The sequence below is a fragment of the Phoenix dactylifera genome, chromosome 2 (assembly GCF_051530095.1).
Source record: "Phoenix dactylifera cultivar Ajwa chromosome 2, Ajwa_hap1_PhDact_Kaust_v1.1, whole genome shotgun sequence".
In the NCBI taxonomy this organism is placed as follows: Eukaryota; Viridiplantae; Streptophyta; class Magnoliopsida; order Arecales; family Arecaceae; genus Phoenix; species Phoenix dactylifera.
In genome coordinates, this window is record NC_143191.1 from 27904376 (window position 1) to 27971588 (window position 67213).

The 67213-nt window shown below is 38.0% G+C and overlaps 2 protein-coding genes, 1 long non-coding RNA gene and 1 pseudogene across 8 annotated transcripts; 2 read left to right on the forward strand and 2 right to left on the reverse strand.

Annotated features, from left to right (window-relative positions):
- Positions 1–15530: 15530 nt before the first annotated feature.
- Positions 15531–33955, forward strand: LOC103714948 (uncharacterized). 5 transcript variants are annotated; one of them, XR_015975236.1, is made up of 10 exons: positions 15625–16231; positions 17205–17345; positions 19976–20392; positions 24408–24512; positions 30324–30464; positions 31409–31612; positions 31776–31813; positions 31927–32019; positions 32252–32363; positions 33167–33955. XR_015975236.1 is itself a non-coding variant. In XM_088715771.1 (9 exons), the coding sequence occupies exons 1-9, from the start codon at positions 15755–15757 to the stop codon at positions 33208–33210; spliced, it is 1734 nt and encodes a 577-aa protein (XP_088571897.1). In that variant the 5' UTR covers positions 15531–15754; the 3' UTR covers positions 33211–33955. The 5 variants fall into 5 exon arrangements, 3 of the variants coding, with proteins under 3 accessions (XP_088571897.1, XP_089784971.1, XP_088571898.1); XR_016399204.1 differs by having other exon boundaries at positions 32775–33550; XM_088715771.1 differs by lacking the exon at positions 31776–31813 and having other exon boundaries at positions 15531–16231.
- Positions 33956–41697: 7742 nt separating this feature from the next.
- OEP16-3 (Mitochondrial import inner membrane translocase subunit Tim17/Tim22/Tim23 family protein) lies at positions 41698–51408 on the reverse strand. 2 transcript variants are annotated; one of them, XM_008802428.5, is made up of 3 exons: positions 51274–51408; positions 50520–50857; positions 41698–42042 (listed from the first exon to the last, which is right to left on the reverse strand). In XM_008802428.5, exons 2-3 carry the CDS (start codon positions 50845–50847, stop codon positions 41894–41896), a joined length of 477 nt encoding a protein of 158 aa, XP_008800650.1. In that variant the 5' UTR covers positions 50848–50857; positions 51274–51408; the 3' UTR covers positions 41698–41893. The 2 variants fall into 2 exon arrangements, with proteins under 2 accessions (XP_008800650.1, XP_008800651.1); XM_008802429.5 differs by having other exon boundaries at positions 50520–50854; positions 51274–51390.
- On the reverse strand, positions 43858–50421 carry LOC148714646 (uncharacterized). Its single transcript, XR_015975237.2, has 2 exons — positions 50376–50421; positions 43858–44123 (listed from the first exon to the last, which is right to left on the reverse strand). It is a non-coding gene; the product is annotated as an uncharacterized LOC148714646 (long non-coding RNA).
- A 4175-nt stretch (positions 51409–55583) lies between the features above and the next one.
- On the forward strand, positions 55584–57232 carry LOC149768266 (uncharacterized; annotated as a pseudogene).
- Positions 57233–67213: the final 9981 nt, after the last annotated feature.

A 67213-nucleotide genomic window follows, 5' to 3' on the forward strand; every position in this document is an offset into this window, starting at 1 on the left:
CTCGCCAACCGTCGGAGTCGACTCGAGTTCTTTTGGAGTCGAATCGGCTCTCAGAGTCCAAAACACCTTCTCTGTCTTTCTGTCTGTTACTCCATGGAGTCGACTCGCACTTTGCTGGAGTCGACTCGGCAAGCATCGGAGTCGACTCTAATTCTTCAGGAGTCGACTCGGTGACAGGGTCTGAGATTCATCTTTCTGTCCTGCTGTCTGTTCTCAGTCAGAGTCGACTCGTAATGTGCCGGAGTCGACTCGAGTCTGTGCCAGAACGTCTGAAACACTTGGAGTCGACTCGAACTCTTCCGGAGTCGACTCGCGTTCCAGACTTTGGTTCAAACTGAGTTCCATACTTAGCCAAAATGTATTGAACCAAGGCTAGAGACAATTAAACATAAATTTACAAATATTTGGCTGAAACACTAGATTGAATTCATTAGTATAACATAAGATATACTCAAATGCTTTGAGCTCATCAAAATCAAATAGGGTTATAATCAATCACTCCACAATCTCCCCCTTTTTGATGATGACAAAACATTGAGTATTTGTAAAGTGAATTGCTCAACCAAAAAGGAGATTTATAATAAAGTTTTGAAATGAATTCATGTGTCTAGTTATTTAATTTATCCAAAATTGAAAGGTGTGAAACAGTAAATCCTGAAGTTAAAGCTCCCCCTTTCATTTGGAATTATATAAGCTTTTAAGTTATGCAATCAATTGTTTGGCTTATATGTGTTTAATGAATTTGCTTTCTTAAAATTTCAGATTCTCCCCCTCAACATATGCAATCAATTTTGTTTAGATTTTTCTTTTAATGTCTTGAAGCTTTTGAGCTTGACTTTTTGTTTTAGAGGAAAAATCTGACAATTTGTTCTTGAGTATGATTCAACTAATCTCCGAATATCCCTTGAATAGATTCTGGAGATTACTCGTTTAGGAGCCCCAATCAGAGAGATAATGAGCCTCGAGGTATCGAATCCACTTAGAATAAATTAATTTTTGCTTTAAGAATTTTCGTTTTAGTGATTTTCTTTACATTTCAATTCAATATATTTTCTCCCCTTTTTTGTCATCATAGCAAAAAGAAGTGCAGAACATAGAAAAGAATTGCACACTTTGTAAAAAAAATGTCTATTCATTGTATTTATGCTGAATTGAGTACAATTGTAAAAAAAATACAAGTATAGAAAACAAATACATCAAGAGATTGATAACTAAGCTACACTAGGGTTTCTTTGCAGTGGAGGATGAAGCTTCTCCTCTAAGCCTAGTCACTTGCAAGACTAAGCTTATCCCCTCCGAAATGTTTCCTAGTTGCTTGATGATCTCCGAGGTGGCCCTAGACTGTGTCGTGGTAAGCTCAGTCACGCTCGCTTGAAGGGTGTCCAACCTGGAGAGCAGTGCATGGGCTAGTCTCTCGGCACCCTGGCTCTGGCTCCCTAGCTCATGTCTGATGCCGTCTCACATCTTCTTCGTGTCGTCCTTGACGTCACTCATGTTCCAGTATTGAGCTTGGACCAGGCTGCGCACATTTGATATCTCCTCCCTCAAGTGCACAGTCATCTCGGCTACTGCTGCCAGGGTGGGAACAATCTCGGTGGAGGGAGCACTCGAAGGACCTCGGAGCTCCCTCAGCAAGTCATCTCTCAGATCCCTCACTATCTCCTGCCGCAACTCTCGGAGCTGCTCAGAAGATATCCGGACCTCCAGAGGCTGCTGCTGAGAAGGTGGGACAGTGGAGGTGGAAGGCTCAGTATAGGTATGGGCAGAGGTGGAAGGATAGGTGGAAGGATCTGTATAGTGGTCCTGGTTATGATCAGGACTGGGTGAGTGATGAGTGGTCGGGTCAAAAGATGTGGATGATTTTCTAACCCAGACTCCCCCTAACTTGTGGAATCCCATCCTATGAAAGGTTCCCTCACCCATGCGATCTGTAAACCACAGTGAGCGAGAGGGTTCCCCCTCAGGAATGGGGACCTCTAACTCCCTGAATATAAGGGTGAATAACATGCCATAAGGGAGGCTGAGCCTAAGTTTATCTAGGGGTTCACAAAGGTACTTGTAGATAAGTTTTGGAAAGTTGATGGGAGTGTCTTGGAGGAGGTAGAATATCAAGGCCAAGTCTCTCTCTGAAATGAAGTCAAACCTACCAGTTTTTGGGAAGAGAGTCCTAGAGATGATACTAAGGAGAAGTCGCATTTCAGTCGAAAGCTGATTTGCGAACACCTTCTCTATGGGGGACAAGGGTGGACTCCCTAGGATGGCCGTAAGGGCCTCTGTCCTATCAGAGGGGTGTGTAGGAACAATCCCCTCACTCGAGAGATGGAGGACTCGTGCAATGAAGTCCTCCGAGATGAAGACAGGGACACCCATAACAGTTCCCTGGATACCCCCGCTAACCCGTGCAACTGTACCATAAAACTCCCTAACAAGCCCTGAATAGGTAGGGAGGTCAAGAGTGCAGAAAAACTCTAAACCTTGGGCTCTAAGGTGATGCCCTAGGTTGAACCCTTCCCGGGAGAGGAAGTCAAAGTTGACTTGCCTCCTGGTAGAGACAACCTTCCCGGCGCATGAGCGCGAGGGAACCGGCCTAGGCAGGGAAGGAACCGGAGGTGGTGGCCTCGCCGGTTCGTTCCGAGCCTTGGACCATCGCTCGGCCCCGCTCGCGGAGATGGGTCTCTTTCGGCTCGGTACAACGACCTTCCTAGGCATTTTGACCTAAGGACGGGGAAGGACACGGAAACTAGGAGGAAAACTCGATGGAGAAGACCTAGACTGGGTCGGAGACGAGTTCGGAGACGGCTCTAGGGTTTTGGAACAGTGTCGGCTGTGAATAGAAGTGAGGAATAAACGTTTCGATTAGGGTTAAAAGTCGGATTCCCGACCTCGAGTCGACTCCGGTAGGTCGCAAGTCGACTCGACCTCGAGTCGACTCCTAGATATGCGCGAGTCGACTCCCCCATGAGCCGACTCCAAAATGCATCCGAGTCGACTCGGCCTCTAGCACACAACTAAAAATCTTGTTATTTTCGTGCCAAGAGAGAGAGTTATGAGCTTATCCCGAATTTAAGAACTGATTTGATGATCATAGATAAGAAATCCTATGTCCAACAGAGACTTATCCTCAAAATCTATGAACTAGAGGAGAGTATCACTAGAATGGATCAATCACTCCTAACCCTCTTCTAAGTATGCAAAATCGATCTTCACTCAAAGGTTTTGTGAAGATATCAGCAAGCTGATCATCAGTACAAACAAATTGAAGCGTCACATCACCATTCAGTACATGATCTCTTATGAAGTGATGTCTTATTTCAATGTGTTTAGTTCTTGAATGCTGAATTGGATTTTTAGTTAGATTAATGGCACTTGTATTATCACAGTTAATGAAAATTTTATCTTGTTTAATGCCATAATCTTCAAGTTGTTGTTTAATTCACAAGATTTGAGCACAACAACTTCCGGCAGCAACATATTCGGCTTCAGCCGTAGATAATGCAACCGAGTTTTGTTTCTTGCTAAACCAAGAAATTAAGTTTTCTCCTAAGAATTGACATGACCCGCTGGTGCTTTTTCTATCAAGTTTGCAACCAGCGAAGTCTGAATCAGTGTACCCTATTAAGTTTATGCTCGAATCTTTAGAGTACCATAACCTTATGGTTTTTGTTCCTATTAGGTATTTAAAGATTCTCTTAACAGCAATTAAGTGTGATTCCTTATGATTAGATTGATATCTAGCACACATGCATACACTAAATATGATATCAGGTCTACTTGCAGTGAGATATAATAAAGATCCTATCATACCTCTATACATCTTTTGATCTACTGATTTACCTGATTCATCTTGATCTAGTTTGCATGATGAACTCATGGGTGTGCTGATTGACTTGTTTCCTTCCATATCAAACTTCTTAAGCATCTCCTTGATGTATTTAGCTTGATTGATGAAGATCCCTTCTTTAGATTATTTGATTTGGAGCCCGAGAAAATAGTTCAGCTCTCCCATCATGCTCATTTCAAATTCACTCTGCATTAGGTCAGCAAATTCTTCGCAGAGGTGATTGTTAGTAGCACCGAAAATAATATCATCTACATAAATCTGAACTACTAACATATCTTTATTTTTTCTTTTTAAAAACAATGTTGTATCAACGTTCCCTCTAGTGAATTCATGGTCTAACAGAAATTTGCTAAGTCTTTCATACCATGCTCTAGGAGCTTGTTTCAAACCATAAAGTGCTTTGTTTAATTTATACACATGATTGGGGTATTGATGATTTTCAAAACTAGAAGGTTGTTCTACATACACCTCCTCATTAATATACCCATTCAAAAAGGCACTTTTTACATCCATTTGAAATAATTTGAAATCTTTAGAGCATGCAAATGCTAGTAACAATCTAATTGCCTCAAGTCTAGCAACAGGAGCAAAAGTTTCATCAAAGTCTATACCTTCTTCTTGATTATAGCCCTTTGCTACTAGTCTAGCCTTGTTCCTAATCACGATTCCATTTTCATCAAGTTTATTTTTATATATCCATTTAGTTCCTATTATTGAGTATTCAGTGGGTCGTTCAACTAGGTTCCATACTTTATTTCTAGTGAATTGGTTTAGCTCTTCTTGCATTGCATTTATCCAATTTACATCATTTTCAACTTCTTCTATGTTTTTAGGTTCAAAGTGTGAGACAAATGCTAGATGATTATTTAAGTTCCTAAGAGATGCTCTAGTCCTAACAAGTTGTGATGGATCATCTAAAATTAATTCCTTAGGATGCCCATGAGCATACCTCCAAGCCTTAGTCAGCCCATGATCCACAATTGCCTCTTGGCTTGTTGATGCATCTCCAATTAGCTTTGGTTCATCTTCTTGTAAAGTCATCTCATAAGTCTTTTCTTCAAGAATTTCTGCATCATCATCAAGAGCTACTTTCTTGCTAGAAGAAATATCATTAGTATCATCAAAAACATCATGTATAGACTCTTCAATAACAAGGTTTCTTTTGTTAAATACTCTATAAGCTTTACTTGATGTAGAATATCCCAAAAAGATACCTTCATCAGATTTAGAATCAAATTTATCTAAGTTATCCTTGCCATTATTATGAATGAAACACCTACATCCAAAAACATGAAAATAGTTTACTTTGGGCTTTCTGTTTCTCCAAAGTTCCTAAGGTATTTTCTTTATAATGGGTCTCAATAAAATTCTATTTAGTATATGACATGATGTATTAATGGCTTCTCCCCAAAAGTACTTAGGGAGGTTACTTTCACACAACATGGTTCTAGCCATTTCCTCTAGGATTCTATTCTTTCTTTCAACAACTCCATTTTGTTGTGGTGTCCTAGGTGCAGAGAAATTATGAGTTATCCCCTTTTTACTACAAAATTCATCAAATAGATGATTTTCAAATTCCGTTCTATGATCACTTCTAATAGTTATGACTGAAGCATTTCTTGCATTAGTTACTTCCTTATGAAATTTCTTAAATACAGAAAATGTTTGATCTTTATGAGCTAAGAACATGACACAAGTATATCTAGAAAAATCATCTACAATAACAAGACCATATTTGTTTCCACCAAGACTTGTGGTTCTAGTTGGTCCAAATAGATCCATGTGTAGTAGTTCAAGAGGTCTAGAGGTAGAGACACAATTTATGGATTTAAAAGAGCTGCTCGATTGTTTGCCATATTGACATGCTTCATAAATTTTATTTTTCTCAAATTTTAGTTTTGGCAAACCTATTACAGAGTCTCTTTTAACTAACTTAGATATTGTATCCATACTTGCATGTCCTAATTTACGGTGCCATAACCAACTTGCATCATCAACCTTAGTATCACTAGCTACTAAGCAGGGACTGTTTTTAGCAAGATCTTCTAGATCTACTACATAGACATTTCCACGTCTTATTCCTTTGAATACTAAGCTATTGTCAATTGAGTTGGTTATGATGCATAAGGATGATTTAAACAGAACATCAAAACCCTTATCACATAATTGACTTATGCTAAGTAAGTTATGTTTAAGACCATCTACCAATCGTACATTATCAACAAAGGTTGAGGAGGTGATTTGTATTTTACCTATACCAATGATGAGGGGTGAAGAATTGCTCCTTGTCACCCGTCATGTGTCTTGAGCAGCCACTATCCAAGTACCAATAGTTTTTGTCGACTTTGGCTGCAAGACACTCCTACAAAAGGAAATCATATAATTTTAGGTACCCAAGTTTTCTTGGGTCCTTTAAGATTAGTAAAGTTGGTTTCTTTTGGAACCCAAACCTTTTTATTTTTTCTTTTAGCTCCTACCTTCCTATGGTCACAAACATTAGCTTTATGTCCTACCTTTCCACAGCAAAAACAGGTTATATTCTTAACTTTACTTTCCCCTGCTTTCACAAAAAAGTTACTAAGGAGCTTTTGCTTATTTTTAGGTTTGTATCCTAAACCAGCTCTATTAAACACAGCTCGTTGATTGTTAAGTATCATTTCCAATTTTTCAGAACTATATGTAAACTTTTCAACAATGGGTTTGTATTTTTCAAGCTCTTGTGTAAGCTTTTGTTTTTCAGTTTTTAGTATGTTTAAGTCTTTTGTGAGATTATCTTTTAAAGTTTGTTTACTGTTTTTAAGTTCTAAAATTTCCTTGGTTAGTTTTTCGTTATCTTTAATTAAGGTATTAGTATTTTGAATTAATTTTTGGTTGTTTGTTTTAAGTTCTAAATTTTCTTTAATGATAGAATCCTTGTCCTTCATTAATTTATCATACTTATGAAAGTGAGATTGATTAGTTAGTTTTAGTTCTTTATTCTTAAGATTTATTGTCTTATATTCATCCATTAGTTCATTAAACGCATCATACAATTCATCAAAGGTAAAATTTAAATGCGTTTCAGATGTTACCTCATTTTCATTCGCCATGAAGTAGGCGTTCGCCTTTTTCTCTTATTCCTCGTCCGATGATGATGATGATGAATCGGAGTCTGATAGAGTGGAGACAAGGACTTTCTTTTTCTTATATTTGCTGCCCTTCTTCAGCAAGGGACAGTCAACTCTGAAATGTCCCGTCTTCTTGCATTCATAGCATCCGATTCCTTCATTTTTTCGTTCCTTACCTTTATCCTTGTTGTAGGAACTTGAGGGACCTCTCCTTTGATGAAGGGACTTCTTCCGGTTGATGAACTTTCTGAACTTTTGCACGAGAAGAGCCTCATCATCATCTCCCTCATTATCTTCTTCTTCGCTGCAGCTACTGCAAGATAAATCCTTGTTAGAAGAAGTAGATTTGAGGGCTATTACCTTTTTCTTATGAGAGGATTCTTCTTCGCTGTGTTGTTTAATTGTGAGCTCGTGCGTCATTAGGAATCCAAGAAGCTCCTCAAGTGGAAGCTTGTTCAAGTCCTTGGCTTCTTGGATTGCCGTTACCTTGGCCTCCCATGACCTTGGCAAACATCGAAGAATTTTCCTGACAAGGTCACTGTTAGTATAATTTTTGCCAAGGCTTTTTAGGCCATTGACAATATCAGTAAATCTAGTAAATATGCAAGTGATAGTTTCATTGGATTCCATTTTAAATAATTCATACTTATGAACTAGTATATTTATTTTAGATTCTTTTACTTGATTCGTGCCCTCGTGGGTCACTTCAAGTCTATCACATATCTCTTTTGCAGAATTGCAAGTAGAGACTCTATTGAATTCATTTCGGTCTAAAGCACAATAAAGCACATTCATTGCTTTGGCATTTAGTTGTGCCTTCCTAATATCATTGTCATCCCAATCTTTTTCAAGTTTGGGTATAGTAACACCCTCTACAAAAATTGATGGGATGTATGGTCCATTAAGTATGGTGGTCCACATCTCATAGTCTTGTGCTTGGATAAATATCCCCATCCTAGCCTTCCAATATGAGTAGTCGGTTCCATTGAAGAATGGAGGTCTATGGGTGGACTGCCCCTCAATATGAGAAGATCCAAATGGGGTTGTCATTTTGATCTTTTACTCTTTTGGTAGAAGAGTTCCTGCTCTGATACCACTTGTTGCCCAAGAAGACAACCCAAGAGGGGGGGGGTGAATTGGGTTTTAAATAATAATTGCAATTTAAAAACTTAATGAGTAACTAATTAAACTTAGTTGCAGGTGGATTAATTAGTATACTATATGCAGTGGATGAGGGGAATGGAAGAGACAATTAAACAATCACAAACACAAGAGATTTTATAGTGGTTCAGAGCTAACCCTTGCTCCTACGTCCACTCCCCAAGCTTCACTTGGGAGTTCACTATAATCCCTCGGATTACAGCCGGTTGTTTTACAAGCTCACAACCCAACTTGTTGTTTTACGAGATCACAACGAACTCGATCGGTTTTCACAGGCTCACCGACTAGAACCATCCGATTGTTTTTTCGGGATCACAATCAAACCCTTACACCATTGGTTTTAACCTCGGCTCATCAACAAACCTCTACAACCTTGATTCAATCCCCTGATTGAATCAACTAACAAGAAAACAGTTTGTAAAGAATACAGGAAAAGCTTCTTAACAAGCAAATATGAGCAATATAAAAAAGATGAAGAGTTAGAAGCCCTCAAACAGATTTTGGAAGAGGAAGAAGGGGCTTCTCGAACTCTGAGTCTCCTCGTTGAATGTACTGATGATCTGATGTCAGAGGAGAGCCTTGAATGCGAGGAAGACGTTTGGAGAGTAGACTTTAATGCACTTCTTCCTTCTTTCTCTTGTATTAACTCTTGAAAGGCTTTGGTAGGTGGAAATCCCTTTTGCTTTGAATGGAGTCTTTCTTTCTTACTCTATTACTGTTCACTCTGGCTATTTAAGCTTCCCCATCGAAAACTAGCCGTTAGACACACTTTTGGAGCCGTTCTGCACAATCTGCAACTTCTGACAAAGTGTCCGTTGGGATCGGAGTCGACTCGCTCGATCTGGAGTCGACTCGGCTGTTGCTGGAGTCGACTCATGCTTTACTGGAGACGACTCGCCCACTGTTCAAAATTTGAAATAAAGTGCCGTCCCGTTCTGGAGTCGACTCGGCTAAACCTGGAGTCGACTCGCCAATGTCCGGAGATGACTCTCCCTTCTGGAGACGACTCGTTCTTCAGGATTCCAACAATCTTTGTTTCAGTTTTACTTCCTCGAGTCGACTCGGATTCTCTTGGAGTCGACTCGGCTCTCAGAGCCGGAAAAACAGGTCTTCTGTCTTTGGAATTGAACTGTCTCGGAGTCGACTCGGCTCTCAGACATCGAAGTTAGCTCTCTGACTTTTTGTCTTGCATTCCTCTGAGAGTTGACTCTAGCTTCTATTAGGAGTCAACTCGCCAACCGTCGGAGTCGACTCGAGTTCTTCTGGAGTCGACTCGGCTCTCAGAGTCCAAAACACCTTCTCTGTCTTTCTGTCTGTTACTCCATGGAGTCGACTCGCACTTTGTTGGAGTCGACTCGGCAAGCATCGGAGTCGACTCTAATTCTTCAGGAGTCGACTCGGTGACAGGGTCTAAGATTCATCTTTCTGTCCTGCTGTCTGTTCTCAGTCGGAGTCGACTCGTAATGTGCCGGAGTCGACTCGAGTCTGTGCCAGAACGTCTGAAACACTTGGAGTCGACTCGAACTCTTCCAGAGTCGACTCGCGTTCCAGACTTTGGTTCAAACTGAGTTCCATACTTAGCCAAAATGTATTGAACCAAGGCTAGAGACAATTAAACATAAATTTACAAATATTTGGCTGAAACACTAGATTGAATTCATTAGTATAACATAAGATATACTCAAATGCTTTGAGCTCATCAAAATCAAATAGGGTTATAATCAATCACTCTACAACATTATTGCATATATAAGACTTCCAACTGCATTGGAACAGGGTATTCTTTTCATTTGCTCTTCTTCTTGTGGAGTCTTCGGACACATTCTTTGGCTTAACGCTTCACTTTTTGCAATGGGAGTATCCATGGGTTTATAATTTTGCATATGAAATTGTTTAAGGATTTTTTTTATATAAGGCTCTTGTGAAAGAGATAATAACCTTTTTGAACGATCTCTTTCAATTTTAACCCCAAGAATATAGTTAGCTTCTCCCATGTCTTTTATGTCAAAATTCGAGAACAACCAATTTTTAACCGATGCTAAGAATTCTTTATCATTAGCTGCCATTAGTATATCATCCACATAAAGTGATAAATCATAAATTTATCTTTGGATCTTTTAATATAGACACAGTGGTCTTCATCAATCATGGCAAAATCATATGATATGACAGCCTGATGAAATTTTATATTCCACTATCTAGAAAATTGTTTAAGGCCATAAATTGACATCAAAAGTCTACACACTTTGTGCTCTTGGCCTTCTTTAATGAAATCGATGGATTGTTCCATATAAATTTCTTCTTCCAATTCTTCATTGAGAAAAGCTGTTTTTATATCAATTTGATCTAATTCAAGATCCAAACTAGTTACTATGGATAAATTGATGCGAATTGAGGTCAATCTCACAATAGGAGAAAATGTCTCTTCATAGTCAATCCCCTCTTGTTGCGTATAGCCTTTTGCTACAAAGCTTGCCTTATATCTTTCTATTGTGCTATCCGCCTTGCGCATTAGTTTGAGAACCTATTTATTTCTAATTACTTTCCGACCTTTCGGAAGATCAACCAATTTCCAAACTTGGTTTGATCTCATTGACTCCATTTATTCTTCCATTGCTTTCATCCATTGCTTTTTTATAGGACATTTAAGAGCTTCATCAATATTTCTCAGTTCACCTTCTTCTTGAGGTATAACAAGAAATGCTTCTCTTTCAATCTCAAATCATTGATGGAGAACTAATCCATGGTTACTTCTCCGTAATTGAGATTGTTATGAAACAAATTCATCATTTCTTGAATCTCTCCCACTTGAACTAGATATTGTTGATGGATTTTCAAGATTTTCCACCAATTGAGTTTGATTAAACAAATTATCATGGTGCACTACCTCAAATAAAGATAATCTTTCTTTATTTCATCCTGATTTGGAAAATTATTTTTCAAAAATATGGCATCACGAGAGTCAAACTCAGTAATACTTTCATTATTAGTGTCACCAACGAACACATATTCTTTAGAGGTTTTAGAGTATCGAATAAAAATACTCTTTTTACCCCTTGGACCCAATTTCCCATGTTTATGAGAAGAATCATGAACATATGCAGCACATCCCCAAGGTCTCAAATTATTTAGGTCAGGTTTGCGACTGGTCCATAATTCATAAGGGGTGAAAGTTATTGATTTTGAGGGTACTCGGTTAAGTACATATGCAGCTGTTTATAATGCATTACCCCAATAGGTGCTCGGCAAATTAGCTTGTGCCATCATGGACCTAACCATTTTCAACAAGATTCTATTTCTTCTTTCTGCAACATCATTTTGTTGTAGAATACTAGGAATAGTTAACTGTCTACCTATTTTCTTTTTATTACAAATTTGTTTGAACTGATCAGACAAATACTCACGTCGACGGTCAGTTCTTAACACTTTGATTTTTTAGTCTAATTGATTCTCAACAAAGTTTAAATATTTCATGAAGCAATCTAATGCATCAGATTTGTGAGATATCAAATAGACAAAACTGAAACGTGTATAATCGTCAAAAAATATGATGAAATAAGAAGCCCCATGCCTTCTATTTCTTCTTTCTGCAACATCATTTTGTTGTAGAATACTAGGAATAGTTAACTGTCTACCTATTTTCTTTTTATCACAAATTTGTTTGAACTGCTCAGACAAATACTCATGTCCACGGTCAGTTCTTAACACTTTGATTTTTCAGTCTAATTGATTCTCAACAAAGTTTAAATATCTCATGAAGCAATCTAATGCATCAGATTTGTGAGATATCAAATAGACAAAACTGAAACGTGTATAATCATCAAAAAATGTGATGAAATAAGAAGCCCCATGTCTTGCCCTCACATTCATCGGCCCACAAATGTCAGAATGAATTAATTACAATGGAAAATCAGCTCTAGTTCCTTTACCAAATGGTTTTCTCACTGTTTTTCTTGCTAAACAATATTCACATATGGCTAGATTAACCTTTGCAACAGGGCCTAATAATCCCTCTTTGGCTAATCTATTCATTCATTGTTGCCCAATGTGACCTAGCCTAGCATGCCAAATATTTTCATCCATATTTGGATTACTAGTAGATGTGACAAAGGAAAAAACAATACTTATTACATTACACATAATATAATCAGTATCAAGTACAATAAAACCATTTAGTACATAACCAGATCTATAATAAGTTGTCCCTAGTAATATGTCCACACCATTACCATAAAAATTTAAGATATAGCCAAACTTAAGTAACATAATAACAAAAATTAAGTTTCGCCGATATGTGGGGCATATAATACATCATGTAGGATTTAGGGTTGACCACCTTGCATATTCAATTTGCAGGTGCCAATACCCTTTACTTCAACTTTTGAACTCCTTGTGAAATTCGACGATATTCCATGAAAGCGTCTCGATCTCTTGCTATGTGGTCTGTGGTCCCTGAGTCTATAGTCCACAAAAGATGAGGTTCACCTAAGAACACAGAATTTGAAATATAAGACATACTTATATTTGTGCTAAGGGTTTTTACCTTTTTTGCCTTGGAACATTTACGAGCAAAGTGACCCTTCTTGCCACAGTTGTAGCATCTAAATTTTACTTTGTTCCTCTTAAAAGGGTGCTTTTCTTTACCCGACTGGCTATGCTTGAGCTTCTTAGAGGTCTTGCTATTACCATTGCCTTTCTTAAAATGACCACTAAAATGCTTTCGCTTAAAGCCCGAAGCTTCTTGCGAACTAGTGTTAGCCATATACACTTCATTAGTGGTTTTATTTGCCTCAAGACGATCTTTCTCCAATTTCAGATGACGACCAGCATCAGCGAAAGTTCTAATGCTTTCATTATGGGTTAAGTGAACTTTCATGTGCTCCCAACTGTGAGGCAAAGATCGAATTCCAGCTTGAACTTGTTGTTCATCAGTTAGCACATGTCCAGCATCTCGCAGCTTACTTATCATGTTCGACATTTTTCTTAAATGCTGCTTCATATTATTATTAGGGCATTTCTTATATGTGTCAAACTTGATGGTCAGCTGCCTAAGTTTGGTGACAGAAGTTCCACCAAACTTTTCTTTTAATGCTTTCCATATTTTCTTTGTTGTCTCAAAAGGCCTAAACCACGCATGATATCATTTTTCATGCTACTCAGCAATGTAATCCAAGCAATTGAGTTCTTCCTTTTTTAAGGCAATGTAAGCCTCCTTATCCTTTATGTGTTGAACCATTATTCCATCCTCAGGCTCATTCATCGTATGGTTTAGGACTTCTAGTGCCTCTTGTTCCTTCAACATATATTGGATTTTCATTTGCCATATTTCATAATTTTTACCATTCAATTTCTCACCCTTATTAAGTTTATCTACTATATTCTTAGATGTTGAAGCCATTGCAGAAAACTAAATTTTTACATAAAGACAAACATGCACACAATTAATGCCAAGCACAATAACACATATTTTTCTTTGCCACTAAACACAAATAAAATTAATGTTACTTCACATAATGGTATGGAATTAAAAGTTCACCAAGTTTCCAATTGTTGCCCAGTAGACAACCCAAGGGGGGGGGGGGGGGGGTGAATTGGGTACTAAATAAAACTTAGATTCTTTTAGATAATCTAATGTAGATTATGCAAGCTTTCTTGATTTTAATCTAAAGAAATTAATCAAACTATAAAGAAAGCAATAAAGAAGAGATGCTCAAAGAACCACAACACAAGCACACGGAATTTTATAGTGGTTCGGAGCCAACCCTGCTCCTACGTTCACTCTCCAAGCCTCACTTGAGAGTTCACTATAATCCCTCGAATTACATCTGGTTATTTTACAAACTCACAACCAAACTTGTTGTTTTCACGAGATCACAACAAACTTGTTCGATTTTCACAGGCTTACTGACTAGAACCAATCCGATTGTTTTCACGGGCTTATAATCAAACCGTACCGTCAGAAGCTTGGCGGGTAAAATTGGCAGACGCGGTCTTGCTCCAAACCCCAGCAGCTCCTACTCCTACTCTTGATCTAGTATGTCAATTTTTCGATACATTTGTAATCTAGTTTCCATGGCTGATTAGCTTGCGGACGTCTTCACCAAAGCTCATCCTCCTGGCATCTTTTGATCTCTTGTTTCCAAACTCAAGTTGGTGTCTACTTTACCACCTTGAGTTTGAGGAGAAATGTTAGAATCCATTGATTGATTGATTATGTCAATCTTAGTCGGCCTTACTAAACTTCACCTTGATTGATTTGTGATTGATTGTGCCAAACTTAGTCAGTCTTACTAAATTTCACCTTGATTGATTTATAATTGGTTGTGCCAAACTTAGTCAGCCTTACCAAACTTCGTAGCCTCCTAGTCTATATAATAGCTACTCCTGTACATTGTAACAGAGAGACAGAAATACAATTCTCTTCTCTAATTCTTCTGATTCTTTTTTTTTTCAATGCCATAAAAGACCAATTTTCTTCTTGATGTAGATGACTGACGGATCGACTGTTTGTTTTTAAGCATGCTCAACTTATATCCAGAAGAATCATGATAAGCGGTGGTTATTGTTGGAGAAGCTTTGCTCATGAAAAAGCAGGAATCGAACACTATCATAAATTTTACACCCCTTGTGACATGCATCAAACCCACCAACAACTATCAAAAGTGGTTTAAAAAAAGGGGTAAACATATGAGTTAGGAGAAATTGAAGCCCTTAATATGCTTGCATGAAAACATATATTGGCTTAATCTATATGATACTCTATCTCTCCACAAAGAAGGACGCTTTGTGAAACATCAAGTTATCTCTCTCCCCTCCCATCCCATCCAAGTATTCTAGTTTTTGCATGAATAATTATGTCAAATAATATTGTTTTTCACAATAACCATAATATAGCAAGATAAGCTGTAAGAGTAAATAATGTAAGCAACTACCATCACTTAAGTAATATATATAAATACACACACATACACACATGCACAATCGAGATAACTTACAACAATATAATTACAATTACAATAAAATAAAATTATATATTTACTTCCCTAGAAATGAGAACAGCAACTATATTTTGTTGTACTATTAAAACAATATTAATCATGTCTAGATCAATTGCTATCTTTTGTTAAGTCTTACATCCACCATAGAGATGTCTTTAAAGTTATTTCCAATTAAAGTAGTTTGTCTCGAGGTAGGTTTGATCGAAGGATAAAATACTGCAAAAGGATTTCCAAATATAGTTTTACTTGTAAAATGTTCTGCAACTCACAATAATCTACACATTGGTAAATGACATCTACGACTGGGTTCACTTATCCAGTTACAGAAGCTGTTAACCAAGACAAAAAGCATTTTTTATCAGACGCATTTTGGCAAGAACAATCCAAGGGCATTATTAAATGACTTCCTCTCCTGAAGGGGATATGTGAAATATAACGGGTATGTTATTGCAAAGTACAGATCTCGCTTCCGGACAACGGCAATATAGGCCGCCGATAAGGTGTTATTTGCAAACAGCTCCAATAAAAAAAGGAAATATATTCTGCGATCCCGTTTCGCTTACCTCCGATCTCATTCGCTCCGAGATCTGAGCGCCCGCGTACTTTCCTCCCGGGCCGCCGGCCACGAGAAAGAAGGCGAAGCGGAGATGAGCGACGAGAGACCCGACCCCTCGAGCCCCTCCACACCTCCTCCGCCCTCCGCCGCCGGCGCCGGAGCCCCTTTCCTCCTCCGCCCCCGCCGTGAGCCCTTCGAGCACGGTCTCCTCCCCATCCCCAAGCTCATCTTCTCCGACGGAACCCTAACCCTAGGCCCCCTCCGGGACAAGCTCCTCGGGCTGTCCTCTCCCTGCCCTGGCCGAGTCGATGCCCCGGCCCTCGCCGAAGCCCTCCAGATCTCTCCCGATCGCGCCCGCCTCGTCCTCGACACCCTCGCATCCGTCCTCCCTTCCGATCCACCCGACCCCGCTGGGACGGCGGACGTGTATGACCTCGTTCTTTTCCTCTACATCCAGACCTACAAGCGCCTCCTCCCCAAGGCGCACAAGGATTCCGCCAACGTCGCCGACGTGTGGCCCTCAACCTCCGCCTTCGATGGGTTCTTCTCTGCTCTCTCGCCGATCCAGGTAGGGCCTTTTCTTTCGATTGCGCTTCTTTCTTTCAGAATTTTAATGCCTGATCCGAAATCGATCCGTATTTTTCTGAAATTAGTCTAGTACGACATCAAATAGACTTGCTTGCGGCAAAATTCGGTGCATGAAAAAGGAAAGAAAAAGGAAATTTAGCCGGAATGTTTTTCATTTGATGTCCAAGCTTGTGATGAAGGTGCCTTTGATTTGTGATGAAATTGTTGACCGTGGGATTGCGAAGGTTGTACTGGATACTTGATGCTGTGACTGATGGATACCATCCCGAAGCTTGTTGCTACTTAGTAGAGTTGCTAGTACGGAAAATGTTGGAAAATAGAAGTTGAAGTTTTAAATGGAAAAGGATATTGTAATACACGGAATTTATTGTGAAATTTTCCCATTGGTGTTGCTACCATCAAAAAACTATACTATATTGGTGAACAATGTTTCTGATGATATTTGAAACCTGGTGGACGGTGTTGATGTGCATATCAAATAGCTTTGTTATAGACCGAAGCATGGGCAATCTGCGAGCATGCACTGAGATAGTGGATGTTTGAAATTGCTGTTCATTTAGGTGTCCAATGTTGATGCACTAATTGAGTTTGAAAATGAATAAGAAGAGTGGTGGTGTTTCTCGGATGAGGTTGACTAGTTCTAGCAAATTATATCTTGAATTGAGGTTGAGAAAGTGGTTTTTTTATTTTTTGAGTTCAACATAAATGTTGAGATGCTTTCAGTGCGTATATTAGTCTTTCTTCTTTTGTTTTGACAAGATTCAAATATAAGAAAAAATTGAAAATGTGAAGATCATAAATGGAAGCTGCACTTATGATTTTGAAATTAGTCATAATGTTGATTACCTGTGCTTCAGTTTTTGACAGTTAAATAATGCTAATTTTACATGTATTTACCACATATTCATCCTTTAGAGGTTTTAGTGATAAAAAATTCTGGTTTGCAACTGCAGCTTGTACGCAGTAATAGTAGGCGTTCTATGCCTTCACAAGCTGATGAAGAGGCACATCAGTTGTCTTATCTGCAGAAGCATATGGCTAACATGCTTGATCTTTTGGCAGAGTCAGTTGAAGGCGAGGGTGATGAGTGTCTGGTGGGTTCATTCAGATACAACTTTAATCCTCCATCATGTTTACATAATGTTTGTTGGTGTTATTCAAAACCTTTGTCTGCATCATTTTGTTTGATTGTTTCTTTTCTTGTCTTAGAAATGTGCAAAATACCCATTTTTAATTATTAGGTTCTTATATTATAGTAATATAAATGAAAGTATATCTGCTATTATATTATAGTAAAAAAATTCTATGCTAATAATATAAGAAGCAAGGAATGTATATCTGCTTATACTGGCTAGAAAAACTCTTTAATAGCATAGAATTTTTTTGAATCTTGTGATGGAAAAACTGTCTGATTAATAGCTGCAGTTAATGCTTGACATAGGTCATATGTCATGTTTCATCTAGAATGTTAAGATTTTAGGCAAATGGATATAACTAGGGTTGACAAATGAGCATGCTGTTCGCGAACTAGCTCGAGTTTGGCTTGCTTAGTTAAGAAGCAAGTTAAGCTAGAGCTAGGCTTTGCTTGCTCGAGTTCAACTTGCATTAGCTCGAAATATACTAATAATTAAATATTTTTTATATAATATAACTATTTTAATTATTATTATAACATAAATTATAGTAATATAATTATTTATTATAAATTAGTATAGATTATGTAGAATATAATGTATTATAACTATAAGATTAAAATTTAATCAAGATTATTACTTCAAATTATATAAATGAAAGTACTTAATGATTTCAAATTTTCACTAGATCTTAGACAAGCTATTGGGATTAGCTCAAGCTTGACTTGAAACTAAAAGAGCTAGCTCAGGCTTGGCTCGAATATAAATAAGCCAAGCTAGAGCTAGGCCTGGCTAGACTTGTATCTGGCTTGTTTACACCCCTAGATATAACGAGCTCTTCACACTTGACAGCTCTAGTGATAAAAAATATTTGGTGAAGAGGAATCGGTAAAGTGGAAATTGAGTAATTTGGGTATTTCTTCTGTTCAGGGTTACAATTATTATTATTTGGATCGTTTATGTATATGTAGATGTATGACTCATATCATTAATTAAAATTTCCATACGATCATTGCACTAAATGACATGCAATTAAGTTATCCTTTTATTTGGCAATTTCCATTTCCCTTGCTTATGTCTTCTCACCTCCTCGTTGAACTTGAGCTTCTTTCTCCAACTTAGGTTTTACCTACTTCACTGGGATGTTAGGTTCTTATATGTCCTTTGGGCCCCACGGTTTTCTTCCTCTTTCCTCATCTCCTTAACCCTCTCCATGTTGCAACATCAATTTTGCTACACTACTTGTATGTGGCTATCACAGATAGTAGAGGGCACCTGCCACTTATTTGCTGCCTCATATCCTGCTGAGGTGAATAATATTTTTTTCTCAACCACTATAGATTCTGATGCCGGACAGCAGGGGAAAAGAGGGAGACAAAGAGAAGGAGCGAAGAGGAAGAAGGGAGGGAGAGGACTAGGCTTTGCACCTAGCCTAAGCTCAATGCTTCACAATATTTTATAGTAAATTTTGTCTGGCAATTTTGTTTCTGTTTAATTTTATCTAACTAGGACAAGGTAAAATAATAAAATAACTTCATAGGTTTGAACTTTAACTAGTTGTCATGGTTTGAATCTAATAAAATATACAATGAAAGAAGATTTAGAAGGATTGTATGCGAGTACTGAGATGTACTCTTTTTTGTCATATCTTCTGTATATGTTCTATGTATTCTTGTACTTTGGATGATGTACTTATCCTGATTGCTAGATATACACATATAAATGGATTCCATCATCAATTAAGCGGATTAGCTAGAAAAAATTTAGAATTGGTGTAAAGCTTATATTCTGTTAGAAAAATTAAATTTATTTGATTGCATCTCTTAATTTTATCATCATAAATATTATTTGCAGTTCAATTTTTAGCATTTGATCTGATATATTCCTCAAAAGCTTTAGGATGTAAAGCAAATTTATCAAGAATATATCTTGTAGTACATGTTATATAAGTTCTCACATCTGAGATCAGTTTGTATATGTTTGGGATTTCTAGTTACTCACCATTACTTGTGAACTTGAAGATTCAATATATAGTTATGGTTGACTGACATTATGGCATCTTACTGAAGTTACTTAATACAAAAGAAAATGAGTGGTGCATTTTGGAGAATTTAGCCTGGGTAGCTGATGGTTATGAAAATATCTGTAGATTCAACTCTGAACATATGGTGTAAACCTTGGTTTTTATCTTTATGTTTGAGCTTTGTATTAAGCTCTACATCCAAGGAACTGAGCAGCAGGCATTTGCAATGAGAATTTACTGTCGGTGAGGTGCATGATTCACATATCCCCTTCATTTGTCATGGCAGGAGAGGAAGCTTTGACATCCTGCTATCATATAACAATCTTACTGCAACTACATAATTCCTAGTGATGCACTTAATAGTCATCTGTGCCTTTGCAAACTGAGATGAGTGTATTGCTTTCCTCAAATATGATAGTGGTATGATGTCCTTTTTCCTATTCTTGTTCTCAATATGAATATTGACATCCTACAATCATTTAATGGTAACTACGGAGCCAGGATTTTCTGTATTTGATAACCCAAATGTTGAGTTATTTCTAAGGTTTCTTGTTCAAATTGCCTGTAGGTTTTAACATTAGAAAGGTTTGAACACCTTGGCTTCCTCATTCAAATGGGCGAGAAGGGTGGTGAAGAAATACCATTGAGAGAGGCAGCTCCTTTCTTTGCAAATTCAGATCCCGACATGCCTGCTGTTCCTGTGCCTGCTGCCCATGTTCATGACTGGGTTTTGCAGAATATAGCTTCTTCATTGGAGCATGCTGCTGAGAAAGTACCAATCAGAGAAAATGGCCCAGTTAATGCCGCAGATCAGGATGTGGCCATGACTGATGCCTGCATGAGTCATATGAGGGCCCAAAGCAGCAGCTTGCTGAGTGGGACCACCATGCAGAACAATGCTGCAAGGAGTCAGACTTTTGTGGAGGGTTTTTCTAAAGCTTCTGTAGTCAAGCAGGCATGTGATATCAAGGGCCACTCCATAAAGGTGAGGGTGAAGTATAATTTTAATGTTAAAAGTAGACACTGGTCCAGAAATCTTGTAATCATGCCATATGTGTTAAGATGCCCACGTGCTTATATTTTAATTGGTTGAACTGCACCATTGTTGGGCTCTGTAATGTTGCATCACTAGTATGCTATCTACTAGGAACAAACATATATTTATATTTTTTGAGGAAAAACAAGGAGCCTCAGATTTTTTTAGTGAATGCTAACGAATTTATACTATTTTTATAATTGTTAAGTAAAAAAATAGTCATGACAGTCCATTTAGTTATGACAATTACAATGTTTTTAGGGGTTGAAGTTGGTCCAGCAATGACAATATATCAAAAATCACTTCCAACTGATATCAGGTTATTATAAATTGTTTTGCAAGAAAATGAAGACCCGTTTCTCACTTAAGATGCCTCTGAACTATTTTATGCTTCTAGTTTAACTTCATGTATTCGTTGAAGAATTCATGAGTTGATGTTTATTCATCACATATTAATAATGAACATATTTTAATGATTTCATCAGAAAACAAGGCAATCTAATAAAACAAAGAATAGAAAATCAACCAGAAGCCATTATCATGTTATTGAGTCTTAGATAAATACTTCATTAAAAGATTTTTTTTGCCTCCAATCTCCTGAGTCTGATGCTCGGTAACTTTTAAAATTTTTTTTGATGGAGACTCTAGGAGTAAAAATGGACACCTACCTTGAAATGTCATATAGGTTTTTCCAACCCTCATTGCACAATACCCAGGACAGTGGCTAGTATGCAATCTTACCTACCTAGGAGTCAAAAAGTATTATACACAACCATGTATTGTTTTAATAGCCTTTTGGCTCCTTGTCGGCCATTGATCCCAAAGAAAGCAAAAGAAGGGTGGGCTTGTATCAGATGCTTTAGTAGGTTTCCTAGGAGAGTTTGTCAATGGGAAAAAAACTTGGTGAGCAATACTGAAATTATAAAAATAGAACTTTATACTTTATTTAGAAACTACTGAGTTTTAATAAGCAAATATTTATAGAGTGAGAAATTCAGTCAAACTGTTTATTACATTACCTGCATTCAATTTACAAATACTGTAACTTTGGAATGTGAGTCTAATGGCTTTAGGATCACCTATGAAACAACATATAATCAATTTTGATTTTTAATATTAATCCAATGTTAGAAAAGCTTCTTGAAGGTGCTTAACCAATGGTGGAAAAAAAGCTTTAGTATTGCTTCAATTCTGTATTTTTATTCAAGGATCATCTATAGCCAATTAAAGATTTTCGAACTGTTAGTTGTTGATCTAAGAATAAGAACTGAATAACTTGCAGGTTTGGGACTTTTTCTTTTTGTCTTGCATCAAATTATCAGAAATGAAACAAATGGTGGAAAAAAGATCCTTACAGGATTTGTCTTGCTGTGCCCTAACCATTCCTACTATTAAGAGTAGCAATCTAGAGCATGCCTTAAATTTCTTATGAGCATATTATGCCCATAAAGAATTTATACATCTGGCTAGAGTACAGGGAGAGCAAGACATTTATGCAAGGTAAGAGTTGATCTTTGCCATTTGGTGCAAAGGCTTGCCCCCTGTATCACAAATTCTTGATAGTGAGAGGTGCAATATAAAATTCTATATGCAGGAAAGTTAAAATGCTTTGTAATAAGGTGCATGCAGTTTCCTTTGCGCCCATAGATTTAAAGCTAGTACATTCATCAACAGAACCAAAAAACTTTGTGTAATCGTCTCTGAGAACTAAATGCAACTTAAAATTATGTTGACTAGTCATGTTTCGCTGTGATACTTAAATAGTTCATTCATAATTTCCTGACATTTATAAGGACACTTAAACATCAGGCAAGGTATCCGTGAAATTGTGCTATCTAGTTGCAGCCTATTTTCTTGATCATTTTTTTGCCATTGCCATTTGACTGAAGTACCTAACTGTTGGTGTTCATTGAATGTAATTCATAATAGAATATAGCAAGAAACTATGGCATATATACTGAATCCTGTAAATTGTTGTAATTCTAGAGAGAAAGAAAGAGCACTATAAGGGAAAAGTTGTTATTTTGTGCTTGCCATCCCCCTCTTCTCTTTTGAGGACATTTTACTATCACATTTTCAAATTTTAGTGGAAAATTGACCCTTCATATTTGATAGCATGTACATCTAGATTATGAATTAAAGGTGGTTATTGTCTTCATTTCTACCTCAAGTGAGTTTTATTATTTATAACTTAAGAAGGGTGTATGTTGGAGCAAATTTGCTATTTCTTCTTAATTAAGAAAATTATATTGCATACTTATTACGAAAAATTGCATGAGCATACATGTCATTTGAACTTTACATAGATAATAATAATTACGAAGAAAAAATGACAGTATGGTAGAGAATAGCGATATCAGCTAGTTACAAAGCAAATATGATAATAGTCCTCATATTGTAAAGGCAGTTGTGAGCTGTATATTGATAGTTGTATATTAGTGAGCCTTATATATCTATGAAAAAAACAATCTTCCAAAACAAGGCAGAAGAAAAGGTAAGAAGATCTAAGGAACAATGCCTGTCCAAGTAAGAATAACTAGCTGCCAAGGGTTCCAAGGAGCATAAGTTGCTAGTTCCTAACTAGGATTTGACATCATCCTAATAAACCCATTATATGTTTTTTTAATCTTTGCTTCATTGTAGATCAAAAGTTTCTCTCCTTCCTCACCAACCTCTAAATAACATTTAGGATGATGTCCAATAGTTCATACTCGGTCACAAAAATATGTACCTTTTTTCTGGGGAGAAAAGAATTGATGCAGTACCATTAGTTGTTGTTGGCTGGGAGTCTGACTTATTTACTCAAAAGTCATGGGTTCTTTTCGACATGATTCAACTAAACAAAATCTTCTAAACAGATGCTAACACAACAAAATTTTTATTTTGATGATTTAAGTGGATTTCAAACCTTTACTTTTCAATTTGGTAGAAGAAAGAGAAACAATTGACATAGAGCCTAGGGGTGGCAATTTGTGACCCGACCAAACCTACTTGCAATTGATCCTCTTTAAGTAGGTTCAGGTTTGGCGTAAATGGGTCTAGGCTATAAATGGTTCGACCTGACCTAACCCATTTTTTAAATGGCTCGAGTTCAGGTTTAGCATCTTGACCTATTTAACACATTTTGATCCATTTATTGTCTAGGTCGGGTCATGACCCAACTCATTCAAGACCAACTCAATTCGTGTGAGACCGATCTAACCCATTTAAGACCTATGTAACCTATTCAGTCTGTTTATTAAACAGGTTCTCCAGGTCAAGGTTAGGTTACTTGTTTAATGAAAAAATCGGGTTTGGGTCTAGATTTTTGACCCATTAAATAATCAGGCTGGTTTAGGTTGACAAAGTTTTGACCCAACCTACATTCGACCCTGCCCGCATCCAAGTTGACCTGACCTGATTGCCACCATGGCATAAAATCCTTGAGAGAACCAACTCCAATTCTCCTTTTAGGTTTACCATGATCCAACCAGGAAAAAAGAGGAGTTACCTTGTTTAATTTAACCTTAATCATATCAAAATCCTTCTTTCATAAAATGAGGTGGGCTTTATTAACCAACACATAATCCATCAACATTTGGGAATGTTTTGTGGCAAATTCTTAACTGATGAGAACCCTGTTCTTAATTTGTATCGACCTTCTTAACTTTCTCCACATTAAAAATCAAGCAAATTCCTTTTGGAAACCATTTTATTATTTTCAACTCTTTGCACTGGATTCCTCTAATATGAGCAATTTGTTATTTCTTTTGAAATGAAACTAAAGAGGTTAGTAATGTCATGACAATTTCATTCTTGCAATAGATGCAAAGTGATACATATCATCTGCTAATTTGTATATCATATAATCTTTCTTATCATCATAATATTATTATATTTACCCATTCAGTAAGTTAATTGAAATTACCAAATCTATTATTGAGGTAGACATCTAAAGTTCATTACGAATTCCCCTTCCCTGCAGGTGTTAAATTGCCATGATTCAGTAATTTACATACTAGCACCTCTGAAGTATGCTACTGTTTATGGATGTTGTGATTCAACTATCGTTCTAGGAGCTATTGGTAAGGTATGGATACTGCTGTTATGATAACTTCACTCTCGAGCTATCTGTTATGGCGATTATTTTAGGAAATACAAAACCAAGGTTCTATGTACTGGACCATACTAGCTAGTATAGTGTGTACTATATGGTACTGATAGGGAACTGGTACCTAGTACATCCCTTGTACCAAGTGTTGGTATCAGGCAAGGTTTTGAATATCGATATTGTATCTTGTAGAAATTTTCCATCAGAATAATCTGGTATCAGGACAATACCGACCGTACAAACCAAAATTGATAGGATCAAAAGAATGAGAAATTTTCAATATACTCTAGTTGGTATGGTATGATCAGTATGCATTGGTACGGACCAATACGACAGGTACAAATTGGTATGTAGGGTCTTGGCCTCATCTCCCGTATCAGTGCCAGTTTTGGTTAGTACTGTACAGTTTCGGCAGCTTCTGAATCCATCGCACCAAGAGATGTACCATATTGAGAGTTGGCGCTAGGAGATGTACTATTACTGAGTGTTGGTATGAGGGGTTTTGGTTGGGTACAGGTGTGGGTACAGAAATCATTCGTTAAACCTTGATCAAAATAATTTAACTATCATTCCATTTCTTTTGTTGTTTTTGGTGCATTGTATTGTTGTGTAGAATTTTCTCCACTCATGCTTTATTTTATCCATACACTATTTTTTCATGGCTTCATGCTGTAAAGAGTTGCTGGTTTAATTTTAGTTCTTGCTAAGCTTGCTTACTAAATTGTTATATTTCAGCTTGTTCATGAACTATAAGTCTATCTCTTTTTTTGAACTTGTTGGAGGCCATGTGAGGTTCTCAGCGTACACATTTAAATGTTTTAGTAGCAAAATTTTGAATGTGCTTTTAGATTATATTTTGGTCAAGGGACTGAATCAAAATTAGAGTGTCATAGTGAATCATTTTAATTGTCCTCAGGACGATACAATAACATGATAAAATATACATACTAGTCTTTAGAAATTACAAACAAAGTAGCACTGTGAAATGGAGGAGAAATATTATAAGAATATGATGATAATTTTTAATTGCAAAAAATCAGTTTGAAGTTTATAGTATGCACAAGCCATCATAATTGCAGATTGTGAGTAGTCCATACATTTGCATTTAGGACACCAGAAACACAAAAGTTTCGAAGCCCCTCAAATAGTCAAGGGATGCATAATGTGAGTCTGCAGTATCAATTAGTCAATAATGGATATCTCTCCATTTTTAGATGTCAATGTGTCACAGGGGTCTAATTCTGTATAAAATGAAACTTATGTCTTTTTTTTAATATTTTTTTAATAAACATGTGGATGAAACCCCAATAGTTTGGGTTGCAACATACGAAGCTGTATTTGTGTTACCAAATAAATACTTACCTGCTTTTGGATTTGTGTATCAGCTCAAGAAATCAAAATTAATTCATTTCTGCTGAAAGATCAGACCATGTTTAGTAGACTCCATGTCATCTTTCAAGTGTATTATATTACAAGGCTCTAACATGGCTAATAATGTGAATGGAAGGATACTAGAAGAGCATCCTTGCTGATTGTGTTTGGAGTATAGATATTAGGAGCAATAATATCTGGCGTTCTCAGGGCCTTGATGCCAAGATGAAAGTGGAACGGCTTTGGTTAAAGATAGATTATGTGTTCTTGTTTACTGAAAAACAACATCTGGATTCCGGAGTCTGGAGAATGTTGGATATGTCATTTGAGTAGATTTTCCAGGTTTTTTCTTATAGTGATTTTGGCATTTGTACTTGTGAATTGCTATGATTTTTATTAAACAAAGAGCAAAATATTGTTAGCTTCAGATGAACTATTGTTAGCTTTGTTACCTTGTCAGGATCAGGATATTTAACCAGCTGGGAGCACAAGTCTGATACAGACTACACATAATTGCCTTGGGGTTTTGGATGAATTCAAGGGAGGTGATGTATAAGAGGAACAATCTTGGAACTAGATGAAAATTTGCAAGAACAAAGTAAAAGAAATTAAGCAGGGGGAAGCATAGAACTGATGGTGATGTAGTACTCTATGGGTTATAACTTGTGGCTGCTTTAGATGGTACATGATACCATATATAGATCTGTATTCTATACAAGTTTGGCATAATTTATTGAATGGACTGGGTTTCAAGATGGAAGGATGTCATTATTTGGATTTTTTGGTGAATGCCTCCAATTAGGCTCCATGCTAGAGTTGATGTTAGAAACAAATAACAAATATCAGACTTGATGAATGATATATTGGTCCAATGTCTCATGCTTTGTGTCAACTCATCTGGTAGCTAGAGCCAATCCTCAACCCATCTTCTCTCTCTAGTACCCAAAGAATCCATAGTAGTTTTTAAGCAGGCTGCCACACATTAGAAGTAGGACCAGGGCTGCCACGCTTTAGGTGAAACCGGAGTTGCTTCATGCAGATCTTCAAATTGTGGACCTTCACTTGCATAATCACCTGATCTCTTGTTTTTAAGCAGGCTGCCACGCTTTAGGAGGAGGACCAAGCACTGTCGGTTTGCCAATTGTAACTGTTTATCAACTACATCTCCTTAAAAATTGAAATCAAATTCAGTGACTTAGATTTACATTGGAAACATGAAGTGGCAAAAAGAGTGTTACTTTAATTTGAGTTTTGCATGACATTTAGCAATGTTGCATGCACATGCACACGGACATTGGAAAGAGGAAAAAAGAGATATTGGGATATATAGAACAAAATAATTTTAACTAATATAAAATTCAAATATTACATCGATAAAATATTAGAAGATATTATTTGTTATGCCTTTTAAAATATATATGTCTCTTATTCAAACTTCTTATCAGTTTAAGGATTTTAGAAAAATAGCATTTTGCAAAAGTATTAAACTAATACATTTTCGACCAACCTCTAAAAAGAACAATGCTGACTTTTAGCATTATTGTAGTAGGTCAGACTTTTGTTGGAAAAGTCCAACTCTCTACCAATTTATAAAGGCTGTATTTTAAAAAAAACGGCAAGTATCCAAGTATGTGACACTTACCTTATTTGAGTATGTATTCGATATGAATTTTAGGACTTGGATGTGAATGTTCAGGTAAAACAGCTAATTGCATGAACTTGTACTGACAAGCGAACCAACCAAACTACATTATGGTATAAAAGAAAGTTAAAGAAAATAAACAAAGTTAGCCTGTAACTGGTTGGAATATGTGGATATTGATAATAATTGTTGGGAATAGACTAAATGGGAGGGATCTATATTCAAAGAAATCACCATTGATTGGATACCTTCATATATGGAAAAGAGAATTAGAAATTGAGCAGACACATTTGGTGGCTACAGAATAAGCAATTGAGTGATGTGGTAATAATTGTTTTCTAGAATTAATGGTCACTATCACTTTTTACGTTGTGCGAGACTTGCATCAGAAGACATGAAAGAACCATAATGCTATTTTAGAAATGGGAACTATGCATGTTAACTCACGTAATGAAGAGAACTGAGTGTACATTTTAGGAAAAATAATAGTGCATACTGTTGTCTATGTAGAACAATGATAGAGTGCTAGGAGAGAGCGAAAATGCTATTTAGATTTAGAAAAAATGCATGCATATATAACTTTTTGTAACAAATATGTTATTTGGAAAGAGCAGTGTACATGAAGTGACCTTTGATACTTTTTGGGTCTGTTAATGAATGCTCCTTTATTTTCTAGAAACAATAAATGGTATGTTCTAACTTGCAAGATTTAGGTTTTGCAGTTTTACTTGCAGCATGGGCTAGCGATTATGGATGTTTGAGCTAACAGTGGAAGATCAAAAAAAGAGCTGGAGGAGGTCTAAATATAAAATAGTGGAATGTATAAGGAGACAAATTACTAAATAAGAAGATGGAATCTAAACCAGACTAGCTTGATCTGTGAATAAACTGCTCAATATGTTGTATGGTGGGCAACATAACAGATTATGCAAGATAAACTTTAGGGAAGAAAAGGGAACCCTTTCCCCCAATAAAAGCTGTTAGTTTTTATGAATCTTTGCTCTCCTAAAACTTAGAGACAACCAAAATTTCTTGGATCTTCTTGTTGGTTAACATGTATTTACAGGGGTACTTGGTTATATTGAACACAGGTTTCTTGAGACACCAGCATAGATAGTGCTTTAAGAAATGACTGCTAGATATAAAGGATCCAAAAAGTAAAAAATTTCTAGGAAACAAGCTTTTGCATGAGGAGAAATGTTCAGTAAAAAGTATTTTTACAACTCACTACCAAAAAAAAAAAGGTATTTTAACAGTCATACGAGAAAAGGTGATGAAGATTTATTTGCTGGAAAAGATGGAGAGGAAATGATTTTTTTAGGTCACATTGCTGCTGCTGATGATGATGCAGAAAATACTCAGTTATTGCTGAAAACAAATTATGTTGGATACGCAGGACTAGGGGATATTTTGCACATGAAGAAGTTCTGGAACTAACTATGACCGATTGATTTGTGACAGTAATGCGCTAGTATGAGTTTTTTTAGTTAACCTATCACATTGATGGACTTAAGTATAAGAAGAGTGCCAAAATAGGGAGATATGCAGAACGTTGCAATTTTTCATAAGATCGTACAGATCAATCACAGATATAAATTTAGAGATTTTAGAAAGCCAATGTGGCCTCATGCAAAGAAGTTCGACTATTGTGGTGGCTTCATCCTCAGAGAATTGAAACAGAAATCTGAAGTGGAGACAAGGCATCAACACATGGTTTCCTTTTATTTATTTATTTTTCTTTAAAGGCTTATGGTAGAAAGATGAGAGAGCATATTTGGTCGGTGATGACTGAGAAGGCAGGCACTTTTATTTAATGTAGTAGTTGTGCTGAGGACATATATATGGGAATTCTAAACAAGCAGCCTCTTATGATGCAACGAGGAATTCCTGGTCATGAGTTATTCTGCAGAAGTTAGATTAAAGCACCGCCCTCCCTCCCTCTTTTTCTGTGTGCTGTCAGGTATGTACTCTCCATCCGAAGACACTAAAAAGTTGTAAGGAAGAAAGAGCATTTTTCAACATTCTGTCATCTCATGGGAGAATAATTTAACCTCAACTTGGTCCTGGTGGTCATTCTTCATAAGTAGAATGGAAAGGTAGAGGTGTAAGCTTCCAATAGTTTGTTCACAGAGCTGTGATTGTAATTATAGTTTGTTTCTCTTGTCAATGTAGTTGGGTGGAGGTTTTCAACTTTTTGTTGGATGGGAATCTCTCTTTTGTAGGGAAAGACATTAAATCTTCTGAAATTACTTTTAAGTGCATCCATTATTATGTTGTTAATTTTTTGTTAGTTTTATTTTGGTGTGAATAGTTACAGTAATAAAAGACTTTTGGGCAATTCTGACAATGAAATAAATCTTGAATTTTTTGATCATCTGAAACGATTGCTAGATCAATTTGAAATGCTTTTACTGTCATTTTTTGATAGAAAATAACTTTACTTTGATATGCTATTGATTGATATGATGGAAATATTTTGGAATGCAAATATTACCTGTCTTCTTTTTGTCATTGCATAGTCTCATAGACGAGTTTGACTTTCTCCTCATTTTGGGAATTAGGGTCTCCAAGGTCTTTCTCTATTTGGAAAGATAGCGGTGGTTCTTATTACCTGCATTGTTTTTGTTAATCTTAACCATAATCATCCTGCCTTTTCCCCAACTATTGCATTTGTTAATGATGCTGATAATTATTAGTTAACCATACAATCGCAGTGAATATCTGTTGTACTTTTTCTTGCTGTGAATGTGGTAATTGTGATTTTCACATGTATGCAGGCTGTGAGAGTGGAGCATTGTGAAAGGGTACAAGTCATTACAGCTACAAAACGCATTTGTATTGCAAATTGTCGTGAATGTGTGTTTTTCTTGGGGGTTAACCAGCAACCTCTTATTGTTGGAGATAATCATAAATTACAAGTGAGTTGGTGCTTTATCTTTCTGTTCAATATCCTATTAGCATAGATTTGAATGCCACCTAAAATCATGCATATTGTTTCTATAAATTCCTTCAAGTAATTTATCTGATAGTTTGGAAATTTTAACAACTTCATTGATCAAACCTAACCGCCGCACCCCCCCCCCCCCCGGACCAAAAAAAAAAAAAAAAAAAAAAAAAAAAACCTTGCAAAAGCAAGAAACATATAGGACCAAATCAAGGCAGTCAGTGTGAGGAAGTGAGTTAGATAAAAGAGTATCACAAAATCATTGTTTTATACTCTCTACTTGCTACTGAAAGCATTCTCACAGAAAAAGTTTATTCGTGAGTTATTGTCTACATTACTAGATAAGCTGAAGAAGCGAGTACGTAATTAACCAAAATAACATCTTGGTCATTTACATCATCATCAGCCAGTGACAAAACATGCTCTCCTTTTAAATGTGATGAATTCCAGAGTCAGCCATTGGTCTTCTAGTTTGTTACTAGCACCTGATTTTCCTCACCTAGACCCTTTTCCTGAGTCCTTGTATGTTTTCTTCCGCATTTTAAATTTCTCTTGCACAATTAGCACACTTCTTCATCCTTGTGTTTATCCAAATGATCTCTACCAAACTAAAATTATTTATGTATTAAATGGAGATATGAAGATAAAAACATCTAAAGCTGAGTTTACACTTGAGATATTGGGATCGCATATCATCTTTGTTGCCACTACAATATATTTGGCCTAATGCTGCAATTTGGTTCCCGGAAATCCCCTTTCACTTTGACAATGATCTTGAATAAGCAATTGTTGTGTGTAAATATTTCCATTTTAGACCAAAGTTAACTTCAATTGATTCTCTCTAAGCTGTCAAACATGTGCATATGGCTCATCTAATTTGTCTCTAGAATTAACATCTTTTATTTTATCTTTGAACAGGTGGCCCCATACAATACCTTTTATTCACAGTTGGGGGAACACATGGCTCAATTTGGCATTGATGCAACTGTCAATAGATGGAACGAACCCCTTGTGCTGGGAATGGTTGATCCTCATGATTCACTTTCTCATCCTGCGGGGGTCTCTGATGTCCAAGCTGAGTCTGCTACATGTCTTGATCCTGATCAGTTCTCAAATCTTCTGGTATGCTTCATCTTTTTATTTCATTGCTCTGTGGATGCAAAGTCACTAAGTGTTATGTCATTATCTGTCCCTAGGATAACATATTTTATTTCATGAATCTTTTGTCTTTTTGACATGTCTCTCAGTAGGTAACAATTAGTATTTTCTTCTTGCCTCCTTTCAGATTTGCTTGTGCTGCACGACTTCCACTTGAATATCTAAGTAATTTATAACTGGTTAAATGGAACCTGTTTGTGTATTCCTCTAACATTGGTATGGCCTAGTACTAGATCTTTGACCTTTCCATAACTTCTCTTTTTTATATTGATGTGCAGATTCCTAAATGGTTTGAAGTTGAATCACTAGGGTCCACAAAATGCAATCCATTTCCATTGCCTGAGATTTATAAGGCATCCGAGAAGAAAAATGTATGTGGTCTAATCCTGGAAGGATACCCACCCTAAAATGCTTCTATGCAGTGGCTTTTATATTTATATTGTACATGTATATATGATTCTGTAGAAAACATGTTCTTTATGGTTTGACTTCATATAACCTGTTACAACACTCTTGCTTGGTATTTTGTTTACTGAGTTTGCATGTTGTGTAAATCCTGGTCTTGAGTCTGATTCATTGAGATATTCAATGGTTCCTTTTCAGAATTCAATTATGTGTGACATCCAACGGGCTATAAGTGATGCACAACTTGAGGAGAGCAGGAAACGGGAATTGGCATGTGCACTTCATGCTCATTTTAAGGACTGGCTCTATGGTAATTTAACTTTCTCTTGCTTTTTGCCTTCCATGTAATTTTGATTTTGCGCATCTCAATCACTCAGGCATCTCATCAGTTGAGATAGATGATCTAGAGGTAGTATTCATCGTCAAAAGACTTCCATGTTTGTTAGAAAGAAAAATTTTGCAGCAACTTAACAACTGAGAAAAAAACTTCATTGTTATAACTCGTTTCATTATAATTCATTTTCTCCTGCTGCCTAGCTTGGGTAACCAAAAAACACCAAAATAATGTTCACTCTCAGACCAGCGCTCATGCATTTTGAAACAGCACTTGGAATCCAGATGCCTTTTGCTTATGGTTTCAATTTTTCCTTTTCTTTTCATTGGAAGTACATGAATGCCTTCATTTATCAATAGCATCTGTTAATTAAAGACGTGTATGCAGCTATCCAACAGTAGCCACCATTTTATGCAACAAATTCGTGCTTCCACAACAAACAGAAATGCAACATCACAGTGAAACTCCAGCTGCAATTTTACCTTTCAACCGTTGCACATAGGGATTTCCTAATGTTCAATATGAATTAACAATAAAGATGCAATCTTGTATCAGCTCATTGTTGAACCCAATGCAGCAGTTTGATTTGCCTTCAAATTAGCAGAAGGTGGCTCTTGTATCCAAGGAGAAAACCAGATGGCCTTGCTGGTGTACTAATCTGTTCTTAGCTTAATTGCTGATATATGATGAACCTATGCAATCAATTGAATTCTATGCTTCATTACAAACTAAAACAAGAGAAGTTTCGCTGAACTTGATTTTTGTAATTCTTATTGCAGCTTCTGGGAACATCCGCCAACTCTATTGCCTACAGGGTGATTGAGCTGGTGAGCCTTTGTTACGAAGGCATTGTGTCTACAGGGTGGTTGAGCAGGCGAGCATTTGTTATGAAGGCATTCTGCTGCTCAGCATTATGTGGTGAAAAAAGGAAGCCTCCATTCTCTTCGCCACCTTTTATCCACCACCGTTGCTTTTTTCAATTCACTACTTTTATCGGAGGATTGTCTTTAGTGTACAATCACATGTGCAACATGGCACTCAAAATGTGGCATGGTTGCTCGAGAAAGCAATCTGGGTGTTAGGGTATATCCTTTTTGTTTCCATTCTCTTTGATTGTTGTTAGTTAGGTGGCGACATTTTTATCAACGGTCACAGTTTTATTATTTCCTCATGTATTCTGATGATGTTTGAGAGAGGATGCCTGTACGAAGATGAGCAAGTAGCTGTACTGTATCGGTTCATTCCATGTCAAGCAGCAGAACTTCATGATGATGCTCAGGTCAATACATCCGATCTCAAAATGATTTTGTCATCATTGATTGTTGGCTTTGGAACAAGGATTCAACTGATATTCCATTAGGCAAAAAAAAAAAAAAAAAAAAGAAGAAAGAAAGAGGGGAGGTTAGGCTGCACCTCCCCGACCCAACATCCATATCTCTTGCTGCTTATGTCTTCTGTTTTCTATTTTTTTTTTTTTACTGTTTTTGTTTGTCTACATGGTGTAAAATATAGGCTGTCACCTGCCGCAGAGAACCATCTTTAAATCAATGAGAGCATCTTTTTTGTCATTTTCTTTGTAGATTTTCTTGTTGTTTCTATTATTTTTTGTCTACGTGGCATAAGTAAAGGATGCCACAACTGAGAACACCTTTGCATTAACAAGAATTTTAACAGTCTTCGTTTCCCATTATTGCATTATGATACTGTTATATTAAAAGAACAATAATTGTTATTACTTAATTTTCAATATCCCTCTGATTAAAATCATAATTTAGAAAATTTGATCGACACCTTTTTTGGGTCTTCCTACGGTTAGCATGGTTCGAAGCATGATCATTAAGTATATGGCTTTAAGAAAATTGAATACATCACATTTACATGCCAAGAATTTGACTCTGGTCTACTTTATACCAGTTCAGAAAATAATATTTAAAACCTCTTTATATATTACTGGCCATTATGATGATAAGAGAGTCCGCTTTGTTCTGCCATTGTACTGGAATTGGACTCATGACTGTTATCTTGCCATTACAACACTGCAGAAGTGAGCATATAATAAGAGCAACATCTGTCATTTGGCAATTCCATTTCTTTTATCTGAAACTTCATATACCATTTGAGAAAATAATACTTATATTCATAACATATTTTGCTGATTATAATTTAAACAGTCATTAGAGAAATTATGGCAAATAGTCATCATGCTAAAATATAATATAAAATATACTATACATTATGACAAACAATCATCATACTAAAAATTGCACTGTCCATATCCATGTTTAAACTCATTAGAGAAATTAGCTTGATGTTCATGTTTAAATCTACTCAAGCTTGGAGAGTGCTATCATGTATTGCTTGATGCCTCTGTTGAAGGAAGAAGGTTTACCTGCGAGCGGATACTTTACAAGTTGTGCGTGGATTAGATACACCAAACTTCTCACGGAGTGGGATGAGGAGCGAAGTCAATTGTTTGGAGTTTTCTACACTTATGGGCGTAGAGGATAGTCACTCAATTTAGTCATTCAATACCTGTAACAAATGCCTATCTTTCGGGTCTAGTGGTGTTGTTAAGTGTCCCAATCCAACCACAACACGAGATATGTTGATCCATGAGGGTCATGTCATGTGTTTGATGGCCTATATGGTACATGTCGATTGCTTGCTTGTATCAGCACTCTCCATGTACTTGTTTTACAAGCGACTTCTCCAATGGAAAGCTTCAAAATTACAATGTTAAGCTTGTCCTAATGGACTTGTCCCTTCGAGATCCTCGAATATGGCAATATTCCTTTCATGCTTCTTAACATTATATGGCAATACTGAGACGAACCAGGATCATTGTTCAGGTCACGAACAACAATAAAAACGTAGCAAGTTAGGAAAGATATGTGATTTCTAAGACCTTGGCGGATCGACTTCTATGCCAGAGCCAGATATTAGAATATTAATAATTATAAATTAAATTTAAATTTTAAGAAATAGATTAGGAAATGCTGATTGATATTTTGATATTAGTTCTGTTTATATATTCGAATAGATTAAGTTATGTCGACCAATATAATCACGGCCAAGAAATAGTTTGTACATAACAATGATTGTCCAAAATCGAAATTGATACAAGCCGGTGTCTTGGCCGAGCAGAAGATACTTGACTAATCGTCTGTTTTGAGTGCGTTCCAGATTCTTTACAACAATAAGTGTTCCTTGCTCAATAGTTTTGTATCATGTTTACAAGTCTCTCCAACTTGGGCATGCAATGGGCGTTGATAGAATAGAATGTCCAATTCCAGTTGCGCCCCAAGAGGTTGCTTGTGTGCAGTTTGGGTTCACCATGAAATGAAAATTTATTTTTGTTTTGTGCCCAGGCTATATTTATTTCTGGATAATTTTAATTCACATCTTTGAATAATTTTAGATATATATGTATTCATTACTTGTTAACCGATTAAAACTAATAGTTCGTACCGGTTAAAACTGAATAATTATCAAAAAGGTGCTCTCCTATTTTTCTGAAATTTCGAAAGTATCCTTTATTATTGGAGCTTTATTCAAGGGCCTTTTTATTTTTTCCTGATTGAGCGAACTCAAACAAAGCTTAAGAAGTGATTTGATTTATTCACACTTATGTAAGCATGAAACAGAGCCATAGCTTTCACTTTCTAGTGTGCTTAAGCCATCCAGTTTGCCATCAAAAAGACATAAGAGGTCATTGGTTTACAGCCCCATCTATTTACAAGCTTATAGTTTGTTTATATACTCTTCTTACCTAGTCGAATCAAGTTATATCAACAATAATAGCATTGGAAATCAATATAATGCTAATATGGCCCTATTATAGCTGTTCAGATCCACATTTGCCTCGGAAACCTTGTTCAATCAATTTCTTTCTTTCTTTCCTTTTCTTTTCTAATTGTTCAACTAATTTCATTACTAATTTCTCTGCTAGGTTTGTGATTAACCTAGTTAGTTTATGGATCTTGACGTCAGATCCATATTGTATCCAAGAGTATATGTTTCACGATTGGATTGTTTCCCAATAGATTTTTTTAACAACTAAGATGATGGAAGCTTGGGTAAATATTTAGCGCACGGATTGAGAGGACAAGATCTAACTAGCTGTCTTGTATCAAAACAACACTCTCAAGTCAAGGATGGGTTGGAACTGGTGAAATATGAGACATAACACATGCTCGCCCATGTCAAGTGTTGATGCTTGCTGAGCAAACCCCCTTCTATAACAAAAACATTCCAAATCACAATGTCCAAGTTGTGGTAATCTGTTGATAAATCCAATACTTACATATACAGTGTTTTCCCTATTTGTGAACCTCGCGACTTCATGTTTGTCATGGTCTTGCTTTCTTAAATAGTAGTCCTCAAACCCACAGCCGCATGGTTTCTCTTCAACATATTTTACAGTCAAAACATTATTAAATGGCCAACATCTATATCAAATATGTGCATTATATATGCCAAATTATTGACAATCGTCTATCAAGATTTCTTCCTTTCAGGAGTTATGTGCGTAGAATGTGCTGTCATCTAGTTTAAATGTATATAAATCTCCCAAGCATTACCATCATGGAATAATTATGCGATAATGGCTAATATCATGCATTAATTGCATAGTAACAGCTCTTCACGATATGCACATTATGCATTCATGGCTGAGCTGGTGTAACTGTTATCGAGATCATAACTGGGGCTTTTTTTAGCAATCCTTAGCGGGTTAGGCCGATTAGAAAAACACCAAGGCCAACACTAAAGTCAGGGACTTTGGGATGGCCAATATTCTTCCCATTAGTTTGGTTTGTTAATCCCACTTCTATCGCATATTAATCACGGACCACATCGCCTTATAAAACCCGACCATAGTATTAAACTCGGAGAGTGCATTTTAATAGTCCCATATAGAAAATTGAAACGAAATTAAGTGTATAAATGTATCGGACGTCGGGATGCTTTGCCACCAGACTCAGTCGCGTGGGCTTGTAATCCGAGCGGGGGGTTATAAGATGGCTTGGACTTTTTTTTTTAGCTGCAGCGGATGAATCATACAATTCTAGTATGGTTACATCTAATAAGGTTAGAAAAAAATAAATTTCGGAGCACTCTAGATAGCTCCCCCTCTCCAACCTATAAGGTACCCCCAAGTGATTAGCCACATACAAAGCCACGCAGTCTGCATCTTTATTTGCCTCTCTGAAAACGTGCTTGATCTGGATGGCTTGGGCTTGTTTAACGAGATCAACTCCTTCGATTATCGGGTGGGTGTCGGTGCATTAAACAACACGACTTGAAAAAAAAAAAAAAAAAAAGCTCGATAGGTCAGCCATCTTTTCCTTTTTTTTTGGGTCAAAAAAATAATATTTTTATCATTCAGATGACATGACTGATAATAGGAGAGGGATAGCCCTAAAAGGATGGAACTGTAATGGGCAGGTCACCTTTTTTGTTTTTTTGGCACAACGGCGGCTCACATACAACGGGTTTAAGTACAACCCATGAAATTAGAAAAAAATAGATAATGCAGTGGGGACGAGATAGACACATAGGTTCCCTAAATGAACTCTCTGTAGACATGGGAAGCTCAGTAGAAAGCACACTCACCCAGTAAGCTGGAGATGTTGTGGAGCAGGCACATCCCGCTGGCAGCGCACCCTTGAGACCCTGAATCCATTTGATCAATGTGGCCGAGTTTTCCTCTAGGATGATACGGTTCGCGACCAACACCCATCTCGCATAGGTGGATCCTTCCCATGCTGCTCTAAGCTCAGCTCAGACAACATATTGGTCGAAGATCTGCCGATCCCCAACTGCCACTACTCTCGCATCCTGGTCTCTGATAACAAACACAACGCCATTGCTGCTCTCTGCCCCACCGACGCTGCCGTCGAAGTTCATCTTGAGAAAGCCGGGGGGTGGGGGTTTTTAAGAGACGAGCACAACCCTGGACGCTATAAGAGCGAAATGGAAACCTCAGATTTTTTCCTCACTAACCCAAGGGATGACAACGCAGTAGTGCCAATGACCTCTATCACATGGAGGAGTGCTCTGTCCACCACTATCCTCGGATGAGCATCTTTGTCCTCAAAGACACAGGCATTCCTATTTAGCCAGTAGTGATAGGCTAGATAGGCAACCCTAATCCCTCGTTCCACAAGGTCGAGCCTCTATGAAGAAACCTCCAGGAAGGTTAGAAGCTCCTTAGCCCACGACCACCCCTATCACATGCTAGAAGAAGCCGAAACACACTCCAAGATCTGAACAGCTCGCCGACAGCCAAAAAGGACATGGAAGATAGAATCCTCCTCCGCCTCCTGGCAGGCCCAATAGCTTGGGAGGATGGGTACACCTCGCCGAGCTAGCACTCTTTTGGTGGGCAGTCAGCCCCAGGCTACCTTTGAGACGAACAAAGCTACTCTGGGGTGAATACGCAACCTCCATATCCAACTCCCATCAATCTGCTCTGCCGACAACCTCCTGATCAGCCCTAGAAGATCCTCTACCTTCACCTCTGGCATGCCTATACTGCTTCAAACCTGCCTGTCCGCGACCTCCCTTGCAGGGATCGGCATCACCAACACCTTCTTGGCTAACTGCTTACCAAACACCCGCCGTACAAGGTTCTCATCCCATCTCTTCTCTCCTGGTGTAAACATGTCACAGACTCTGCATCCCTCCATCCAGGTAGCTTCGAGCATGGTGGGCCATCTACATAGCGGCAGGTTCGCTAACCATCTGTCCCCCATGACGTCGATGGCTCGCCCATTCCCAATCTCTAGATAAAGGAGCTACGCTAGCCCACTCGGAAGATTGACGGGTCGGCTGGGTCCCCATACTTGGCCCTCATCATGGAGCCCTAAAGACTCGCCGGCTCTAAAAGAAATCTGATTGCCAGTCTGATGGCGAAGATCTCCCGTCGCTCTGACAGAGAGTGGATCCCCAACCCACCACTACGGGTCGACTGACATATCGTGTCCCATGCTAGTAGGCGAACGCCACCGCCACTCTCCTACTGTCCCCAGATGAAGCTCCTGAACAAGCGCTCTAAGCACTGCAGCACTGCGATCGGCACCAAGGTGTTGGATAAGAGATAGATTGGAATCAAGTTGAGAACTAAACATACCACTATGATCTTGCCCATCATAGACGGGGCACTCGTCTGCTAACCCTCCAGTCTCCGCCCGATGTCATGCTCTAGGGAGGTGCAATCCCCTCTGCAAAGGCATCGGCCTGTGATCGGAACCCCAAGGTATCTCAAGGTACCCTCCTGCTCCCCGATGCCCAAGATTTCCATATTGACGGCCTTCACCCCAGGCTGAACCTTCGGGCTGAAGCAGATCATTGACTTCGCCAAATATTATGTTCTTCTATAATAAAAAATTTGAGGACTAACAGTATTCATCAAATATTGCAACAAAAATTGTAAATCAAGGTTTTTTCTTATGCAATATTATGTTCATCATTGGATATATAAATATATAAATATAAAAGAACTCAGACAAACAACTCATACTATTGCTTTTCATTCTAAAATTCAATTCATATCATGTTGATATCAGACGATATACAAACTTCTTTCAAATATTGAAAATTCTAAAGGCAGTATCCGTTATCAAAAAGTTTACACAGACATACGCCATGTCTTCTTTGAAATCAAATAAAGAATCATTTCCTGCTGAATAATGTCAATGGCCACCCACTTCTGTAAAAATTTTAGTACCTATTTGACACTGCATCTGCTCAATTAATCCACATCGTGCTTGATAACAATTTGCACCCGTCATCAGCTCATGTTTCACAATGATCAAGCAAAATGTAACACGAAATCTCCAATCAAAAAAGCACATTTTATCATATCTACCATAACAAACCTCACGATGATAAACTCTCTTAGACATAAAAACAGATACCAAATACGGCATTATATATATATATATATATACATATATATATACATATATATATATACATATATATATACATATATATATATATATATATATATATATACATATACATATACATATATATATATACATATACATACATATATATATATACATATACATACATATACATACATATACATATACATATATATACATACATATATATATACATATATATACATATATATATATATATATATATACATACATATATATATACATATATATATATATATACATATATACATATACATATATATATACATATATACATATACATATATATACATATATATATATATATATATATATATATATATATATATATATACATATATATATATATATACATATATATATACATATATATATACATATACATATATATACATATATATATATATACATATATATATATATATATATCATCAAAGGCAAAGTTATGTCTCGCATATATTGACATTGCGATATACCATATAATGGCTGCCGTCGAGTGGATGTTTACTACAGGAATTTCTTCTGCCATACTTACAATCTCTCGACTGCGGTGCTCTTCAGGAGTGGGAAATCAGATACATTCTGCCGGTGAAGAAATCTTCCAAATTTATTCATGTACAACGATCATAGGAGTACAAATTTTAAGGACAAGTTGTATTAACTATGGTGCCTTAATTATAAGAACCTACAGTTGTTAATCAATTTGTGAGAACATGATGACTTGGACATCCATCCAAGCGTAACATAATGACATGGAGTATTGAGAATAACTTCCCATCAAGTTCTCTGATATATTGAATTTGAGTCTTGCATGCATGGCTTCCTGCTAGAAACATTACACGCTTTTTGAGGAGGCACTGCCATCAATCTCATCATTTCCAAATAGCTGATCCACGATCTACATGCTTCAAATATGCTCACCCCAAAAAATAGTAAGTGGTTTAATCTCAAATTCTGCAGCTTTTGAATGAAACAAGATGGCCTATGCGGCTATATCAAAGTTCTGAAAGAAAACCAGGCACCAGGTCACTGATTGATAAATTAACTGAGCATGGTTTGTATCACACACCGAACGAAGATTTGCAGAAGCAGATCAAGCAGCAGAACTCCAAGGGAACACGAGAACTCTTTTCAACTGCTCCTATTGTCATTTTGAACTTTAAGCTGGCTGCATGAATTTCCTGATATGATATATGTAAATTGCTCGATATTCCAATAGCTTATTCATTGCTTACATTGGTTTTAAAGTAACCAAACAGATGCTGACCACCGAACATGGCAAGGCTGAGCCAACGCTTTCTTGCAACCATCACTGGAATAACAAACTGAATTGATTTTACATGTTTTCATCATCATAACAAACAAAAAGAAAACTAAGATTTATTTCAATATTTGTCTCATCATGGTTTCTGAAAACAGAAAATGGATTGCCAACAACAAGGTGCGAGCATTGCGAGTCTTAAGATGGTCATTTCATAGAACATATCCAAGGAGAATGCAGTAGACCCGTCATGGCTGAGGTCATTAAAAGAGAGCTCATTTTACAAGAAATTAAGTACTAGTGGAAGGCCTTTTCTCAGTGGTGTAAGGGTAGTATTCTCTACCATTATCGATTCTTGTAGACCGATCCCCAATGTCCAGCACAGCAGAAGTGAAGGCCAGACAAGAACCTGCAGATATGGCTGTTTGAAAGCTCCTCCCTGCAGATTGAAGAGTGATCCATCCAAATTAGAAAAGATAGATATAATGAAGGCAATAGAACCTTCAATGGTCACATTAAATGCTAAAAAAAAGGGATCATGAAATGGGAGAACCACGAACAATAATAAGATAAACTATGCAAATATAGAAAATTAACTCATTTGTATTCAGAAAGAATAATGGAAAATAGACCAAGAGAATTCAGTTCATGTTTAGAGCAGTTCCATTTCAGAAATAGATCCTAGCCAAACGATAATATTGGCAAGTTTTTTCATAAGCAAAACCTACAAAATTATTCCAAACCTTTAATAATAAGAATAATGGCGGTGTCATTTGAGAATAAGATCCTTGCATTACAGAATCATGCAAGTTCTAACATTCCTAGATGCTTGTGAAGTCTCAAATGCCATACGACTATTGCTTCCATGCCTGCAAATAAAATTTTAACTGATCCACATTCCTTTCTACTCCCTTCGCCTAAATCATAGATACTATTGGCAGTCAAATCACCCATCAGATATAATGCTACTTCATGGAAATGCTCTATGGGGCCTCAATTTTTTGTATTCACAAAGCAACTATAATGCCAAATAGATATCATTACTCTTTAGGTATGGATTTTCACTTGAAGGCTGGAAAGAAAAAGTATTGCATAAATCCATAAGCCACTGAAAACTCAGTCCACAATCCAAACATCTCAAGGAGACAATTTGTCGGGTCTATACTTAGATAATGGTTTATTTTTTAGGGCCAATTTAGCATCGCTTTTATTTCTTCTTTTCTATTTTTAAAAGTAAAATCACAAAAAACAGAGACAGAAAACATGTTTGATACCATTAATTTTATTTTCTATTTTTTAAATCACTTTAATTATTTCAAGGAAAAATGAAAGTAATAAATCTTCCATTTTTGGTATAGAAGAAATTGTTACTTTTAGTGTTTTAAAAAATAAGAAACACATTTTTTTACCACAACCACCAACATCGCCTCCACCACCACTACATTGCCTCGACCACCACTGCCACTGTCATCGTCGCTGCTTTGCCACTGCCATTGTCGCCACCTCCGCGGTCAGTGCCTTCACCACTATTACCGCCGCAGCCACCACTATCTCCATTGCCGCCTCCACCACAACACTATTACCATCACAACGCCTCGACCACATCATTGTGCCCTTGACACCACCACTATTGCCTCCACTACCATTGCCGCCACCTCCATCACACTACCACCGTCATTGTTGCCAACTTTGCTATATTGCTGCTAGACATACCACCACCACCACCACTACCACTGCCACCTCCACTGCCTCCATTGTAACTACTACTGTTTCTACCACCATCGCGATTTTTGTTTTTGAAAAATAATTGACTACACCAAACATGTTTATATTTTTAAAAATTAAAAAAATAAATATAAATTTTATTTTCTATTTTTAAAAATAGAAAAATAAAAATGAAGCCAAATAACACCTCAATAACCGATAGTAATTTATTTTAAAACCTATTTTAAACAATAAAATAAAGCGCATGCATGAACACAAATATTTAGAGATGCAAAAAGCGATTGCCTATATGTTATTTTTATTTTATATGATCCAAACAAAAAATTAATTTGAAATTACAGATATTGGATTTCATAGAGCTTTATGCGCAAAAGGAAAATCTCTAAACTGTACCAAACTTAAACCTAAGGACCCTACGATTTCAGCCAACCTATAAAGATGCGAACACAATCAACTTAACAAAAGCTGTAGAAAGACGGAATATATTATCAGCAGACATTAGCCTAACAAACAAAAAGTATGCCATATATAAATGAATGTGTAAAAGTACGCTATACATAAATGAATGTGTACAACAATGCCACTGGCTCCCATCAACAAATTTATAGATGGAGAGAGATAGCCCTTCTTCAACTGTAAAATCCAAATACAACAAATTACATAAATTCGATCTTAAATGGAAAAAATCATCTCTCTCCTGGTCAAAGTTCAAGTCTTTCTAAAAACATGAAAACAAATATTCCAAACATTTTTAGAAAGAGCATGCATCATCTCCAGCTTCCACACTCCGGCCTTCTGGAAAAAGAAGCAGTGACACGATGTTATTCCTCAGCATCTCTAGTTTTTAGTGTTGTGTTTTTTAAAAGGCTGCTAATATACAATCACAGCTTGGGTGCAGCACTATATGATTTTTTCACATGGTTGATATCACATTGCTCTCCATAACAGCTAGCACTCTGGAGTCCTTACAAATATAATTTATTGAAACCATGTAGCTTCAAAACTTTTATATTACAGCAGGTCCTTTGTAGATGACCAGATATTCTACAGCATCAAATAATTCTAGATATCCATATACCAGCTGTAAGGGAGGAAGATAAACTTCGTGAAAGGCATTTTTTTCAGATTTCGACATTGACTTTCACTCCAAAATTAAGGGAGATGGAAAAATAAAAAAAAAGAAAGAAAGATAGTAATGATAAGAAAGAATATTAACAAAAATATATTTCCAAATTTAGTTGAGACAAAAAGGGAAAAGATGAGAGAAATTGTAAAATAATTGCGCGAAGAAAAAATTATACATTTTCCCTTTCAAATGCCTGATCTGCAATTGCAAGATCTGGACTTCTATAGAAAATTATTACAAAGTTCCCGAAATTACTCCTTAAAAACCCTAAATCAAATAAACAACAAAACCAGGCCTCTCCAAGCAGTTAAATCAAAAGTTTGATATAAACAAAAATCATTTCCTTTATTTCATGGTTTCTCAACTAGATAAAAGTTCAAGTCATCTATATGTGGCCTAGCTAACTAGTACTCTTAAATCTAAATATATAATTTGTTGCATTATAATGTTTTCTGTTTAGAAGCTTCTACAATACGCAATATGAAGGAAAAGGGCTCTAGAAAGACAAAAGGTGTATGACAAAAACATGTTTACTCTCCACAAATTTGTATTTTCACACATTCCATTCTAAGTAAATATTATAAATATCTTAGAAGGTTCAGCTTTTTTTGGCTTATAGATATATTTTATTGTTGCCATTTGTTAGATTGAATTGACTTTCATACAACATTGTGGTAAATTAAGAGGACTTCCCAATAGTACAGTAGACCTGTCAAAGGTATGAGAACACATTAGTCTTCCTAAATTGGTCTTTAGCTTTTATTTTGTTTAGAAGCATTCACATGCATATATAATATGTACCCATGCGCACGGACAAATAAATATGTATATGTACATACATACATAGACAAATGCATATATACATTTGCCAAAAATTGGATGGTTATAAGGTATGAAATAATTTAACTTGGAAAAATCAGGTCACACTGAAAAAAAAATGTAAAGATATACTGAATTGCTAAATTAGTGACCTCAGAAAGGTCTCTTAGTCACAGCCCTAGAACCAAGATCCAGGCTCCCGAAAATAAGACAAGCTTGGAAGGTCGGCATTCCTTGATATTTGAGCTAGGACAATAATGACTTGCATTATTATCACTACCATGGTTTACAACAAGTTACAATATCTCCTGAGGTGTTTTTAATTGCTAACAAGTACCTATACAATACATCCCACATATTCCTTAAAGCATGCCAAAAGTAGCTTTATCGAGAATAGGACAAACTTTCAGTTAAAATGCATGAAGCACTGAACGAAAGATGTTAATGAGATTGAATACTAAGTTGCTTGTGTGTTTGGGTTATAGGATAGGTTATCACCTTGGTTCTCCCTGGGTTGGTTGATAACTATGATTACTTCCAGAAGGTAGCATTGATTAATAAAGTAAGGTCCATTCTTTATTCACAATAATTGTTAGACCTCTCTAGTCCATTTTTATGGAGTTAGTTACAGAGAGTGCATTTATATGCCTTGTCAGCAATTAAAGGAGTAGTTTGTTTGCTAGAGAGAAAGATATACAGAGAGGATATGTCAAATACATGACATGATCATTCTACAAACCAAATAGCAATTACTCTCGAACCCTAGGTTTATCAACTTCATTTTATCAAAAGCTATATCATTACTTTAGTAATCCTTTGGTTCATTATAAAATAAGGGCCAGAAAATATTTTCAAAAAAATATTAGTGCCAATTCTATTATAACTTCCTTCCAATAGAATTCCATCCATAATTGGTCTTTGAACCTCCATTCTGATTTATAACTATGTTGTTTCTAGGTGGATAACTCATTACTTCGAGTCCCTCCCTTTAATCACATATGTCATCTCCACCCCATGCCAACTTCATAACGATCAAAGATGGCGCCTAAATTCAAAAGCCTAAATATCGTGTTGTCATAATAGTAGCTCTTTTCTGGAAAACAATAATTTTGAATTTTCTCGAAAAGTTTTTAAGGAAGACCTCTCACGGCACACAATTTCCTAGAAATAGTCTTATAGCATAAGAAGAACATAAAGCAATGAACGTTAAATCTATCCAAATGGCATTTACCTCCCAAAATCATGTAAATTGGAAAATGGATTGGTGGAGAAAAATAAACATACAAATGTTGATAGTCAAGAAGACCAGTAGCTATGAACTTAACCACTCTGAGTTATATACAATGCCTCCTTTATAAAAAATAATTACTTCATCTATCATGTATCTCTCAGTGAAAGAAATTTACTTTATGTAAAGCACTTGCATCGTGGAGATATGAATGTTGAGAAGGATGCCTGGTAAAATAGAGAATGATAGAAATGCATACAATGGAACAAGTCAAGAATTATCCAACATGGATTCGAGTATGTTCACCACATTACAAAATGAACACAAGAAGACAATGAGAAATGAGTGGCGAATGGGCCACAGAAAAAGAAAAAAAAAAGATTAGGAATTGAAATTTTCACTAATAATGACATGACAATGGTGGGAACAGTTCAGAAGAGCTTGTTTTCTTCCTTATGTTAGTTCAACCATTTTCATTGTTGATGATGTGTTTTCCTTTCAATACAATCATAGAGTATTATCATCCCAATAAATACTCGGTGATATGTTAAACATATATAAGGTAACTCCAGATAGGTTCATGAACTACTGGCCATAAAGCTATGGTTATATGTGATGAAGACCATATGAGGCCTTAATAAGAAAATAAGGTTCAGTTAGATGGAAAGATTTCATCAGCGGGAAAGACACGAGCAGTTCTAGGAAGGTTTGAATGGTTAGCTGTTATCGAGATCTAGTCATTGATAGGAACAATAGTCACAGACTCGATAACACCAAACAAATAGGAGAAAAACTGTTATTTGTAATTATTGATTATGGTTCTTAATACAGAGAACTGCAAATGTCAGTACACCTAAATCTAAAGAGTGTTATATTAAAAGCTTGTGATATATAAATTGCAAGCACAGTGTATGCCGAGTATTTTAACAGTTTGCGTTGTGATAACAAATTAATGCTTTGTGAATCAAATTTGTCATGAAACTTACAAAAACTAGCAACACTCAAAACAGTTCGGAGAGGCCGACAACTAATTTACTTCTGTGTTATTCATGAGAATGAACACATCAACATAAAGATTAAAAAATATGAATCTTGCATCCTCTTTAGCAAACTTATTGATAGGGAGGAAAAACAGTACATTTGGTATTATTTTAAACAAACTTATTGATAAGATAGAAGTTCATGATTCAAAACTGAGTAGCATAGCTAAATATATAACTATACACTAACAGGCTAATTTATGCAGAACCATGCCATGACTATCATAAATTAACAAGTTGTGGCCTGATATTAATTAGCTTACATAATACTCCATGGAAGCAGCCACCAGCATCCTAAACTGAAAACATAAAAGGAAGAAGTACATGCTACACAAATGGGTCATGTGAATGATGCACAAGCATTAGATATTCAGGACGAAGTGGACTAACAGAGTGTCCTACAAGCACTAGGAAAACTAGTCAGATATTGTATGAAAATCTAGCTCAATCTCATCCAACATGTTGCACCTTAAGCGAGAAACGCAAGCTAGTGCAAAACCAAACAACTTGTATTTTTACTAGATGCAGAAGAAGACTAACATAATTTGTCTCTATGGACTTTGGAATGGGTCATAAAGACACAAGAATAACTTAATATAGCTGGGTTCATTGACAATGAAACAGAGTAACATAGTAGCTACTAAGTTTCTTGAAGATATGAAGTCCCCTTTTTCCCCCGACTGAAACAGAGTGGTCCTCAAGTTTGAAATTAATCTACAGAAGCAGCCAAGATTTATGACAAGGTGGGACAAACATACGGATGAGAGAAAAAAAGTTGATATATGATAGAGTACGATTTTGGAGTGTATAAGTTTGATTAATGAAGGTGAAGCACTGTGATAACAAGAATAATCTCAGCATTGACAAATCAATGTGGAATCAATCTTATAGATCCTCCTGCAAAGCTATTGGTAACAAGTGATTAAAAAATGCTAACAGTGAGAACAAGAATCTAAGAAAATTAACACCGGGCATAGTAAAGCAATTGATAAAGAAAAGTCATGAGTGACCAAATTATTATATTATGAACACAAAAATGTCTATCATGGGACCATAACTAGAAAAGAAACAGCTCCACCTTTTGGAAAGGTTTGATGGTTCTCGACGACAATAGGAACATATCCAAGTTCAGTTCTAAGCCGACACTTTTTAACTTGTCATAGATGCATAGGTTGTCGATCCTCTATAAAAGACATCTTTGTGTACCTTATTTGTAGGCGATGATGAACAGAAAGATGGGTAGAAATTTAAAATTAGTTCATCAAAAGCAAGAAACACTATTTCTTGTGGGATATATACAAGCAAAGAATGCACTAAAGATGATACAATAAGATTTTTTTCACTAAAAAGGCCATTTTTCACTATGTTGGTTACATCACTAAAAAAGGCTGGAATATAGATGCGGATGTTTCAGCTAGGACAAAGTCCAAGTAAATGGAGTGGCTTATCTTCCTATAAAGTGTTTTGTAACAACTGAATATCATAGAGAACTAAGGCACATTGAAACAAGTTTGTTGTAGTATGGATCTATATGTCTATGCTGTGGAGACAAAAACACATAATTAGCTTGGCAAAGACAAGAAAGGTAAAATGGATTTTCGGTTACAGTAGGAAGCCTAGAATTAGATTTAAGTATGTTGAAATATTTGGGTTTTACAAGTAGAAGATAATGAGTAGTCATTTGATATTATTTGGTCATATGCACCATAGGCGAAAGATGGTAATGATGAAAATGCACCAAATATCAAGATTTCATGTCGAAGGTTTGCAAAAAAGACAGAAAAGGGGAAACATACAACTTGGATAGAAGAGATAAAAAAGGAACTTGATGTCATTTTCATTTCACAAGTTTGGGCCTAAAAATCAAGGTCTATAAAACCGGTATTGAGAACCGTACTAGAACTTTACCAGTTTGGTACAATATAGTCAGTATGGTACAGTATGCACCTTTTATCAAGATAGGCTTCCAACATTTCTTATTACTCCTAGCCACAATCCCTCCCAAGGCAGGGTGGTACAGGATGGTTCCACTCCAATATGGACCGGTTCAGCTCATATATAAACCGAACCTCAATACTGTAACAATATTTTATCGATATAGTACGGCATTATCGGGTATAGGACGGTACGACAAACCTTGATAAAAACCATTGCCAAAGTGATGTTTCTAATTTATGCGATGGCTAATTTCCTAGAAATTTATGAACACATAGGGAAGAATATATGAAAAGAAGAAGAACAAAAATATATTTATAAGAATTGAAAGCATATTTTAACATAGTAAACAGTCTCTCTTACAATCAGTCACTATTACATCTTGTAACTGGCTATCTAATATATTTCTTGGTTGAGGGTTGAAAACCTGTATCTCCTTGCAAAATCCAGCATCACAAGTTTGAATTAATTTATCAACATTAATAACTTGTCAGAACAAAAACTGAGAAGCCAGGAATATGAAAAGTGACATTGATTTTCTAAAATACTTGGAAAAAGTGACATTAATTTTTAGAATACTTCTGATTGGGAAACAAAACTAAGGAGTAAACAAGGTGAAAGTGGTGATTCAATGCAGAGATGAAGGATCACACAAGCATTACCAAAGTGGGTAAAAAAATGAAGATTTCCATAGTAAGAAAAACATACATATCATGATGGGTTGGCTTTTGTGATTTCCCAACTCTAATACCTTGATTTAGGATCCAAATTTCTAATAGCAACTGGTTCACATGCTTAAACATGTAAGTAAAAGAACATAAGAATCATTATCAACTATATATGATAGGATTGTAAATTAGTTTTAGATAGAAGTCAACATAATGAACTCAATTGATTACCAAAGTATATGATGTCACGTGCCCTTCTTATCATAAATCCCTTCTCAGTAACCACTTTCTGACAATTAGAGTACTATTCCTCTATGAGAAACGCAAGTTTAAAATTCATATTGTAATAAAATTAATAGGCTAAAACTGCAATACCTTTAAGCCCATAAACAGATGCTCCGGCAACAAAAGCACCGACTGCACCATTAATAAAATCCCTCTTCATCCTTTGCTTCTGCACCAACTGCTCCACACCAATGTAGAGCCCTCCAATGGCAGCAAAAGTGAGCCCGTAGTTACCACACATCTTCAGCGTTCTAATTAACCCGGGGAGCGCTACGTGCCTCTCTACACGAGGCACGTCATGCCATGTAGCAACGATTGTACCCCAGAGCGCACCGGCAGCTAAACCCGTCGTCGCTCCCTTGACCGTCTTCATCACCGGTGAATCCTCGTCCTCGATGTAAAGCTCTGATTGATCCATCCTTGTGCTTCTAGCCATTGAATAGATAAATAAATCCTAAAATTAGGTTAACCGATCTAAAGATTTCAAGAAATATGAGCCACCATACCTATATCAAATCAAGTCGCAGGGGAAAATTTAGGATCATTCAAGAAGAAAGGAAAACCCTAGAATTCTAAGATCACGATTACGATCAAGATTCGAATTTTGACGGATTGTTTAACAATAGGTCAAGAATGCAAGCGATCCGTGACACTATTTCCAATCGAAATTAAAGAAAAAGCGAAATAAACAGATCTAGACAAAAAAACCGAAGCCCTAAATTAATTCAAAAAACAAGTTACTTGTTCCTCTGATTAAATGAGATTGTAAACGCGAACGAATTAGGGATAATATAACAATCATTCAAATGAAATAATAAATAAACGGAAGAAAAGACTTTGATACCTAAAGAGGCGGAAATGCTCCTTGGGTTGCACGCGCAGTGGTGATCTCGCTCTCCGCTATTATTCCTCGCGTCCCCCGCGAGCTTCCTAAACCGAAAGGGGGGAACGGAATTTACCAAAATGCCCCGATCGTTTTGATCTTGATCAGACGGCTGATGGGAGTGGAGGGCCACTTAATCTTCTCAACTTCTACAACCATCTGATTAAAATCGGGGCCACGGATTGTTGGTTCTGCATGATTGGGTCCTGGGCCTTTCTCAAGCCCATTAAGGTTTACTGAGAGCCTGGTGTGGCATGTGAGCCCATAGGCCCGTTAGACTGATGGCCCATCTAAGAATATCTTTCCCGAGAACAATGGAATATTCTTAGTTCTTGAGAAAATGAGCATTGAGCAGCACCTATTTGATTTGCATGGCTCAAGCATTTGAGGGAGAATATAGCCAAAATTTGCACCCTAAACTTTCTTAGGGAGGATGGTTGCAACTATTGAGCTATAGTGCAGATTATGAGGTCCAACTTAATATTTCTTCGACAAGTATACATAAATTTCTAGAAGATATCTGATCTTTCTATTCCCTTGCCAAGAGAACGACATGATTGGAAAATGTATGTTTTTCGGAGGGTAACGCCAATAGCAGGTTCTATACTCACATAAAAATTTGTATATGCAAACCATAAGATAGTCTTCTCGGCATCCACTTTGGTCCACGCTAATATCTAGTTTTTATTCGAGAGGATGGTTTGGAATAAAGATCATAGCAGAAGTCTTAAAATTAATCAAGTTTAATACAAATATCATAATCTTTCATGGATTGCCGGTGTTGCCATTGGGAACCGGCCTCAGGCGTTGAGTTGATGGGGGTCATTGGAGATCTTGGATTGATTGTTGTCCGGATCAAAAAGATCAGATAGGATTATTACACGCCTCTACGGTAATATTCTGATGTCCACTGCGCTCGATTAGTGGTGATCTTGACATCAAGTACCCACGAGTTGGCGTCGGACGACAAAGGAACAGCTTCGAGTGACGCTCGAATGTTGGCTTCGACTTGAAACAGTAAAAACAAAAAAGTCCACCCACCGAGCATGTCCGGCAGAGACCTTCTGATGCCTAAGTTAGGAGGGGGCCTAAGAGAGGCAGAGAGACAACACAAGAGACTTGAAAGAAAACTTATGTGGAGGGCCCCCGAGAATGCGACGTATAGGGCGAGGATCGAAGCTCGTCGCCGAATAGTTTGGGGCCATACAGTGATTGATAAGGTAACAAATCGCGTATCTTGCCTATACTTTTAGGTCATGAGATTTGCATAGGCATTGCGTTTGTTAGGAAATAGTCAACGACCATGACCAAATTATTACCAACTGCGGAGAAAGTTTGAAATATAGAAGACTCGCGGTGCACCTTTTGGGTAGACCATATGGCAAGCTTTAAATGGTTAGCCCACGACTAGGTGGTGAGCTTTTATTGGTCGACTCGTCTTGTTAGTAGAAGTCGATTTTGAGGTATATCAATTGGTATTACCAGTAACTAGGTAGGGTGGGTAGTTTCAAAGTGATGTATTCCTGATAGAGAAATCAAGCTCCACGCGCTAGCTAAAAGTAACCATCCATTACTTAATGAAGCGGTGGCCTGTTAAGTCAAATTAGCTGGACCGGCTAATATATTTGATTTTTCATTTATAACCACATTGAACCATTGGGTGATAACTTGAGCAATAACAATGGAATGATGAATGAAGTTGGGCCTGAGGCAAGAGTAAAACTATAAGATAGTAGCCTGATCAAATCTAGCTTGACATGGTAAGCAGCGCCTGATTATTTTAATGTGAGTGAAATGGGACTCATTCCAATATCACACCCCACTAGTTAGCAATTAGAGATCCTTTAGGTTTGAGTCTTCAATGGTACATTCAGAGTATTTGAATTTAGCTGATTATAATGCGGAAGGGTTTCCTTTCCATTATCTGAATATATATATATATATATATATATATATATATATATAAAAGAATCTGAATGCTTAGTCCTCATTGTGTAATTAATTAATGATTAGTAAATAATTATGAACTTGTAAACCTATTTCTATCAGACTAACTTTGGGTTTGCATAAATGCTATGTTTGGAAAATGACTGGATGAAAAATTATTAATTTGCACCAAGAAGCTAAAATTCAAAGTCTCGGATATTACTTTTCCTCTCTAAGGTCATGTAGGAGAGCTGTAGATATTTTCATTTTCTCATAATAAGTTCGGAGACTAGTTCTAGATATATGAGATTTCTGTGAGGAATGGTATGGGTGGCACTTCCCTTGTTTGTCTTCCTTGAATGAAACCCTAACTATTTGAGATGTATTTTATTTAGTGGGTGGATGAGAGACTGAGAGTATTTGATCCCAGCAATCAGCCAATGGACAAAAACTCGCATAACGTGTTCAAGTAGTAGAGTTGTAGTTTGCATTTTCATCTATCATATTTAATATGTGGACGATTAGAATTCTATGAAATTCAAATATGATTTCTTAACGAATACTCTTTAGACATGGTCATGAGAAACTCTCTGACTTTTCCAAGACTAACAAGTTCATCAAAATTGCACGACACCAGCATGGTGAAGGGTTCTTGTTTGACTTTGAAATAAAAAAACGGCATACTTATCTCCACCTTTAAAGAGCTTCCACACTTTCCTGGCATCAATATGTTCTCCCTATTTTGTTCTTTATAACAAGGATTTTTTGCATGGATACCCTTCTACATATCAGATTTTGTATGAATACTCTTCCAAAATTGATATTTGCATGTATATCCTCGTAAAACTCTGTTATTGTACAAATACCTCTAATATAATGCTTGTTCTAATGGTGTTAAAAAAATCATATGTATATTAATTAAAAATAAAATTAAAATTTAAAATGACATTATTATGCTTACTTTTTTTTCTTCCCCGCTTCTCGCCCCGCGCCCCGCGCCCCGCGTATCGAGATCGCGATCGTGGGATCGCAGGCGCCCGCGAGCGATGCGATTGTGAGATCGCGATCGCGAGATCGTGGGCGAACCGATCGCGATCGTAGGCGTTCGCCAGTGGGCCATGGCGAGCGAGATCGGCCTGAGATCGTGATGCAGTTGGCTCGCGACCTCTTTCCTCCTTCCTCCCTGTTCTATAATCCAACAGATGATAAACAAAAATTCTTTTCACTTCTAAATCTGTCCTCTCCAAAAGTTAGTCGTGAATGCAATCATCTTTCAAATCTTCCAAATTTCTCCTATCCGTTGATCATAAAAAAGATATTTCAATATCATCTTGCCCTTTGTTCCCTTTCGTAGATTTATACTATTTTTCTTCTATTAATCTAAACCAAAAAAATCATTAGAAGTGTTAGAAGAGCAATAATGATTGTTGTAGCTGATTTTATTTCATTCCTATTTTTCGCTGTGAATCTATATTAAAGCTCTATATTTTGGTTTCTAACTACATACCATATACTTTATTTGAGGATAAGAAAGGCAAAGTATCACCTATTTTTGATTGCTAAAACATAGTATGGCTATGTATTATTCCTTCTTTTTTTTTTATTTTGTTAGGATAGGTTTGGTTGATAAGCACTCTCTCTTACAATTTATATTGTGCATATTTTTTTATGCAATGTACATGTTTTTAAATGGAGCTACAACTAGTCAAATTGAAGGTGAAATTTAGAGCATATTTTAAGAAGGTTAAGAATTCTATAAGACTTAAGTATTACTTTGGAAGACAAAAGAGTTGGCTAGTTGATGTCGACTGTTATTGCTACAAGGACGTATATGATGATATAGTATATACCTTCAATTTAAAGCTTGAAAAGATTATAAAGATTTGGTCTGTGATTAGACATTTAATGCCTAAGTCTTACATGATATTAGACAGATCAGAAATTGATGAGTTTGTTTGAGGAGTATAAGGATTTAAAAGAGTGCTTCATATTTGTCACAAAAGAGGCCAATATTATACAACTTTCTTAATCAACACTAGGCAGCCAAGATCAAATTGAAACATGTAGAAGCACTGCAACTGCAATTAAGAGATTCGAGTGGATGAAGTAAGAGAAAACTAAAGGCACAACGAAAGTGAGCATCTAGCTATAATAGGCATTAAAACCTTAGCTACTGTTATTGAAAATAATGACTTTGTTGGGATAAATGATGAAACTTTATTTCAAGAGGAGCAGAAAACAGCTACTAAAATTTATGGTTCTGAGAGTAGCTATCACAGTTTTGTAATAGTAATTCTGATGATGATGATGAAAATATCATAGAGTACGAGGGAGAGACATATGAGATGGACATTGAGGATTCTAACATGGCCGTAGGGACAAAATATATAAGTCGAGAATAGTTCAAGGTGGCACTAAGTCAGTATGCTATATTGAATGAATTTGCCGTAAGAGTTCTCAAAAGTGAGCCTCGTAGAATGACAGTGAGTTGCAAAAATGAAGCTTGTAATTGGAGGGTTCATGCTTCACTATTATGTGATGGTCATACATTTCAAGTATTATGGTTGAAATATGTTAGCTTTTAATTACAGGGCTTAATGAAAAATATTGCATGCATTAATATATTGTTCTGTTTGTATGTGCAGGTCAAAAAAATTGAAGGAACCTCATACATGCTCATTTATAAACAAATGTGGCAACAAGATGGCCACACAATTTTGGATATGTGATAGAATCATTGGTTGGCTACGAAAAGAGGGTGACCTATCGTCTATTGAGTTAAGAAGGAGATTGTTGCAATTCCATCATCTTGAGTTTTCATACCATAGAGTTTGGCGAGGAAAGGAGCTTGCCATGTCCATGATTCATGGTAATTGGGCAGATTCTTTTGAGAGAATGGAGGATTTCAAGGAGGAGCTTTTGAGAAGAAATCCGAGTAGTGTAGTAAAGCTAAAGTTAGATGTGGTTGGTGACAAGCATTACTTCTACCACTTTTTTATTTGTCTACGAGCTTGCAGTACGGGCTTTCTAGCTGGTTGTAGGCATTTCATAAGCCTTGATGGTTGCCACTTAAAGGAAAAGTTCAGGGGGTGTGATAATGGCTGCTACATCACTTGATGGAAATAATGGTTTGTTTTCAGTTGCTTTCGGTATTGCAGAATTTGAAAATAGTGATAGCTGTGTTTTTGGAGGCACTTAAAGAATCAATTCAAGCTCCAGAAGGTCTAGTAATTGTATCAGATTGACAAAAGGGACTCGAAGAAGCAGTGCAACATATATACCCCTAAACAGAATATAGAAAATGCATGAGACATTTGTACAAAAACTTTTAAACAAAGTTTTCAAGACACTGGCTTAAAATTAAAGTATGGGGAGCTGCAAGTGCATACATGAAAGTCCAACATGACGATATCATCAATCAAATTAAGAAGGATAGCTTGAAGGCGTTCAAGTATCTTAATGCTGAAAATATTGGTTTATGGAGTAGATCTCAGTTTGGCATCACGACTAAGTGCTCCTATATAACAAATAATCTTTCGGAGTCATTCAATGCTTGGATTTCTGAGGCTAGACATAGGCTAGTACTTGATTTATTAGATGTCGTAATAAAAAAATTATGGTGAAAGTGGAAGCAAGAAGGAGAATGGCTACCCGCTGGAAAGAAAATTTAGTTCCTGTGGTAATGAAGTATGTAAGAGACGTCAGCCTTAAGCTAGGCAATTATAATGTTTATAGAACTAGTGATTACAGAGCAGAAGTAATTGAGACTAATGGAAGACATGAAGTAATTGAACAAAGGTGCTCTTGTCGTATGTGGGAGGTGTCAGGCATTCCTTGTGTGCATGCTGCAGCTTTTATTTGTAGTATAAGAGGTGCAAATTTAGAAAATTATGTTTTGGAGTACTTCATTGTTGCCAAGTATAAGACTGCCTATGCATTAGAAATTGAACCATTACCTGACAAGGCCCAATGGATAAAAGCTGATATTGGATAAAAGTATTGCCTCCTAAGCTCAGTGTAAGACCTCCAGAAAGGCTTAAAAAGAGAAGAATTAGGGATACATATGAAAATACATCGAAGAAGATGCATAAATATAAGCATTGCAGTGATCTTGGGCATCATGCAAAAACATGCAAAAATCTAGCAGTGGAGGAATCTCAAGCTTCAATGTTCTCTTCTTCTGCACCGAAGAAGCTTGGGAGGTAACATATAGCACTACTCTAACTTAATTATGTTTATGTTTAATCACTTGCTTATCATTGAAATATTGCAGGCCTAAGAAAAATGATTCAAGAGAAAGAGTGTCATTTTCAGGAGGCACACATGCATTGTTCGTAGCATCAAGAGGAAAAAAAATAAAGGACGATTCTGCGAGCAAGCTAAGAGAATGGAAACTTTAGTTAGAGAAGATAATACCTGCCCACAATCTTGATTGGTACATGTTGGATATACCTATCCCAACTTTTGCACCTTATTTGCTTTCAAGTTATTTGGATCACTTTAGCATTGTTACTAAATATAATTTATTAGTTGATATAGAGTTAATTCTCATACTTATTCTTTTTTCTTTTTTTTTGCTAATTGCATATTTGATCGCATGTTTTGCTGGAGCAATGAAGATTATGTTGGATATAGATTTTTTGCTATATTTTTTGTTCTACATTTATCAAGACGATATTCATAAGCTTTTACCTTTTGGAAAGAGCACAAAATATCTATTTCCTGTTGTTGGTGGTAAAATGGACCACCCCACAAATGCAATTATAGCATCCAAATCCGTCAGCAAGATCGAGCTCATCCAAGTGATCGGGCTCTTCGACTCATCCAAGTGATCAAGCTCTTCCGCTCTCGAGCTCATCCTAGTGATCGGGCTCTTCCGCTTTCGAAGCTCATCAAGTGATCGGGCTCTTCTAAGTGATCGAGCTCATAGGCCGAGCCGAGCACAGCAGGCTGCCGAGCACAGAAGGCCGAGCACAGAGAGCGCCGACCAGAAAGGCAACCCCGCCGAGCCCATGCCTTAGCCAAATATCCAATCTCCGCCTAACCCTCCAAAGGATCTGACAACTAAATATATGACTCCACCTCAATCTGCCACCATCCCCAAGTCATTAAGGCACAAGATCTCCGCAGGCATTCGGCACACCCTATCATTAATGCATGAGACCCCCTCAGGCCTCCAATGCACTCAGTCATTAAATGAACACGGCTCAAGATGATCTCCGGATCACTGAACCATCAAAGCGTACGGCTCTTTCTGACCACCGGTTCACTCAGCAATCAATGCACTTGTCATCTACGGACCCCAGGCCCACCACGGCCGGCGGTTCAACCACCCCAACGGGTCCGATCAATCGTGACAGCTCCCTGACAGTGACGGTAACCCATTAATTCGCTCAGTCACATCACAGGTAATCCGGCCACTCTCCCTATAAAAGGGGAGCTTCTCCCTCTAAGAGGGAGGAGGCCTCTTCCTCCCAAGGGGATTATTTCGGACTTCCACATACGATCTCTCTCTCTTCTTCAAAGTTAAGCCCCCCTCTGACTTAGGCATCGGAGGGCCGGCGCCGGGGAGCCCGGCCACCGGTTTTCCTTGCAGGACTTGCACACCCCCCGCGGCGGAGGACGCAGCCAGCCGGCGCACCGCCGCCCGCCTCCTGCAGCAGCGGAGCTCCTCCTTCCCCGGCTTCACGGCGGCCCCCGGGTCCAATTTCCAGCAACAGTTGGCGCTAGAGGAAGGGACCGGGTTCGCTACCATGAAGCTAAGAAGCAAAGGGGCTTCCAACGCCTCTCGACGTCCTCCACCAAGCCCAGAATGTTCCGTCCGGAACTCACCACCTCCGGCCGAGTCAACCCCTCAGGTTCGGCCGGAGCAATTTGATGCCCTGGTGCAGCAAGTGCAGGCGTTGGCTACCGCCGTCCAAAGCTTGCAACCCAGGGGCATCCCAGCAGCACCGCCTCCCCCGGTTCCAGTTCAACCGGAGCCCCCTACAAGCGGGCTTCCTCTTCGAGGTCAGGACTCTCAAGTCCAGGCCTCCCTCTGGAGAGAGCACCCAGTCAGAGATCACGGAGGCTGGCCACAGCCTTCAGAAGCTGAGTCGGTTCCAGGGCAACCTGCACCCGAACGGACCGCTGCAGCGATCCCCCAGAATGATGAACTCGACAAGAAGGTCGAAAAGCTGGAGCGCCAAATTCAGGCACTCCACGGAAGAAAATCAGGACGTGATAACGACTTCGAGTTCACTACGAAGTCTCCCTTCTCCCCGGAGATCGAAGATGAACCGGTCCCACCACGGTTCAAGATGCCCCAGGTGGAGCCTTACAACGGCAGGGCCGACCCCCTTGACCACCTGAAAAGTTATCGGGCCTTAATGGCCCTACAAGGAGCCTCGGAGGCCATGATGTGCAAAGCCTTTCCAGCAACGCTCCGAGGACCGGCCCGGCTTTGGTTCACCGGGTTGAAGCCGAGTACTGTCTCCTCCTTTGAGCAGCTCGGCAGGCAGTTTGCCAGTAATTTTGCCGCTAGCCAGCTCCAGCGGCGGACGTCGGACTCCCTCCTTGACATCAAACAAGAGGAGGAAGAGTCCTTCAAGGAGTACTTGGATCGGTTTACTGCCGCAACATGGAAAGTCCGGGAGCTGGACCAGTCAATCGCCATGTCGGCACTAAAGACTGGAGCCCGGTCTTACAGGTTCCTCTTCTCTATCGAGAAGAACTTCCCTGCGGACCTCACCGAAATGTTGACCCGAGCTCGCAAGTACGCCAAGGCTGAGGAAGCCATGGCCTCTCGGCGGGAGGAAGCCGAACGACCTGCCAAGATGCAGAAGAAGCACCAGGAGCACTCCCAACCAAGTAGCAGATTCCCCTGGCATGAGAAAGAGCCTCCTTGGCCCAAGAGCCTAGCTCGCCCGGGGTCTCCCCTCCAAAAATTTCAGACGTACACTCCTCTCACATCCACCCGAGCAGAAATCCTCATGGAGATTGAGGGTCGGGGCTACCTCCGACCTCCATTGAGAATGCGTCCGACAGAGTCGCGGAAGCACCCGAAAAAGTACTGCCGCTTCCACCGAGATCTCGGCCATGATACAGAGGATTGCTACGAGCTTCGTGATGAGATCGAGGCACTTGTCCGCCGAGGTCGGTTGAGTTATTTTGTCCGTGATCATACCTACAGGAGAGAGCCCGAGGAACAAAATCCAGTGCCGCATAAGGGGCAGAATGACCACTGACCTCTCACGGGCATCATCAATACCATCAGAGGGCGGGCAACTAGAGGTACCAGAAGCTCCGAGCTCGGAAAAAAGAGCTTCCTCAAAGCATCCGTGCTCTGTGAAAGTCACATCTCCTTTTCTGATGAAGACCAAAAGGGTGTTGAGCCCTCTTTATGACGACGCTGTAGCTATTTCCCTCATCATTGCAAGGTTTTAAAAAAAGGATTTTAGTACATCATGAAAGCTCGGCTGATACCTTATTTTGTATGCCTTCCAAAGGATGAGCGCTCCTTTGGCTAGATTCATAGGAGATTCTACCCCAAGAAAGTACTATGAAGCTAAATCCTTTCATGGTCCAGAAGGCTGCCGAGCTCAGAAGGCCGCCGAGCTCAGAAGGCCGAGCTCCGAAGGCCGCCGAGCTCAGAAGGCCGAGCTCCGAAGGCCGCCGAGCTCAGAAGGCCGAGCACCAAAGGCCGTCGAGCTCAGAAGGCTGCCAAGCTCCGAAGCCCGAATGCAGAACACCTCCCCCAGAAAATCGAGCCAAAGAAAGCTAGTGCCAAGCTAAGTCCTAAGGGACTTCGAAGCTCGGAAGCCATCAAAATATCTCCAAAAGTGGTGGTGCGAGGCTTGCTTGCAGGTTTCCCGGTGGAAGGTGGAGCGCAATCAACCCAACTCCAAAGGAACCCCGTTCACACCGCTGTGCCAATCGTTCTCGGTTTGGACCACCAGCAACAGACGCCATTCGACGCCGATTCGACGCGATTCGACGCCGATTCGACGCCATTCGACGCCATTCGACGACACTTCGACGCCATTCGACGACACCTTGACGCCATTCGACGCCTTTCAACGCCATTCGACGCCTCCTACGACAAGCCGAAGAAGGCCACTGAGTCAACCTGGAGCACTTGACTCCAACTGCATGAGAGGTACACCCTACTTGGCACGTACATCTTTATATATATTTGGCTATATTACAGGATGATCGACGACTGGACTACTTCCTTCGTCCGAGCCAAAAAGTAGCTCGAACTCGGAAGTCGGGGGGTAGTGTTGGTGGTAAAATGGACCACCCCACAAATGCAATTATAGCATCCAAATCCGTCAGCAAGATCGAGCTCATCCAAGTGATCGGGCTCTTCGACTCATCCAAGTGATCAAGCTCTTCCGCTCTCGAGCTCATCCTAGTGATCGGGCTCTTCCGCTTTCGAAGCTCATCAAGTGATCGGGCTCTTCTAAGTGATCGAGCTCATAGGCCGAGCCGAGCACAGCGAGCCGAGCACAGCAGGCTGCCGAGCACAGAAGGCCGAGCACAGAGAGCGCCGACCAGAAAGGCAACCCCGCCGAGCCCATGCCTTAGCCAAATATCCAATCTCCGCCTAACCCTCCAAAGGATCTGACAACTAAATATATGACTCCACCTCAATCTGCCACCATCCCCAAGTCATTAAGGCACAAGATCTCCGCAGGCATTCGGCACACCCTATCATTAATGCATGAGACCCCCTCAGGCCTCCAATGCACTCAGTCATTAAATGAACACGGCTCAAGATGATCTCCGGATCACTGAACCATCAAAGCGTACGGCTCTTTCTGACCACCGGTTCACTCAGCAATCAATGCACTTGTCATCTACGGACCCCAGGCCCACCACGGCCGGCGGTTCAACCACCCCAACGGGTCCGATCAATCGTGACAGCTCCCTGACAGTGACGGTAACCCATTAATTCGCCCAGTCACATCACAGGTAATCCGGCCACTCTCCCTATAAAAGGGGAGCTTCTCCCTCTAAGAGGGAGGAGGCCTCTTCCTCCCAAGGGGATTATTTCGGACTTCCACATACGATCTCTCTCTCTTCTTCAAAGTTAAGCCCCCCTCTGACTTAGGCATCGGAGGGCCGGCGCCGGGGAGCCCGGCCACCGGTTTTCCTTGCAGGACTTGCACACCCCCCGCGGCGGAGGACGCAGCCAGCCGGCGCACCGCCGCCCGCCTCCTGCAGCAGCGGAGCTCCTCCTTCCCCGGCTTCACGGCGGCCCCCGGGTCCAATTTCCAGCAACACCTGTGAATGTGTAACCTTGCAAAAAAAGAATCTTAACTACTGTGAAATAGAGTTACAAACGGACTAAGTTGTGTAGGAAGAGATGGGGCCAAGCTTAGGAACAACTTGCCTAGCCAGGAAATGTGCCTCGCTTGGACATTTGCTAAAGCTTGCTCATAAATAAGCATATGAGTATTTCTTTGACGAAGTCTAAGTATTTTAGGCTGTGGAATGTATAAGCTCTGAAGGGCTGCTGCAGCTTTGAGCTATATGAATTGCTGTTTTTACCCCCCGTAATCAAATATAGGCTTCTTAGGAGATGTCTCTGCACTGACTGGGCTTACAGTAGCCCGCTTTATGCCTCTTTCCACAACGCCCAGGTGTGTGACACCACCATTCATTGCAGCAGTAGAAATAGATGGCGAATCAAAACCAAGACCGGTAGTACCCATCTGTGAAGAGCTCAAAAATAAAGTTCTGGCAGCACTCTCTGGTAGGTTATTCTCACCCGATGTTGACTTGGAAGCAAACACTTTCATAACTTCAGACACAATAGAGCTTGGATTGGACTTGATTTGCTGCAGGTCTTCAAGCTGCATTCCATAAGGCCACATAAAATTTCACTAATTTATACAAAAATGAAAACAAAAAAATGGTGATGGTGCCAAATAAGTTTTAAATAATTATTTCTATTTCAAAGTGTTTTATGCAGAGGATGCTCTTGATGAAGTTTCTTCTAAGGCCTAGAGAGAAGATATTAACTAATAAATACAGGATTATAAAGGCTATCACATAAATTAATGTATCTAAATTCTTTTCATCTACTAGGATTCTTTCTTACGTATATACCCTTCTAAATATACAAAATTGCATGAATATTCTTGTAAAGTTACTATTTGCTTGTATACCCTTATAAATGTTTTTATTTGCACGCCTACCCATTAAGGGTATTTTAGTCATTGTAATTTGAAACTGTTAATTTTTTAACGGCATTAGATGGCATGGGTACATATGCAAAAATAAGAATAAAAAAGGATAGAATAGCAAAACAAGTATTTTACGCGGGTATACATGCAAATATCAATTTTGGAAGGGTATTCACTCAAAATCCGATATTTAGAAGGATATCCATGCAAAAAAACCCTTATAACAATTACCTCCAATTCTTGACTTTATGTTTTATGTAAAGTGCAAAAAATAAAAATACTAATTACATTGGATTCACTGTAGAATAAAATGCGAGGTAAGTAAAGAGACCTCAACGTTAATTCTGTACAATTGCCATAAAAGAATTCAATTCTGTACAATTTTCAACTTGCAGCCATCTCATGCTGGAAAACAAGAAACACAAGGAACCACCTTTCTCTCTCTCCCAATCCCGTACAATTAAATAAATAAAAGAGTTTTCCTCGTCCTAGCCAAGTATTTTTCGTTTTATACCATATATACTTACATGAAGATTAGTTTATATCGAACCAGATATCGCCAAGTGAATGAGATAGATGCACCTGCAATATTAAAAACTTTGCCGCAGTGCTCATTTCTCTTCATCTGACTTTGGCCTTTCATGGGGACCGCTGCAATTTGAGGAATCCGACAATATAAAGTGAATTTTAATGAATGGAAGGATTTCGAGCATTGATTTGAGAAATCTTATTTAGCACGGGAATAGTCACTGGATGTCGGGCATTCTAGCCAAACTTGTTTGTCTTTCATTTGAGAAAAATTTCAAAGCTGTCTATCGAGATGAAAGCCACATACAAGCTGACCCTCGCACATCCACAAATGTAGTTTTCTGCATGGAAAGCAAGTAATTTCTTGATAAATCTAAGATTTTTTTTTTAACATAAAATGTGCAGTCCTGACATCCTCATCAGACCAAAGGTTCAAATTCATTCAAATTTAATCACAAACATTATAATCAGCACATAGTTGGCCTCAAAAAATTCATGTTGTAGTATCTTTTAATCTATATAGGTTATGGGCCAGATCTGCTCTAATACCATTTGCAATAATCTAAGACCTCATCCATAATAGCTAACCGGAAGGTATTATTTGGATTCTTTGATCCTATATAAGTATTAAGATCTATCCAGCAAATAATCGTGTGGGACTAAATACAGGGCCGGCCCGAGCCTTAGGCGACCGAGGCAGTCGCTTAAGGCCCAAAGGAAGGTCTCCAGGAGGCAAAGAGAACACTACAGTAAAAGAGGAAAAGGACGACGCTTAACTGCCGACGCTAGGGGAAAGCGTCGGCAATATCTGCTCCCGCGCCAACTTTTCCCGACGCGTTTTATGAGTGTTGGTAGGTAGAAGCAGTGAACGACGCTTATAAGCGTCGTCGTAGACCAAACACCAAACGACGCTTTAAAGCGTCGTTCTTTTGATCTAAGACGACGTTTATAACCGTGGTCAATTGAAACATTAATATGACGCTTATAAGCGTCGCCAACGCTCCCTTAAAACCCAGCGGCCGAACCCGAGCCCGCATACTTGCCCTAGCTTCTTCCGAGCCCCCCATTCTCCTCTCCGGCGTTGCCCTATAGCCTTCGTCTTCCTCGTCTCCGGCGTTGCCTTAGCCACCATCTTCCTCCTCTCCGGCGCTGCCTTAGCCCCCATCTTCCTCCTCTCCGGCGCGGACCGTCCGACTTCTACCTCCCTCCTCTCCGGCGTCGACTGACCGACCCCAAGCCGCTCCGCTCGAGGTAGTTTTCTCCTTCTCCCTCCTCTCATTCATCTCGCTTGTTCTCCTCCTTCTCCTCCTCCTGTTGTTCGGGTGTTCGTGGGTTTTTCTCCTTCTTTAATTTGTTCGAGATAGTTTCGATCGATCCAGGCCCGCCTCCGCCCGAGGTATTTTCTAAAACTAGTCTGTCATGTTTCTATTGCAATTTAAGGTTCTGTAGCACTTCATGTGTCCCTTCTCTCTGATTACATCTTGGATCTTTCTATTTATTTTTGTTTGATTAAATGTTCTGTTATTCATGTAATCATCGACTGTAATACATTGCATCAAACCTGCTAAACTATTCTAAATAATTAAAACTACGGATTGTCAAAGTTAGGTGAGATTCTTGATTTAGTAGAAATGACTTTGATCATTTCTTACACGTTCTGCTCTCCGGTTAAATGAAGAAAAGAAAAGAATGCTACATATAAAATACATAGTTTTGCACATATTTATCTGTGGTAAAAGAGCAAAGTTATAACAGAACATAACTTAAAAAATCCTGCACTAATCTATGCATATCCACCTAGAATCTTGTTGGTAATACGTCACAGGAGTTTAACTCTTCTGCATACATCTAGCTTTACTTGAGCAGTCCCTTAATCATATTGCTAAACAGTGAAGTTACATCCAAGCCATTAAATAATGACTATTTGGATTGCACTAGACACTATTGAGTCACAAGGAGAGAGAAAATATCTTGGTTAAGTCCTTGACCACTTCAAAATCTTCAAATCTCAGCTTGCCAATACAATCAACTCTGTCTCTCTCTCTCTCTGTTCTTTTTTTTGGTTTAAAACATTTTACTTTATCCCTAGTGTATTTTGCAATGTTCTTCTGTATCCAACTACTTATGTTTTGGCTTGGATGCATACTTGACTAATTGAAAGCCATTTTATTGATCATGAACTAGTAATTGGTGAGTTTTTACAAAAAACTAAAAAAAAAGGAAAACAACTGAACAACTTAATTATGCAAGAGTTGGTAGGAGTTCTGCACATGCTATGCATGCATGGAGGGAAGGTAGACAAAGGCTTTGTACGAGTATGTAAAAGCAGACATAAGAAATAATTATACAAACATAAACTATAAGAAGTTTACTTATTAGAGTTGCGGGTTTCTACGTAATCTTGTCTCTCTAGTTTTCTTAAATTGCCTTCCTCCCCAATATTTTGAAAATTACAAAATTATCTATCTTCAAGCATATAGAACCCTCCATTTGGTTAAATTAAAATGGGATCACTGTAATTTTGAAAAGCTGAATACATCCCTGACATAATTTTAATATTTAGTTTTAGATAGTAGAATCAAAGAGATTTCAAAGTTACTTGGACAAGTCGTCGAATTAATAGGCAAACCATACAGAATGTATTTACAGTCTAGAATGTCAAGGGATTTTCTAATACTGATACTAAAATTAGGAGCTCGTATAATTTAAACTTTTACTGTATAGCAAGTTAGATATTAGATACTATGATTAATTACAAGTTTCTGTGGCAGAAAACACGATATAGGCTGCTTTTGGTTGCACTGTATAATAGAAAATTTAGTATATGTTTCTAACAGAAGCCAAAGCATATAAGTTAAGACATCAGATCAGCTGGATCTCCCAAGCTTGGTCTTTCTTAACATCAAAGGCAAAGCATGGTCCAAGGGTCCCCCTACCCCCCCACCTCCCCCAAAGGATGATTCCATGAGCTAGGTCCTAGGTGGCATGGCCAGGACATGGGAGAGCCTGTCATTCCATTTAACTTGGTCCATTCACTACATTCCATCACAAAGAGCATCAAGGTACACTCTTACAACAGAAGTAGGTGAAGTTTGTCACTGCCAGCAATTGGTAGTCTTTGTCTAGGTTTGGCTGAAAAGCTATGCTACCACGAATCTTATTGTTAACTTGTGCAACAAGCTCATCAAAGAACTGTAGGGGGTCATATGGTTTCTTCATCAAAGGAATATGTAGCATTCTTGGATTGATCAAAGTTATGTTATCAACATGTTTTG

What these genes read in the sequence shown, in the direction of transcription:
- LOC103714948 (XM_088715771.1), top strand. Translation starts at nt 15,755, where the DNA reads ATGAGCGACGAGAGACCCGACCCCTCGAGCCCCTCCACACCTCCTCCG. An exon ending in CTGCTCTCTCGCCGATCCAG is followed by an intron (nt 16,232 to 17,204) that starts GTAGGGCCTTTT and finishes TTGCAACTGCAG; the next exon opens with CTTGTACGCAGTAATAGTAG. An exon ending in GCGAGGGTGATGAGTGTCTG is followed by an intron (nt 17,346 to 19,975) that starts GTGGGTTCATTC and finishes AATTGCCTGTAG; the next exon opens with GTTTTAACATTAGAAAGGTT.
- OEP16-3 (XM_008802428.5), bottom strand. Translation starts at nt 50,847, where the DNA reads ATGGATCAATCAGAGCTTTACATCGAGGACGAGGATTCACCGGTGATG. An exon ending in ATCTGTTTATGGGCTTAAAG is followed by an intron (nt 42,043 to 50,519) that starts GTATTGCAGTTT and finishes TTCAATCTGCAG; the next exon opens with GGAGGAGCTTTCAAACAGCC.